The 71,577-nt window shown below is 38.3% G+C and overlaps 2 long non-coding RNA genes and 1 other non-coding gene across 3 annotated transcripts in view; 2 read left to right on the top strand and 1 right to left on the bottom strand.

The window, feature by feature from the left end:
• LOC116556129 overlaps window positions 1-10,265 on the bottom strand; it is a 384,428-nt gene extending 374,163 nt beyond the window's left edge. Inside the window, exon 1 of the long non-coding RNA XR_004270837.1 lies at window positions 10,096-10,265. This is a non-coding gene — a long non-coding RNA (uncharacterized LOC116556129). The remainder of the gene's footprint in view (window positions 1-10,095) is intronic.
• A 17,274-nt stretch (window positions 10,266-27,539) lies between these two features.
• Window positions 27,540-28,583, top strand: LOC116556127. The gene is made up of 2 exons (XR_004270831.1): window positions 27,540-27,847; window positions 28,159-28,583. It is a non-coding gene; the product is annotated as an uncharacterized LOC116556127 (long non-coding RNA).
• A 5,518-nt stretch (window positions 28,584-34,101) lies between these two features.
• LOC116556452 lies at window positions 34,102-34,227 on the top strand. Its single transcript, XR_004271002.1, has one exon. It is a non-coding gene; the product is annotated as a U4atac minor spliceosomal RNA (small nuclear RNA).
• Window positions 34,228-71,577: the final 37,350 nt, after the last annotated feature.

Below are 71,577 nucleotides of genomic sequence, written 5' to 3'. Positions count from 1 at the left end.
GTGCTATCTGGGCCTTTCTTTGAGCTTTTATATTTTGTATGACTTCCATGCACCTGTGTACATGTTAATACATTTTGTATGCCTTTTTCTTCTATTAATCTGCCTTTTGTCCATTTATTTTCAATGAACTTTCAAAGGGTGAAAGGGAAGTTTATCCTTGGCTCCTACAGTTTTTGGTACTGTGAGCAGGATAACCAGAACTGTTCCACTCTTCTGAAAGCTGCAGTCAAGGTTACCCAGAACCTGACACCCCAGCAGAAGGGCATGAATTTCTTATCAGTGAGATTCCCGGGTGTCTGTCTGTGGAAATCCAGTGAAGCAGATGGTAAAAATTAGTTTCTTTCGTTTCCCTTTTCCAAATTAACTTTTTTTCCCTTGTCTCTATCTTTCTATGATATGTGTCATAAAGAGTCCCTCTCATTTTACACCCTTGAGAGCTTGACTTATGACCAAGTAAGTCTCTCTTATTCTCTGATCTCCATGTGGTCACGTTTGGTGGCCAGCCTGAAAGAAAGGACTGGGCACCTGACACACGTGAGATGTTAAGCATCAGATTCTGTATTCTAAGTGTGCCAAGCTCATAGGGGAATTTGACTCCAATCCCAGGTGGGCCTGCCCAGTGTCACAGATTAACAGATTTGTGAGATACTGGAGACACTACAGTCGTAAATAGCAGCTGTAACTGTCTATGACAAGAGTCTTTTGCTATCTTAGCCTATTTCTGGGACTAAATTCATGAGATGACTATCACTGGGGACATGCAGCTTCTGCATCCATTTTTAAAACGCCACTTATGACCATGGTATTGTAAACCTAGAAAATTACCCACGGGACTTTCCATGGAAAAGGCTTATTGGCTTGAATCACTGATAGAATAAATAAATTGGCTAGATTTAAAGGAAAACTCTTTAGAGAGCGCTTGTCCTAAATGGCTATCTTATCAATACCTAGGAAAGAAACACAGCCTTATAAACTCCCTTGGCAAGATTTCTTAGAAGCAGAAATCAGATTTAAAACTAAGTTGAAATCCTTCAGACATTCAAACTTCCTGCTTTGGAGCCCCCACAGGATCTTCAATGAAGGCTCTCCAGCCTGCAGTCTACTGGCAAGGATTCCACACATTCACTGCTGAGGCCTGAGTTTAGTTTCCAGTAAGAGAGTCAGTCCTCTCGAGATGTAAATCCTTTAACTCCAGAGAAAAAAAAAAAAAAAAAAAAGAAAAGAAAAGAAACTTCTATAAGAATTACTTTGAAATGGCTGGGCGTGGTGACTCATGCCAGTAATCCCAGCACTTTGGGAGGCCTAGGCGGGTGGATCACAAAATCAGGCATTCGAGACTAGCCTGGCCAACATGGTGAAAGCCCGTCTCTATTAAAAATACAAAAATTAGCCGGGCGTGGTGGCAGTTGCCTATAATCCCAGCTACTCGGGAGGCTGAAGCAGGAGAATAGCTTGAACCTGGGAGGCACAGGTGGCAGTGAGCCAAGATTGCACCACTGCACTCCAGCCTGGGCAACAGAGCAACACTTAGTCTCAAAAAAAAAAAAAAAGTTTGAATTATTTGTTTTGAATTTGTGTGACTCAGCTTTTTAAGATATTCATTTGTTATTGATCCTTTTCCCTTCTGTGGACAGCTATTGTTTTCCTGTTCATTTCCAAGTCTCTTTTCTTCTAGCTTTCTTTGGAGTGGCTCTGGATCTTGTGGGTACTGCTTTTTTGCTTCTCTTTGGAGGTGGCTAGTGTATCCATGGTGAAATCATAAAAAGCATGTTGGTTTTGGTTCTGAGTCACTTGATAGTGACCTTTGATTGTTTTTATTTAAAAAAAAAGGACAAAAAGAAGTTCAAAAGCCAGGAATATTGACTACTTGTCGTGACTAAAATCTTGTAATGAAAGATTAAATATATATACATATATACACACATATATATGTATATAATTTAAGAGCTCTATGGCCAAAAGTCAGCTTAATTAAAAGCTGAAATTCAGACTGATTTTAAAAAAACATACTCCTCTTTCTCTTTCGGATCCTATTTCTCTCACGTGTATTTTTTCAGTCAACTGAAACCCCTTTTTAATTTTATGTTTGGCCCTTCTGTTAGCTTCCTTTCTTGTTGACAAAATTTTTGCTTTAAAAGAAAAATGTAAAATTATACTGGCCTTTGTGAGAAGCTTAGGATTTTCCCAAACCCCAAACTGGCTCCCCTCGGACTCATTTGCCCATTTGCTTTTACCCTTCCTTTTGCCACCTTTGTCAGCCACAACATCCTTCATTTGGTAATCAGTAGATTTAAAAATTACAGACAGGAAATATGATGGCTTTAGTTGTTGCATAAAGAGATCTAGAAGAGGCTTCTAGAGACTCTAAGTTCCTATGAGGAACACAGGCAAAGCACCACTGTCCTTTTTGGGGGTCCCTGTCTTCCTGATGGAGCCCCAAGGGTCATGAGTAGGTTCAGCACTATTTTTTAATGATCTCTGTCCTATATACTCATTTATCCAGTTAAAAACAGAAACTATGTTAAAAAAAAAAAAAAAAAGCCACCTATCCAACTTTATCAGTTTCCAAAGTACAACTTTCTGGCATTTAGCTGGCTATTTTTTAAACTCTTTGTAAAAGAAATTTGTATCTATAATGAAAATCTCCATTTGTAAGGGCATCTTCCTCTACACAAACCACTAGAAACTGTTATAATGGGAAAGATATTTAATTAAAAGTTTACATACAATACCTGACCTTTGCTTAAGGTCCTTTTCCTGACTATCTTGCCTTAACTGGGTCTTTACCTATACCCTTCTTTGTCTTGGCAAATAATGATGTTTACATCTACGTTTTGTGCTTTTAAGAAATAATTTTTCTTCTTGTTTCACCTAAGAGCTATCTTTTTGGGAGCGTGCATTCAGAGTTGCCTAGTTAACAATTGCTTAGGGCAATGAAACAGGTAATTAGAAGTGTAATGATCTGAATGAGGAAAAACAAAAACTAACTAGAAGCTGGCAAATGCAGGAACTTGATGAAAGCTTTAAGATCTGCTTCTGTTTGTATGTCTATATGTATATGTGATATTTCATATGATCTGAAATAAACTGAGGTAAATAAAGCTAGTTTTAAGATTGTTGATAAAATAAAATAGAAACATTTTCAGAATTGTTGGTATTAAACATAATTCAGACATTTTTGCCTGGATCTATTGGTCAGATAGGTTTATGCTGTCTCTGATATGTGTTTTAAGGTTATGAAACTACTTCTGTCATATTTCATATACATGCCTAATTTATCTGTAATCTAAAGCTGTAAAGTCTGACTGCTAGGCTTTCCTGAACCCTTGCACACATCTTGCTATAAGCTTATGTTTTTTATTTTGAACCTCTGAATTCTGTAGTCTGAACAGGTGGCCATCATGGGGAGTGGGGACACATGAGTGTCCAGAGTACCTTTTTTTTTTTTTTTTTTTTGAGGTGGAGTTTCGCTCTTGTTACCCAGGTTGGAGTGCAATGGCACAGCCTCGGCTCACCGCAACCTCCACCTCCTGGGTTCAGGCAATTCTCCTGTCTCAGCCTCCCGAGTAACTGGGACTACAGGCATGCGCCACCATGCCCAGCTGATTTTGTTTTTGTATTTTTAGTAGAGATGGGGTTTCACCATGTTGACCAGGATGGTCTCGATCTCTTGACCTTGTGATCCACCCGCCTTGGCCTCCCAAAGTGCTGGGATTACAGGCGTGAGCCACCGCACCCGGCCCAGAGTACCTTTAAAATTAGCTGCAAGGAAAAGCCAAACTCAGTTTAGACCCATCTTCCCAGGTCTAGCTATGCCTCTTGGCCATCCTGAAAAGGGGCAAATCCTCCAGGCATTGATAACAATGCACTTTGAGCTGCATGCACGCACTTTGAGATCTTATAATTGAACTGGGTAACAATTTCAAAAACTCCAAGGAAAAAAATGGACTTAAAACATTTCCAACCTAACATCAACCAGAATAAGAATTAATTATGTGGGATGGTACTTATGGGAAACTAAAATGACTTTTTTGACTTTTTTTGTTTAAAACATTACTGATTCTTTTTATATTTTGCTTTCCAGAGTCAAGAAAACTTTTTTCTTTCAAAGTTATCTATTGCTGGTAGCAATTGGGTCAAAACTATATGTTTATGAGCAAAATTGACTTTTCTTTCTACCTGATTCTTCCAGAATTTGAAAACTATTCATGACCATTCTTACTTTATGGCAACATAAGTTTGTATAAATTCAGTAAGAACCTGTTTTCTTTTGTAACAGAACACAATTGGAGACATTGGTTATTTTACCAAGGCTCTGTCTGGAATGTAATATTCTCAAACATGACCAAATTGCTTTGAGGAATTGAGATTGGCTTTATAAGACCAATAGACTTGGGAAAACACAAGCCTAGTATCTTGTTTATGTGATTCTTTGACAAGGTTCCTGACCTTGTGGCAAGTAAAGAATGTCACTTTCTGACAGGCCCAGGAACCTCGGGATATTTGTGGGACCTCAAAAAAGAGGAATTTACCCTATTTGTACAGGTATTACAGAGCCTTTGGCTTGGTTCCTAAGCATCCAGAAGTTTTTAGAAGTCAAATCTGAAATTCTTTATAACAATGTTCCAGCAAAGCCAACTTTAAAAGAGCCTATATGGCATACCACTACTCTTGATGCACTTTTTGTAAACAACCGGGCCAAGTATAATAATGAGACTAACACTTAAATGGCTAATAAAAGTCTTAGCATTATTTATTCTTGGTAGAAATGGGGGACTGAAAAGAGAAAAAAATATGTTCTGGAAGAAAGCCTATAATAAACCCATTGTTAGATAACAACTTTTCATCTGTTTGTTCGAGGTTTTATTATTTACCTGCTATCCAAATCAAATTCTAAGTTGTTAGTTCCTTCAACTATCTGGCTGTGACTCTTCAGACTAATGAGTCCCATTTTTCTCCTACGCTTATGACTTTAATTGACAGAAATTAAAACTGTGCTTTTCTTAAAGCCCTATGTAGTGAAGTTAGATTACTTGATATAAACTTTGGAAGAAATCACTACAGCAATTTATATGTAAATGGCTTTTGTGCCTGCTGATATATGAAGTATCCAGACAGTTCACTGGAACATCTGATTCAAACTGCAATCCAGAAAAATCTGCCAGGCTTCCACTGTTTGCCTACTACAACTGAAATCACTTCAGAGACTCTAGAAAACTAGCTTATAGGCGACTCCCAACATTAACTTTTGTTTTTCTTCTGTGTCCATAGACACGCCTCTTATTAAAGATCTGTGTGCCTGCATCACATATAAAGGCCTAGATTTGAAAATATAGGAGCTCAGAAAATGATACTCCAAAATAAAGGCCTCAAAATTTGCTCTCTCTGACCTTCTCCCACCCTTCTGTCTCTGGTCTCTCATTCTTTCCCAAAGTGAGCCATAGAAACCAGAATCCTTTTTCCCTGAGGTGGTTCATAGAAATCAGAATACCTTTTCCATAAAGCCAGCCAGAAAATGTAAAAATATTACTCTGACTCTCCCCATCCTCCACAACACACACCTTTCTGTGTAAAAATTGACCGAAAAGAAATTATCCGACCTGTCTTGTTTGATTGTAGGTCCCAAGATCCCCATTCCAGAGAGGGCCCTGCCCAATAACCAGAAGGAAGTTAATGCTGCATAGAAAGGCCAAGAAGAATCTAACCAGACAGGCCTTGCTGCATTTCCCCACTCACTCTATTACCATTATATTACAGCTTTTTTGGCCAATCACATTTCTATATGGCTGTCCATACATTGTTAAACCTAAGCATAAAAATGGAAAACTTCCCCTGCATCTTTGGGTCTTCATTCAGAAGACTCCTGTGTCCCATAAAACTATGACCCAATAAATTTATATGCCTTTTCTTCTATTAATCTGCCTTTGGTAAATGATTTTTCAGTGATCCTTCAGAGGGCAAGAGAGTTTTTCCTGGCCCTTACAAGAACCCATTTGCAATGCCATCTCCTAGAGTAGGCCACAACTGTTTAACTGAACTGACCTATTCTCATGACTAACAGACTGATTCTAGAAGATATGGGATGCTTGTTCCAATATGGATTTCATTTCTCCTTTGCCAACTTTGTATCTCACAATCTCTAACCCAAATCTCCCCAAACCTACTAACTTGAACACTCTAATATGTGACACTCTAAAAATTAAAGTTTCAAATGGGGGACTAAAGGAAAACAAAAATATTCATCTCAAAATACTTCTTGACATATTTTGAGATGGCTATTCAGAGGGCCTGCAGACAGAATAGCCCTGAAAAGCTGCCTTTTGTGGAGGAGATTTGCATCTCTAGAGGAAATCTCCATTGGTGAAATCAACAGGCAGGCTTTCTCTGCTCACCCCTTTGTCTGGATCCTGGAAGAACGGGAAGAACTGGTTCATGAGAGAGAAAGACTGAGAGTCTCACACCTCTAGGAGTTTGACAGTAACTTATTCTTTCTGAGAGCTGCTACTTGTGAGGTTTCATCTACAATAATAAGACTGTCTCAAAAAAAAAGGAAAGTAATATACAGAAAAATAAAAGTGAGGTAGAGAAACAGCCGGGTTGGCTATAGCTTGACATCTGCATTATTTAAACATGGTTTGAACGGTTGGCCTCCTTTGATTGGCCAAACTTCTGTGACTAGCACAAGAATAGGCTATAATCTGTTTACAACTCCATTTAGGTTATAGTTCACAATGTACTGAGATATCTTTAGGCCAAACTTAAAATATGTAAGAAGGCAGCTTTGAACTAAACTTGATTTAACAAAAGAATCAATCATCTGGTCCTTTCTTTGAGTTTTCATATTTTGTATGACTCCAGTGCACATGTGTGTATCTTAGTATATTTTGTATGCATTTTTTCCTATGAACTGCCTTTTGTCAGTTTATTTTCAGTGAACCTGAAGAGGGCAAAGGGGAAGTTTTTCCTTGTCTCCTGTGGAGAACATCACAGGGCCTTCTTCCTAGCTCCCAGAGCACAAACACTCCCTTCACTGGCCCTCTGTAGGCAATTTAGGTCAACGACTCAGCAACTGTTTGAAATGTACAAAAATCCCATTACCTCTTCCCTGAAGCACACCCTTTATAACACCTATGCTCAAGGCAGTGCTCTGGGTGTCAGAAGAGAAAAGAATCAAATTCTAGAACTTTAAAATTACAAATGAGTATGACATAGAAAACAAGTATGCTCTCCTCAGAGACAAAACAAACATACCTATAATAATCTAGATGGAAACTTTCTGATGGGTATTCTGGGTTTATTGAAAAGCAGAGATCACAGCTCTCAATGTGAGCTTTGGTCTTGTTTAAATTATGCTGGTTCCCATTATAATTAGAGGCAAACAGATTGCTTTTTTCCTCATTACCCATTTTAAAAAATGAGTATTTTGGCCAGGCGCAGCAGCTCACCCCTATAATCCCAGCACTCTGGGAGGCTGAGGTGGTTGGATCACTTGAAGCCAGGAACTTGAGACCAGCCTGACCAACATGGAGAAACCTGTGCCTACTAAAAAATACAGAAGTTAGCTGGGCATGGTAACACACACCTGTAGTCCCAGCTACTAGGGAGACTGAGGCACAAGAATTGCTTGAACTCGGGAGGCAGAGTTTGCATTGAGCCGAGGTCACACCACGGCACTACAGCCTGGGCAATCAAGCAAGACTCTTTCAAAAAAATAAAAAAGAGTATTTTGTTGAAAAATAGGAACAAAAACCCTAATATCATTAATTGCTAACAACACTTGCAGGCAGATACAAAGAAATGCACTCACTGAAATACACTCTCACACATACAGAGCACTCACCACACAACCCCTTTACATATTGAGACATTATATATACAGATTCTTAGCTATTGTAGTCACTGATTAGTCTATTCCAGATATTCTCCAAGTTTATATAGTAATTACAAATGGATCTCTTAATTTGAATCTGGACTTCTTCTATGATCTCTGTTTTTTGAGGCTATCAACAACTTCACCAGGTATAAAAACCTGGCAATAACTCTTCCATTATAGATTTGATTTCTGTAAAAGGAAGTAATTTGATAGCCAAGGCTGGCTCTCTCTCTTACTCTTTCTTTCTCTCTCTTTATCTCTTTCCCTGCAGTGCTCAGCATACTATCTACAGTTCTACCTTCTTTCTTTGAAAGAAGAAATTGCTTTTCTTCACCATTCAATTACAAAAAAAAAGAGACCATGGACCCATAGTGTGTATTCATATCAACAGTATGACACAAGTCCATATATTGCCATCAGAAAAGCTTAATTTCCTTTACAATAAAGACTCATTTCTTCTCACCTGAACCACCTAAGACTTCCAGTGGCTAAGCTCTGGTGAATCTAAAAACAATGGCATCCCTAGCAACCCTCTCTAACACAAGACATTTTAAAACTTCCTTCTTTTGAAGGTATATTATCAGCCTGGATGACAGAGAAAGACCCTGTCTCAAAAAAAAAGATTCATTTTGAGCTTCAAGTCCCAGTTAATGCAATCATTATAAATACATTTATGTAAAACCTGATGAAATCTGAAAATAAAATACAATTAGAGCATAGCAGAAATTTATATCACAGTGTGAGATAATTTTACCCTAAGTACTTGCACTTGAGGTCAAAGTTATTTTGGCATCTGCTCCTAGTGTTCCTATCATTTCCTGAAATTGACCGTGATTGGAGCACACAGTAACATGCTGTCTGTTAACTATCTACAGCATTACCTCATATAAAAACATTCAACATCTGCTGGGCGCGGTGGCTCAAGCCTGTAATCCCAGCACTTTGGGAGGCCGAGGCGGGTGGATCATGAGGTCAAGAGATCGAGACCATCCTGGTCAACATGGTGAAACCCCGTCTCTACTAAAAATACAAAACATTAGCTGGGCATGGTGGCACATGCCTGTAATCCCAGCTACTCAGGAGGTTGAGGCAGGAGAATTGCCTGAACCCAGGAGGCGGAGGTTGCAGTGAGCCGAGATCACGCCATTGCACTCCAGCCTGGGTAACAAGAGTGAAACTCCATCTCAAAACAAACATTCAACATAACCATGCCTAGACTTGAAAGATCTGGCTGCCTGAACTCATTCATGGCTCCTCCCTGGAAACTCATAAGTGACTTAAAGTCATGGGATTTGCTGGACTTGTGGCTTAGGTTATGCTAATTCTGCTAATAAAATTTTACACCAAACAGGCTTTTCTCTTTTTTCTTTGCATTCAGTTGTTTTTTGTTGTTCTGTTTTTTCCTATTTGAAAATTAAAGGAATTGAACCAAAGACCTGCAAGTTCTCTTCTAGCAAGACCAGAGCACTAGGTTTGAATATTGACTTGGCCACCTGGGGTAGGCAAGTTAGCTGAGCCATCACGGCTCACTTTTTTCATTTGTAACATTCTCATCCCAGGGTGGTTGTGAACATTAGGGAAAACATGCATACATAACAGGCTTGGTGCTGTGCTACTCCCATGGATACCTGAAGGATAACTCCCCTCCCCTTGAATATGGTCTGGCCTTAATGATTTGCCTGAACAATAGACCTCTGAGGTGAGGTAATAAGAAGTCTTTTGTATTCGACCTGAGCTTCTGAGAAGAGTAACTCTGGAAACCTAAGCTACCATGTAAGAAGTTCAATAGCTTTGAAATCACCACGCTGTAAAGGCCGTGTAGAGATACCTTAAAATGAAATAGAGAAGAAAATATTCCTGTCTTACCCTGAGCTCAGCCCCCAGATATGTATTTCATCCCAGGGAAAACTCTCAAACACCATGGGTAGCAGAGACTAGACCTAGGGAATTCCACCAATTTCTGCCCAAATTGCAGATTCATAAGCAAAATAAATGATTGCCATTATTTCAAGTCACTGAATTTTGGAGTGATTGGTTATATAGCAAGAGATAACAAGAGCACCCACATACGATCCTCAAGGGACAGGCAGCTCCTAATTCATCTTTACATTCCCCAGGAGTGTCAAATCCAGAGTTTCATTAGGTGTCTGTTTACTCTTCATTGCCAAAGAAATGCTGTGCCAGTCAGTAGACAGTGGATGAAAACTCAGTTTTGCACTTACCTAAGGTGGTGCCAAGCTGAATGAAGCCTTCCTAACGCTCCATTGATTGGTCTCCCATTTGAAGTGGTGCCCTTCTTATCTTTAGCTAGAATTCTGCAAGCTCCCTGAAGAGCCACAGGGACACAACCCCACTGAAACAACCTCCAGGAAATTTCTGGCAGGATTAAAACATCAAGAGAACACACAAGGAGAGCACTCACCTTAATGGAATTTGCCTACGCAAGAATGACGCACTTGGGAACTAAAAAATGAACCCTTATAGTCAATGAGTTTTGCAGCATACGTAATATTTCTTGCCAAATCACTGGTAGACCAAAGCACAACAAATTCCATTAGTCGCCTTGATAAAACACAGGTAGGCTAACAGCACCAGTGATCTTGGGGCTACAGGCAGAGAGGTGTTGCCCCGGCATCACTTGGGCTGGCTGGGAGAGTTTACTCCTCCCCAAGAGCTCCAACAGTACATGAGGCACTTTCAACGGACATACTGTTTGTGGTTTTCTTTAACATTTTTTAAAAATTTTTTTCCAAAGATCTCACTAAAAATCCACTCTGAGGAATGAAGAAAACTTTTAGAAAAAATGATGGCACCTTTCTGTATGAAATATTTACTAAAGAAAAACATAGGCCAAGAATACTTTGTGTGAACACCATGTCTTCCATACAGTCATATTTCCCAGACTTAAATCAGGATTCACAATGTGAATTTACATGAAATTCCAGTCTTCCAAATATGCACAGTGGCATGTCAGCAAACCAGTCTTTAAGAGCTAGATGAAAAAAAGTGACACCGAAATTTGTCTCCTCCTTCATTTGGAATCATCATAAATGATGTTTGCAGTGAGAATATACTGGATTTTTTTAAAAAAACAATAAGTTAAATGCTTTCAAACTAGGTTATATACAATGTTTCGGCAGAGATAAACATTAAAGATCCTTTTATTTTTTAAACTAGAGCTTTTCTTTGAAGGAATGCCACAGAGGAAGCCCCAGTTGCAAAAGAGGTGAAATGCAGAGATGCTCTTATTGGACGGGAGTTTGCAGTAATCCTTGAAAAACCTGGCAGTACATGAAACGACAGATCTATCCCCACAGTCTCATTTTACAAATTAGGAAACTAAGGTCTAGAGAAGTTTCATGTAAGCCCAAAGCTACACAGCTAAGTCAGTAGCATTGCCAAAACTAGAACCCAGGAATCCTTAATCCCAAGTGAGGCTCGGCAGGCTCACTCCTGATAAGTTTGGACTGGCCACATAGCCTGTGGACATGGGCAGGTGGTTTAGTATGAGAGCAGCCAGGCAACTGCCACAATCCTGAGGCTGGCACCCCATACACACAGCAGCCCACCCTCGACCAGCCAAGACTTACCTAAAGGGAAATGTGCAGCATCATCACCAACCAATAAGCATCACTCAGAGACATGGCTGTCTTAATATGAGGCAGAGAAAATTGATACCGTCTAGCTTTAAAATGCCTGTTTCATACTTCTCTCCCAAATTTTATTCCCTGGAGTCTAGACTATCATACTGGGTTCCCTGCTTGAGAGTAACATATTTCCACTAAGCACTCAATCTTTGGCCTTGTAGTGCATTATTTCTCTTTAACACTACCCTACACAATGCCATATGGATATTAATACACAGCCTGGCTGAACTGAAGCAAGCACTGATAAGATACTCAGTGGATTCAGGCAGAGTAGTTCCCAATTTTCTTGAAGAAAAATGTTAAATTATTTAGAAAATTGCCTCTAATTTCACTTCAAATTTTCTGTACAGATATGCAACTAATACATTCTTAGTCATCATATGCATTCAGAAATGAAAACTCAGATTTCTTGAGTTGGAGACTAAGGAAATTTAAACAAAAAATAAAACAGATATGGATCCATACCACCCAAACCTCCTCTTCCTCATTCTTCCTAGGTTTGATTAATGACTTTCTGGTGCCAGTTGACTAGAACATTAAGCCTCACCAGTCCAAACATTTGAGTAATTCTGGAGTTTTCAGCTAAATTTTTCAGAGCAAGCCAAGCATCCACCCACCATACTCCAGACATGACTTCAGAACATTTTTTTTTCCATTCCCAGTCTTTAAAACAGCCTGATGCTGATTATAGTAGCTTCCACCCACCATTTAAATGACTGAGTAATACTATAGAAGGTTTGTCAAATCAGAAACATATTTAGAAATTTAAGGTTTGCTTGGGACTGTAAAATAGAAGGAAATGTAAAGACTGATATATTTGGGGATATACAATTTTTATAAATAGGAAATATTAAAAAGAAGCTTATAGCCACAAAGAAGCTTGAAATGAGGTTTAACTGACCAGAACTGCCCCCACCGCCACCGGATCTTTACCTTACAACATTCCTACTTAGTTTAACAATGTGATTAAAAAGGTGGACTCTGAAATTGAGCCATTTAAGTTCAAGTTCTGGCTCTACCCCTTAATACTTACACAACCCTAGATAAATTAAACCTCTCCATATCTCAGAGGATGGAGATGAGGATTAAGATGAGTTAATAACAGTGTCTGGCTCAGAGTAAGATCAAAATAACTATTAGCTATTAACTATTTTCCTCATAGGTTTGTTGTATCTTAGGGTGGTTATAAGGATTAAATGGCATTATTATGTAAATCATAGTACATGATACAAAGGCTTAACAGATGTTTCTTCTTCTTCTGATTATAATTATTATTATTATTAAATAATAGAAAATTACAACTGAAAGGAATTTTTAAAACTTAACCAGATCAAAACTCTCATTTTAAATATGAGAAAACTAAAGCCGAGAGAGGGAACAAATTGTCCATGGTTACTCAACCAGTATATCACAAAGCTAGGATTTCATTTATTCACTCATTCATTCATTTATTCATTCATTCATGCATCCATATATTCAACATGTATTACTGAACAGTAACCAGCCAAGTCAGTCAGCCCAGTTTTAGTTATAGGATATAGAGAGGAACACAATGGACAATGCTTGTGGGATTTGTATATTGGTCTTAGCCCAATGCACTTTCCACTACAGTGCTTGTAGTATGAAACTGAAATAGACCACGAATTGACTTGATATCAACAACAACAACAAAAAAAATATGCCTTTAACCAGGTTTATCTTCTTAGATAAACAACTTTAGCTCTATGTGCCTTGATTACTTCAAAGGTAAAATGAGGATGTTTTAAGGGACCTCCCAGATATGTTATACAATTGTTCTACCTATGCTTTTGTCTCTTAATCCTCTAATTATTGATCCACTAGAACACACGTTGTACTCACCAAAGATCACATCTCCAGGAGAGAATGAATTTAACACCGGTTGACAATCTAATAGATAGGGACAAACCAAGTTTCTATTTCTATACTTAGATAAGTTCAGATGGTAAAAAATAATAATAATACAATAATCCCTCCTGTTTATGAAGCAAACAAGATGACTTCCTGTGTTCTGAGATACTTCACTAATTGTAAACCACTTGACTCATGCGGCGAAGCTGCTTCAAGGAGAGGTCTATAAACCCAGTTAATTAATTGGAAGGAGGCTGATGAGAGCACACACCTTATAATGTTCAAGAGAAACAGTAAATACTGAGTAACACAACTTTTCAGACACTTCTGTCTTAAAACTATTTGATACTTCTCTGAGAAAAAGGCAATAGTACTTTCAGACAAGTCTGGAATCTTGAAAACCAATGTGTATATTAGTATTTGACCTCTTGTAGAACTTCAAGATAAAACTTTTATGAGTCTTCTCGACTTGTGATATTTTAGATTTAACGTTAAACCAAAGAAAAACAATTTCACTGTAATTTTCAAATTTCCATGGTTAATATGATGGATGAATTATTTTATTTAGCTATGATGATCATCTGTGGTAGGCAGTTTTCAGATATGACATTTAAAGACCCCCACTGGTATTAATGTCATGTGTAATTCCCTCCCCTTACGTGTAGGAAAGATTTAATGACATATGTCTACTAGATAGAATACAGCAGAAATGATAAAATGTGTTTTCTTGATCAGATTACAAAACACAGTGACTTCTGTCTTGCTAGACTCTGTCGGCTTCTCAGGCTCCATTCTTTAATGAAACAACCTGTCATGTAGAAGAAACTCACATGGCAAGAAACTGAGGGTGGCTCTCAACAATATCCAGTGAGGAACTGAGGCCCTCAGTCTGACAGCCTATGAGAAACAGAATCCTATCAAAAGCCATGTGAGCTTGGAAGCTGCACTTCCCAAGTTAATCCTGGAGGTGACTAAAGCCCAGCCAACAACTTGATAGCAGCCTGGAGAGGCCTTGAATAGAGGTTGAGCTAAGACGTGCCTGGATTCTTAATCCACAGAAACTTATTACACATAGTGTTACATATGTGTAGTTTTAAACTACTAAGTTTTACGGTAACTTTAAATGAAGGAATAGATACCTAATACATCATCCTAGACAACACACATACACACACACACACACTCTCTCTCACTCTCACACACTCTCTCTATATGTAACATTTTTAGAAATCAATCAATCCCAGTCATCTATAGATACTAAGATTATATAGAGGCTCAGCACTGACTATTTTTTAAGATCAAGATTAGATCAGATCAAGGCAATAAGTACATTGGTAGTTTTACATTCTTCTCTTCCAATGAAATTGATCCAAAATGATTGGGTTTTTTTCTTTTTCTTTTTTTTAAGAGATGGGGCAGCCGGTGGGAGAGTTTTGCTTTGTTGCCTAGGCTGGAATGCAGTGGCATGATCATAGCTCATCCAGCCTTGACCTCCTGGGCTCAATTGATCCTCCCACCTTTGCCTCCTAAATAGGTGGGACTACAGGGGTCTGCCACCACACCTGGCTAATATTTTTATTTTTTGTAGAGACGGTCTCACTATATTGCCTAGCCTGGTCTCAAACTCCCGGTCTCAAGCAATCCTCCTGCCTCAGCCTCCTGAGTAGTTGGGATTACAGGTATAAGCCACTGCTTCAGGCTAAAACTGATTTCTCTATAATTCCCAAACAACAACAACCAAAAGAAAACCCTGAAAGTTGGACTAACTACCCTAGAAATTCCATCCAACATCTATGCAGATCTGAATTCATCATTCCAGAAACATGAAGAACGACAAAATGGGGAACTTAGAAATAAAACAAATCTACTTTCCTGTTCCTGTGCTAAATAATTCTGTGATTAAGCATATCTTCCCACTTTTGTGCTAAACAATATTGGGACCAAAAGAGAAAAAAACCCAGTCACTTTGGATAGGTAAACCCCAGAGGCCATGGGAATGAGAAGTAGCCACTGTGGGTAAGTTCCAGTGATTTCTTACTGGAACTACTGTAGTAAGACAGACAAGACGTGTCTCAAATAGAGTAATTCAGGGAACATTCTTACAGAGTTTAAGGGCCTGGGTTGCATGGTTTTAAAGCAGGTCTTACAAGGATGAAACTGGGTGAAACTGGGCAAAGTTTATGACACAGTAGCTTTGCTGTGGTGGGGACAATAAGTCAATGGCCTTAAAATAAGCCTTGGTGACCATCTTGTTAATTTTTTTTTTAGGTGAAATTCACATAACATAGAATTTACCATTTTAAGGTAAAGGACTCAGTGGCAACTAGTACATTCACAATGTTGAACAACCACTACCTCTATCCAGTTCCAAAACTGATAGGAAAACCCTTACCCAGAGTGGCTACTTCTCATTCGCATAGCCTCTGGGGTTTACCTATCCAAAGTGACTGGGTTTTTTTCTCCTTTGGTCCCAGTATTGTTTAGCACAAAAGTGGGAAGATATGCTTAATCACAGAATTATTTAGCACAGGAACAGGAAAGTAGATTTGTTTTATTTCTAAGTTCCCCATTTTGTCATTCTTCATGTTTCTGGAATGATGAATTCAGATCTGCATAAGCGTTAGATGGCGTTTCTATGGTAGTTAGTCTGACTCTCAGGTTTCCTTTTTGTTGTTGTTTGGGAATATAATTTCTTGGATCATTTGACTGGTGCACAGTAGCATTTAAGACTCTAGAAGCCAAACATCTGAGCACTGCAAGTAGAACAAACGCTAAGAGAAGGTGCTATGATCTGAATGCCCTCTCCAAAATTCATGTTGAAATTTAATTGCTTTTATGATAGTGTAAGAGTTGGGACCATTCAGAGGTGTTTAGGCCATGAGGATGAAGTCCTTACAAATGAATTAATGTTGTTCTTGTGGGAGTGGGTTTGTTACCATGAGAGTGGATTGTTATAAAAGCAAACTTGGCCCTGTTCTCTTGTGCTCTCTTGACCTTCTACCTTCTACCACGGGATGCCATAGCAAGAAGGTCCTCACAAGATGTAGCCGCTTCATCTTGGACTTCCAAGCCTCCAGAACTGTGAGCCAAATAAAATATTTTTCTTTATAAATTATCATCTCAGGTATTCTGTTATAGCAGCAGGATACAGACTAAGACAGAAAATACTCAGAAGTGGATATCATTAACTGGGGCTGTTGCTATAACAAATACCTGAAAATGTGGATACAGCTTTGGAACTGGTTAATGGATAGAGGTTGAAAGAATTTGGAGGAGCAGGTTAGAAAAAGCCTAAACTGAGCATTCAGGGAAGTCCTGGTGAGGGCTCAGAAGAAAATAATAGCTGTAGGAAAAATCTGAATCTTGTTGGAGATTACTTAAGTGGTTGTGATCAGAACATGAACAGAAACATGGCCACTAACAGCCATTCTGATGAGGTCTTAAACACAAACAAGAAACACCTTGTTGGAAACTGGAGTAAAGGCCATCTTTGTAATAAATTGGCAAAGAACTTGGTTGAATTGTTTTCATGCACTCGGACTTTATGGGAGGCATAATTTAAGAAAAATGAATGAGAGTATCTGGCAGAAGAAATTTCTAAGCAAAATATCTAAGGAACTGAGTGGCTTCTTTTAGCCACATATGGTACGATGCAAGGTCAAACAAATGTCTTAAATATGGAATTTCTAATTAAAAGAGAACCAGAACAAAATGATTTTGAGCTAGGCACAGTGGCTCATACCTGTGATTCCAGCATTTTGGGAGGCAGAGGTGGGAGGATCACTTTAGCCCAGAAGTTTGAGACCAGGCGAAACAACCCCATCTTTATAAAAAATAAAAAAAATTAGCCTAGCATAGTGGTGCACATCTATAATTTCAACTACTCAGGGGCTGAAGTGGAAGTATTGAGTGCAGAAGGTTGAAGCTACAGTGAGCCATGATCACACTACTCCACTCCAACCTGGGCAACAGAGCAAGACCTGTTCTCAAAAAAAAAAAAAATGTCCTTGAGAAATTTTTATCCTGTTTATTAAAAGAATGAAAAGGCATGTTTAGGAGAGCAAATCAAGGTTGTGGCCAAGTGACCATTTGTTAAAGAGATTAGTACAGATTAGAAGGAATTGAAGACAAATGGAAGAATGACCATGAAGGCATCTGAGAGATCTTCAAGACTGCTTCTCCAGTCACAGACCCAGACCTCTAGGAGAGAAGAATGGTTTCAAGGGATGGGCCCAGGGTTTGCTGCTCAGAGTCACCTCAGGTCTCTGCTCCCTGCATTTCAACACAGTGACCCTCAACCACCCCAGCCCTGGCACAAGTAAGCCCAAGAGTGGCTCAATCCACTGTTCCAGAAGGCATAAGCTATAAACTTTGGCAGCATCCACATGGCACTAATTCTATAGTCACAGAGAATGCAAGAACTGTCAGGGTATGGCTTCCTCCATCTAGATTTCAAAGATCGTCGTAGACAGCCTGGGGGATCCAGGCAGAGACTTTATACAGGAGCAAATCCACTGCAGAGAATCCCTACTAGGGCAATGCTGAATGGAAAAGTGGGGTCAAAGCCACTGCAGAATCCCCAGTAGGGCAATGTTCAGTGGAGCCATGGGAGAAGGGCCACTCCCAAGACTCCAGAACTGTAGACTATTAGCTTGCAAGACCACCTTGGGTGAGCTGCAAGCACAAGACTCCAACCTGTGAAAGCTGCTGGGTGGAGTGAGCTCAGGAATGTCATAGGAGTGAGCTGTCTGAGATTTTGGGGGCTCAACTCCTGATCCATTGTATCCTGGAGGTGTGACATGGACTCAAAAAAGATCATGTTGGAGCTTTAAGATTTAATGATTTTCCTGTTGAGGTTTGGACTTGTGACAAGTTACCCCTTTCTTCTTGCCTATTTTTCCTGTTTGGAATGAGAATCTCCATCCTAAGCCTGTCCCATCATTGTGTTTGGAAACATGGTAACTCAGTTTGTTTTCACAAGTTCATAAAGGGAGAGAAATTTCCCTTGAGATGAATCCTACCTTGAGTCTCATCTATATCTGACTTATATGAGACTCTGGGCTTTGAACTTTTGAGTTGACTTGGAACAAGATTTGGGAGCTATTGGGATAAAATGAATGTATTTATAAGTGAGAAGGACATGATTGGGGCGGGGGGGGGGGTCCATGGGTGGAATGCTATTGCTTGAATGTTCTCTCCAAAGCTCATGTTGAAATTTATAATTGTGATGGTGTTAAGAGGTAATTAGGCCATGAGGACTCCTGTCTCATGAATGAACTGATGTTGCCATTGTGAGAGTGGGTTCATTGTCAACGAGAATAGGTTGTTATAAGAGAGCTCAGCCTTCCCTTGCTATCTCGTGCTCTCTTGCCCTTCTACCTTCCACCATGGGATGACATAGCAAGAATACTTGCACCAGATGCAGCCCCTTGATCTTGGACTTCCCAGTCTCAAGAAGCATGAGCCAAGTGAATTTATTTTCTTTATAAATTATCCAATCTCAAGTATTCTGTTATAGCAGGAGAAAAAGACTGACAGAAGAAATTATACAATTAGAGTTTATAGTACACTTTCAAGCTAGAATCCTAGCATGTACAAATAAGATCAAGAAAATAGCTCCCAACCCCAATCTAAAGACACTAAAGAACGAGATATGGAGGAATTGGCTTATTTTCATAATTTCATCATTTTATTTTTGTTTCCTACATCTTTTTAGTAATATTAAAGAGACTAAAGAAGTCTGAGAAGACATGTGTACAATAATCCTCCTAGCATGCATTCCACCTCAAGGAGTCAGTATTATATATATCATGAACCACTATATGTCAAATTCATGAGCCTTTAGGGCAAGACACCCTATGGTCCTATTGACATTGTTTAGCTCTCCTATTCTTTTCTGAACTATAGCATGTATGATTTTCCCACTTCGGGAGTCTCTTGTAAAACATGAAATAAAGGGTCTTAAAGACAAAAGAAGGCAGTTCAGAGTTCCACTTGAGTTGTTAAAGACTTTGAATGCCAAATGAGGCACAGTTTTTCTCCTTTTGAATTAAATTATTTAAAGATCTCTTATGGCTTCAAAATAGACTCTGAACGATATCAGGGGCTATCCTGAATGCAAACCTCAGTTTAGGAAGAAAACAAATCTATGTCCAATTTGTGAGTAGTCACCAATAGAATTTTACACTACAAATTTAATGACAGACATTAAGCGTCATCTAACGCTCTGTTTTCAAGTTAAATACTCCAGTGAGGTTATCAAATAGCACAGGAATTTGCCACGTAGAGATTATCAGGTCAGGGCAAAGCAAAAGAATGTAGGAACGAGGGAAAGCAGTGCACTTCTTTTGTAAGGTCTCAAAAAAAGTGAAACAGTCTCCAAATATACACTACCATTGCCTAAATCTTTCCCAAGCTCTATTTCTTAAAAAATTTGGTTATAACGGCAAGTTCTTTTCCTAATATCCTTTCTTTTATAAGGTGAAGGAGTCAGTCTTTGTGCTACGTAGTGGTCATATCATGAAACCCAAAGATCAGTTTTGTTTAAATGTATGCTAACAGTTTGATTGCTTTGATGTGGTGATTTTTACCTTAGAAATGGAAAGTCAAGAAGAGGTATCAAAGGCAACAAAATAGAAATATGTCAGGATATTCAAAGGCAAAAAAAAAATAGTTATAAGGAAAATGTTTTAATTCTCCAGAAAATGTAACAACGATTACTAAAAAACTTAACCTTTGTCAACAAAAAAGGAAACTTTCTGTCAAAGCAATTCATAATGTTCCGAAAGTTTCAGGATTTAACAGAATATTTTTTGGTTAAAAAAACCTCTGTTATCTAGACATAGAATAATTTGATCATTTTTTAAAGAATGCCCAAATCCCCATTTTACACTTTGTATAAATATTATTATTGCTATGAACTGGATGTTCATGTTCCCCTGAGATGCATATGTTTAAGCCCTAATTCCCAGTGTAATGGTATTTGGAAGTCTTCGGGACATAATTAGGTCATGAGAGTAGAATTCTCATGACTGGATAAGTGCCCTTATAAGAAGAGGCATAGAGGGATGATCTCTTCTTGATACATGGGGATACAGAGAGAAGAGAGCCCTCACCAGACACTGAATTAGGACTCCACGACTATGAAGTCCCTCAATCTATGATATTTTGTTATAGCAGCCCAAACAGAGAGAGACAATTATCCATACAACAACTTGCAGTAGAGGATCTGTGAGCCTTTTCTTTTGGTGAGTGGGGGGAGGAGCAGGGAAATAAATCCATTAACTTGGAGCCAACTTTGTAAATAATATTTTTTAAAAATCATTGTTTCCTTCAAACTCATGCCAGTATTATCAACTTTGGCAAACAAACTTGGCCTTCCTCAAGGCTCTTACATTTAGGGTTTGCCTTAAAATTACATTTTTTTAAATTTTTAATATATTGAATTAACTTTCATATACCTTTATATATGCATTTAGACTTATACAAATACTTTACTGTGAAAATAGATTATCTTAATTAAACTTTTTAACTTTCTTAGCATATCAAATAAAACAATGCGTGTGTGTACGTGGGGGTATGTGAGCATATATATAATTGAATTCAACATACTAATAAACTGTAACCATTCCCTTGAAAAGCAAATAAACCACATGTATTATCTGGCATACATATTCATATCTTTCCAAAATTATTGTACCTAATACGATCTCAAAAATACATATTGTAAGCAGCTTTTTTTTTTAGAACAGAGACAAGAAACAAAAACAATCTAGCTAAGGTTTTCAACAAACATTTGTATCACTTTAACAAATTTCAAGGTGAAAAAATAAGCATAAATATTGCATTACTTAAATATTGCATACCCTGTTAAGGTATAGCCATTTGTATATAAATAAGGAGCCAGGGCAATTAAAACTATATTTTGTAAGTAATATTTCAATATTTGTCTTACTGATAAATTGCCCATATATCCAAAGTTTATATATTAATTAAATTGAAAATTAGTCTAAGGATGGCTAAAAATCTGGAAATTACAATTTAAGCTAATATATTATGTTCATACAATTTGTAGCATTACAAGAATTCACAAGATTACCCTTTTTTTTTTTTGACATGAATTCTTACAAGTTCATATAGTTAAATATGATTCAATATTCTTTTAATTCTTAACTGATTTGTAGAAACAATAACTTACAGAACTCATAGAATTTATGTAGAAATTTTTAAACTTTAAGAAAATCTTAAATCATAAGAAACTAAGCCCAGATCTTATCTGAAATAAAAATTGTACTTGCATCATATTTACATGTCGATAAAATCAGAGAGAAAAAAATAGAGTTTTGTACATGCTAAAGGTCAATTTCTTTAATTTGATTAAAAGGCATCTGTTTATCAGAAATATTAATTACTTTAATACAAATTAACCTCTGTTGTCATATATAAAAAATGTGCACCTGTTAGCTCCCTCAAGACAAAAGGAGTCTTTTTTCCTCACTTCAGAACCCCGTACTGAGAAGGAGCACAATCTTTAGAATTGTGCCTCCACTGTGTTTCTGAACTTCCAGGCCACACTGCTCCTGTTTTTCTTCATCCGTAAGATTTATCAATGAATACATTCCCTCTCTCCTCTCTCCCTTCCCCGCTCCTTCCTCACACACACTCACACACACACACAACACACACACACACACACACACACACGTGGAAACATCTCCTTTATCTGCACAGACCTTCTCAAGCAGTCCCGATGCGCTTTCTAAAGCCCTAATTCATGTGGGAATCGAGTGAAGAAAATCAAAATATTTCACCCCAAAATATATTCTTTAAAATATTTTGATATGGTTGTTCAGAGGGCCTGCAAACAGAAGTAAGCCCTGCAAAGTTGCCTTTAGTGACGGAGATTTGCACTTGTAGAGAAAATAAATCTCCATTGATGCAGCCAGTCTTTCTCTGATGGTCTTCCCTTGCCTGATCTGAGAAAAGGTAACAGAGAGTCTAATATCTCTAAAGGTCTGAAAGAAACATTCACCATGTATTCTCTCTGAGGGTTGCTACCTGTGAGATTTCATGTACATAACAAGACCTCTTTTGCTAGCCAGGCCTCCTCTTTTCCCCCTCCCATAACCTGTTTTGCCATGATCCAAGCCTCCATTTTTTCTGTAATCTCAAGATGGCAGGATGTATAAGCTTCTTTACCCAACTGGAGTGTTGGGGTAATCACTCCATCGTTCTCCTCCACATGCACATTAATAAATTTGGATGCCTTTCCTCCTATTAATCTGCATGTTTTCAGCTGATTTTTTGGCGAACTTTCAGAAGGCAAAGGGAAAATTTTCCCTTGGTGCCTACACAAGTAATAATGGATGCCTGCCTGAAGACACCAGTCCAGAAACGGCACTGACACTTTGATTGTCCTTTCATAAATCAGTGTCATCTTGAACTGAGCCCTAACCTGATGACAGAGCCACTGCTTCTACACTACAAGATTGGGTTTCACTTTGGTTAAAAGGTTTATTTTTCTCTGTGCCAAAAATATCCTGTCTTCCCACAAGTCCCCACATCTGCTCCCAAAAGGTCAGAAAACCTTTTATTAAATACCAGAAGTACCACCATGTCCAACCTTCCTATTCTTGTATTTCACAACAGCCAAGATTGAATCCTCCTTCCCCCACTAATAAATGATTAAAGGAAACATGAGCTGAATGCCTGTTAATACTCTTGGAGCATTTATGAAATGTCTCCCATGTTGTAATTATCATCCTCTTAATATATATTGTCACATAGAGTGACTATACATAATTCAGCCTTATACTAATTCTTCAAGACAGGCATTATTCTTTCTACTTGTATAGTTAGGATAATTGAAGTGTAAAGACTTTAAATAACTTGCCCAAGTCAAAACACCACTAAAGGGTTAGAATCCAAATTTGATTGAAGCCAAGTTTGACATCACAAATAGTGCTCTTTTTACTGCCTCTTCCCAGATACCTGGATGTTTTCCAGTAAATTAATATCTTCAGTTGGCCAACCTGGGTTACATTCTGCCAGGTTTCCTTTCCAAAGAGAGCCAAGGGAGGAGGCTGCCATTAGCACATCTACTATTCATAGCACTGCCCTCAAAGAAGTGTTTCCTGCATATTCTTCTGGAACTTGAAAACATAAGATGCAATATTCCCGAGCAAGTCATAGTGATTGAACTCATGATCAAGTACACTTTGGGAGTCAGGAATATATACAGCAATACAGGCAAGAATGTTTTTTATATTTACAAATGGTTGAGAAAACTAAAAGAATAATATTTCATGACATGTAAACATTCCAAGAAATTCATATAACTTCAGTGTCCATAAAGTTTTCTCAGAACCTGTCCCATTCCTTCATTTATTTATTGGCCATGACTGCTTTTGCACTGCAACATCAGAATTGAGGCATTGCAACAGAAACTGTAAGGCCTGCAAAGCCTAAAACATTTACTACCTGGCTCTTCTAGAAAAATCTTCCTGATCCCTAGTGTAAATGATTAATCACAGAGCCATTTTCTGAACAAGATTTTTTTGTTTTGTTTGAGCAGGCTAGGGAAGGAAGAAAGGGAGTGCCAGGACAAATGAATGTTTAAAAATAAGAGAAGTAGTGACATGGTGAGAGAAAAACGAAATTGAAAAAGAGAAGACTTATCAGCTTCACAATATGGCTTAGGGTCCACTCATGGCATGGAAAATAAAATGCCAACTATCCACTTTAATCAATCAATTCTAATATAAATAAAAGTGATAATTAATATAATAGTCAGTTGGGGGGAAATAGGGGAGGGACGGTGGGGGATGGAGAGTTGGGGAGAGATAGCAAGGGGAGAGATGCCAGATGTAGGTGATGGGGAGGAAGGCAGCAAATCACACTGCCACGTGTGTACCTATGCAACAATCTTGCATGTTCTTCACATGTACCCCAAAACCTAAAATGCAATAAAATAAATGGAAAAAGAAAAATAGTATAATAAATAGCATTTCATATGGGCCAGATACTGTGCTTAATGCTGTACATGCTTAATCTCAGGGTAATTCTTTCTATACTCCTATGTCATAAATGCTACTATTACTCCACTTTTCACATGAAATTAAGGAATAATGGAGTCAGCTGGGTGAGGTGGCTCATGCCAATAATCTCAACACTTTGGGAGGCTGAGGTGGGAAGACTGCTTCAGGCTAGGAGTTTGGGACCAGCCTTGGCAACACAGTGAGACCTGTCTCCACAAAAAAACTTTTAAAAATTAGCAAGGCATGGTGGTACATGCCTGTAGCTCCAGATACTCAGGAGGCTGAAGCAGGAGAATCACTTGAGCCCAAGAGTTCAAGGTTACAGTGAGCCATGTTTGTGCCACTGTACTCCAGCCTGGGTGACAGAGCAAGACCCTACCTTAAAAGAAAAAAGAAAAAGAAAAAGGAATAGAGGAGTTGAGTAATTTGCTGAAGGATGCAGGGTCTGAACTGAGAACTTACTGTACAAAAGAGGAGTTCATAGAAAAACTCTTACAAATGACTAGGATGCTTTTTAAAGCACTCACCTTTGTCAAACAGGTCCATATTGCTAGCAAGAGCTAGGTCTTCTTTTGCAATGGCCCTAGAGCTAAAGGCTTGTTCTTTGATTTCAATGATGAATGTCTCTAGTCTTTGAAGATATATCTGATTTTAAAAGTCATGTGAGGTTAAATATGGTAAGTGGTCAGGATGAGTGGCAATGGTTTGAGTTATTAAAAGCAAGATGTTCCCTTCACTATGAGTGATGGCTTTCTTAGTAATAATCTTTGCCTAACTGGAAGGATAATTCCAAGAAAGATATTATTGACGAAAATAAAATGATTCAGTTCTTGTCTTTGTAGAGCTTCCAATCAAACTAACTCTTTAAGTCAGTATGTTAGTCACTGAAAATTCTTTTTTTTTTTTTTTTTTTTTTTGAGACAGAGTCTCTCTCTGTAGCCCAGGCTGGAGTGCAGTGGCGTGCTCTCGCCTCACTGCAACTTCTGCCTCCCAGGTTCAAGCGATTCTTCTTTGTCAGCCTCCTAAGTAGCTGGGATTACAGGTGTGTGCCACCACACTCAGTTAATTTTTGTATTTTTAGTAGAGATGGGGTTTCTCCATGTTGGTCAGGATGGTCTCATCTCCTGACCTCAGGTGATCCACCCACCTCGGCCTCCCCAAGTACTAGGATTACAGACATGAATCACCATGCCTGGCCGCTACTTTTTAAATAGTCAGATGGAAGTATAGAACAATCTATTCATGCTATCTCAAAAGATTATAAATTTTTGAGCCACAAAGGAAAGGTTCTCATCCCTATTTCCATCATTGTTGCCATTGTCAGCTGTGTGATCTTCAGCAATTTCCCTGAGTCTCTGTTTCCTCGTCTGTTAAGTTAGGATACTTGACAACTTTCTCAAGAGAGACTCTGGGAGGGAATTAAGACTAATGCTTTCAAGCACTCATTGTATAAAGGGAATCAATTTCTCTTCTGTCATATAGGATGGTACTACTTATGCACCATCCTTGGGGTAATTGAGAAAACAACTACATGAGGATTCAATAGGATAATAAATAGCATTTATTGTGGGTGTAAAATAGCATTTACCATAGGTGTGATAAATAGTATTTATTATAGGTGTTATTTATTATAGGCATAATAAGTAACATCTTGTTTGGCACATGGAAGGTACTCAGTAATACTAATCTTTTTTCTTTTCTACAGTAGGTCAGAAATTGCGGAGGTTTTCATTGAAGATGATAGCAGTGCCCTTCCACAATGTGACTCTCAAGGCCAGCTTCCTGACACCCATCTGTCCAGAATGACAATTTTTCCTATAAGGAGGCACTTTTGAAGAAGGAAAGGAGAGGGATGTTGATGGGCATTCTGTCAGGCATTCCATCAACTAAGAAATGAATGGGGATCATGCTGGCGGCTGTAATGGATCTGGCAGCCCCATAGTCACTCCTTCTCCCCTGTATTTATCTGTTTACCTATTCCATTTCTTGACTGAAAGCTCCTTGAAGGCAGGTGGTAAGGACCAGTTTTTAATTGTACCTTTCTTTCTGTAGTGACCAGCAAATAATAATATCTGTGAGGAATTACTGACTTCACGGTATCCAAGGAAAGCCAGAAGGTATGAAACTGGGACTGTGGAGCAACCTCTTGCTTTTCATGGAACTTTCAGCCTATGAGGCATTTCAGGGAAAAGAAGTTCTTCCCGGAACCCAGGAAGCTGAGTTCCTCACTTCTCTGAGCTCGGTGCATCTATCTCATGTCTAAGTTTCCTTCGACAAGTGCAGGAGAGGGTGACAGGAAGCCTGCATAATCACCCCTGCCAGCTCACACGCAGGCTGTCTATGACCTCCAGAAGGGACGAGACACCTTTCTACCATTTCACAAGCCTCTGGGCAGGAAGTTCTCTAATCTCAGGTTCCCACGTGACTCAGACAGTCCATTTTTCTATTCTCACATCTCATCTGGTCGAGCTTGACTAAAAATATCATGCGAACCACCCAAGTAAACCCCTGCCTTTGTCTCTTCAAATGGTGTCGGTGATATGTCAATGTACACACACACCAAACTGATATAGTATCGCTAGCAGTGTCTCTTTAAAGAGGAGGTCTTTTAGAAGGCAGAACACTCTACAATAAGAACCTTTTGCTGTGCAAGGTTCAGAGCTGTTGCTGTGGCAACTCCCACAACCTCGCTGAGTATCCAAATAAATAGTTTGTTCTTTTTTTTTTTTTTCTCCCTAAGTAAGAGGGGGGAGGGGAACGATCGATGAGACTTGCTATCGGCATCCATTTGGAGTTGTGGAGTCAGTGCAAAAACTGAGGTTTCCTAAAACGACAAAGAAATAAAGGCTTTGGAAAAAGCCCACACCCCTCAAAGGCTGCAGATGGAAAATGGAAGGGAACTGTGTGCGGGAACCTTAGCAGGCGCCGTGGCTTTGAAAAGAAGCTCCCAGCAGCAAACACCCAGGCAGAAAGAAAGAAAGCTGCGGGGTTCCGACCCCACATTCCGGCGGAGAGCTCGGGCCTCTCTGCGGGGGGACGCCCAGCCTCCCCCGGCCTGCCCCCCACCCCCACTCTCCCTCCTCCGCTCCCCGCACCGCCGCGTCTAACCAACCCGGGATCTCGGGTTAAACAAAGAGAGTGGTATGCCTTAAAAAAAAAAAAATCTTTTCGTGTAATAGGTGATACGTGGAAAATTAATTACAGGAAATAGCACAGCGAAAAGCAGCAGCATTCGTCTTTAAATGGATATGGTTCCCCCCTTCTCCGCCCCCCTACCGGCTCTTCCTCTGCCCTGCGCAGACAGCCACCGCCCCTACCCTCCCCCTAAACTCTTTTATTATCAGTTGAATCACGTCTCGTGCCAAGCAAAAGGTCATTTCAGGTCATCTTGGAGATGAAAGGACGGGGTAACGTATGTAAAGGTGCGAAGATTGGCAAGCCAAAAAATACCTATATACATATACATATAGAGAGCGAGAGAGAGAGAGGTGGGCCGGCGGAGGGGGGGCGGGGGGGTCGCGGTAGTGGGGATGTGAGAAGCGCCAGCATTCTAACAAGAACAGAGTGATGCCAGAAAGACACAGGAAATGTTTCAAAGCATGACAAGCACTACCCAATCTGTAGCTAATTCCTTATAAAAATAAGAACGTGGTTTATAATTGTGAGCTGCCTGGAGGGTAATTAAAGTTTCTAATTGTTCTCATCCAGGATCTCATTTTTGACCGTTTATCAGAGAGCCAGAGATGCCGCCCATTGCGAAAGTGTATGTTCTGGCAACGTGCTGCATCTGCGGGGCTTTGGGAAACCGGCTCTGCTGGGGCAGAGAGGCGGGACTCATCGGAGCCTCCAACAGAAGGGGTTGGGGGCAGAGGGCTGGCTGGTCCAGTCACCCTCTTGAGGGGGATTTAGAACCACCAGGGTACGTGCGCAGTCTATTTAGGGTGTTTCAGTAGCAAGCACAGACCTCTTTGTTTGGAGATAAGAAAAAAACAAAACAAAACCTCGCATACAGTTGTTGTTATTGTTTTCCCTACACTGTTTCCTGGGTAGGGATGGCATGGTTTTTTCTTTCTCTACTAAAAGAGATGCCACTATCTCCTTTGAGTTTGTAATTCAATGCCATTTCAATAAAGACAATTGGCTCTCGCTCTCTCTGAATTCTTGCCAAGTGCATTTTCCCCTTTCTTTTCCTTCCCACTGCTGTATTTGAATGTCCTGTATTTGCCTCACCAATTTTTTTTTCTAAGAAATAAGGTCTTCCCCCTCTCCCCTCCGCCCAGCCCCGCAATAACGCAAATGCTAAGAGCAATCTATCAGGTGAGTGGGAGATTTGGGTAATAAATCGTTTGCTCCCAGATACCAAAAGTTTCTTACATGGAAACTCCCACTACGGCCTCCGCTGCCATGGGCTCCGCTCAACTCCCTCTGGGCTCCGCTCCACTCCCTCTTCTTACTAGTCAGACTCCATCTACCAGCCCCCGTTCTTTCCACACCCACAGAATTTCAAACAGGGAGGCTTCTGAGGCAGCCAGTTAAAGGTAAGCTGATTATTGACAGGTTCTGTAATAGTAAAGCCAATGAGATTTGATGAGATTCATCTGTTACCCTACCCGTCCTGGGAAATAGCTTTTTACAATGGTTATCATCTCAATATGTTGCACCTGCTAGAGAAACTGGCCTTCATATATGCCTATTTCCCAACTCACATCATTATAAAGTCATACTCACTGAAGTTTTACTAGCTCCCTCATTACTAGAGTCATGTGTTTCTAAAGAAATACAAGTCATTTTTGTAACTATTGTAGTTGCTAACAGCAGAACCCTCAACATCCTGGCTATTTGAAGCGAATAGACTCGGTTCTTAACAAAATGGCATTAGTATATTTGGGGTGTAGGGAGGTGGTCATTGTGCAGAATGAAGGGAGGAAGAAATAGTAGTCCACAGGGTCGGGCAAGATACCTTGATTTAGCCAAAGTCAGCAGCTGCCTGATTAATAATTGAAGTACTGCTAATAAGTGGATGAGGATTGGCTGATGCTTACATCAATCAAAAAAATGTGGCACCCCCCCCCCCAAGTAACCAATGAGGCTTTTCAGGCATTGGTCCTTTTCCATTGATGTCAGCTGGGGCATGCAACTGTCACAGAGAGAACATGGCAAGTCTCCTCTCTTTGTCATTTCTGTTGAACAGTATTGTGTTACACATATGAGCAAACCCACAATATTCCATGTTCATATCTTCCCAGATCACCTAAAAGTTCCAACAGACTTAAAATACAATCAGGTATTTCCCATGCCTTACTGAGAAGGAAGAAAGAAAGGGATCTAGTATTGATTAATCACTATATATCAGGTGATAGTCATTTTAAATCACTATCACTCAGTCCTCACGTCAACTCTGTGGATAGTATAATTACTTCATTCCTGATGAGGAAACTGACAAGGTGAGTTGAGTAACTTAGAGATCACTACATATCTAACAAGGGAAGGGGAAAAAAAGCTCATATTAGTGAGGACGCCTTGTTTCAGTGACTATGCTTAGCTTATTACACATTTACTTTCAAATAACCCTATTCTATGCATAATATTGTCTCCATATTATAGATGAAAGTGAGACTCAAGAAACTTAAATAACTTGTTCAAAATCACAAAGCTAGTAAATTCAGGAGCTGGAATTCAGACTCACCCCAGTGTGACGCCCAAAGACCATGCTGTTTCCCTGCAACTGTTGCCTCAAATATTAGCCTGGGATAGAAGAATGAAAGGTTAGTTCTCAGCCTTATTCCCAATAGGATAGCACATGATATGTCCTCAATCCCTCTAAGCTTACTTCAGAAAAATTTACCTTGGCATGTACATAAAGACTGTCCATGATCAGGCATAATGACAGAGTCCCATATGTCTAAAGGAAAGCATTTCAGACAGTTTCATGGAGGATCACAAATAATAAGCCTCTAGGTCTGATCTTAAACTCAGACCTCATGAGTGATGTTGGCTTGCTTAATGTTTCAAAGGCAGCAAAAGTGAAAGACAGGAAATCCCCAGAGCTTATTCTCATTCTAGCTTTTTACTATAAACGCTAAGGTTATTTCTGAATGTAATCACCAAGTCCATCATTTTCAACTGATTTGGCCTAAATTTTAATGAGTGACATTTCTTTACTCAATATATATTAATTGAGTGCTTACTAGGCACCAGGCAATGTGTTCTATATTAACCATACACAAGTGTTTGTGCAATTGACTGGATAATGTTGTCATTCCTTGTTTGGGGAACATCAGAGGAGAAGAAAAAGAAGGGAGAGAGGGAGGATGGAATGAGGTGGGTGGATTTGGCAGACTAAACTGAGTTTGAGGTGCCTGCAGAAGCACCTGCTGGTGTTTCCTGATAAGTAATTAGAACTATGGGTCTGGCTTTCCGGAGACAGATCTGGACTAAAAATACTCAGGATGGACTCACATACGGCAGATGGTAACTCAAGTCATGGTAACTGAGATCATCCAGGGAAACAGGGCAAAATGGGAAAAGAACGGGACTTAGAATAGCAGAGACCAGAAGAACCTGATGTTTAAAGGATATTTAAGATCAAGTACGTTCTCCAATTTTGTTTGTGGCAAAGTAGGCCACCCTTTTCATTAATTCGCTAATTCATCTAACCAGCCCTTACTGATAACCTCCTATATATTAAGTGCTCATAATGCAAGCATGAGTAACATACATTTCCTTGCCTTGAGGGGATATAATAGAGGAAAATTCAAATATATTTATATATAAAGAGCTGTCTATATTCTTTCTGAAAGAAAGAAAAAGAGATTGGTGAGATAGGCTCATAATATAAATGATTCATTTTATTTTATTTTTATTTTGAGATCAAGTTTCACTCTTGTCGCCCAGGCTGGAGTGCAATGGTGCTATCTTGGCTCACTACAACCTCTGCCTCCAGGTTCAAACAATTTTCCTGCCTCAGCCTCCTGAGTAGCTGTGACTACACACACCTGCCGCCACATCCAGATTAATTTTTGTATTTTTAGTAGAGACAAGGTTTCGCCATGTTGGTCAGGCTGGTCTGAAACTCCTGACCTCAGGTGATCTGCCTGCCTCAGCCTCCCAAAGTGCTGGGATTACAGGCATAAGCCACCATGCCCAGCCAATTTTTTTAATTTTTTTTTACTTCCATAGGTTATTGGGGAACAGGTGGTGTTTGGTTACATGACTAAGTTCTTTGGTGGTGATTTGTGAGATTTTGGTGCACTCATCACCCGAGCAGTGCACACTGCACCCAGTTTGCCCAATTTGTAATCTTTTATCCCTCGTTCCCTTTCTACCCTTTCCCCTTGAGTCCCCAAAGCCCATTGTGTCATTCTTATGCCTTTGCATCTTCATAGCTTAGCTACCACTTATGAATGAGAATATACGATGTTTGTTTTTCCATTCCTGAGTTACTTCACTAAGAATAATAGTCTCCAATGTCATCCAGGTTGCTGATAATTCCATTAATTCATTTCTTTTATGGCTAAGTAGTATTCCATTATATATATATATATATATATATGCAAATATATATATGTGTATATATATATATATATAATGGAATATATATATGTTTATCCACTCATTAATTGATGAGCATTTGAGTTGATCCCACATTTTTGCAATTGTGAATTATGCTGCTATAAACATGAGTATGCAAGTATCTTTTTCGTATAATGACTTATTTTCCTTTGGGTATACACCCAGTAGTGGGATTGCTGGATCAAATGGTAGTACTACTTTTAGATCTTTAAGAAATCTCCACACTGTTTTCCATAGTGGTTGAACTAGTTTACATTCCCTCCAGCAGCGTAGAAGTGTTTCCTGTTTGCCACATCCCTGCCAACATCTATTATTTTTTTATTTTTTTATTATGGCCATTCTTGCAGGAGTAAAGCAGCATCACATTGTGGTTTTGGTTTGCATTTCCCTGATCATTAGTGATATTGATATGTCACTATCATATGTGTATAGGCCATTTATATATATATATATATATGCACGTGTGTGTGTGTGTGTGTATATATATCTTCTTTTGAGAATTGTCTATTCATGTCCTTAGCCTACTTTTTGATGGGATTGTTTATTTCTTGCTAATTTGTTTGAGTTTGTTGTAGATTCTGGATATTAGTTCTTTGTCAGACGTATAGATTGGGGAAATTTTCTCCCAGTCTGTGGGTTTACTGTTTACTCTGCTGACTGTTCCATTTGCTGTGCAAAAGCTCTTTAGTTTAATTAAGTCCCAGGTATTTATTTTTATTGCATTTGCTTTTGGGTTCTTATTCATGAAATCCTTGGCTAAGCCAATGTCTAGAAGGGGTTTTCTGATGTTATCTTCCAGAATTTTTATAGTTTCAGGTCTTAGATTTAAGTCCTTGATCTATCTTATGTTGATTTTTATATAAGGTGAGAGATGAGGATCCAGTTTCATTCTCCTACATGTGGCTTGCCAATTATCCCAGCACTATTTGTTGAATAGGGCATCCTTTCCCTACCTTTTGTTTTTATTTGCTTTGTTGAAAATCAGTTGGCTGTAAGTATTTGGGTCTATTTCTGGGTTTTCTATTCTGTTCCATTGGTCTATGTACCTATTTTTATGCCAGAACCATGCTGTTTTGGTGATTATGGCCTTATAGTGTAGTTTAAGATTAGGTAATGTGATGCCTCCAGATTTTTCACTTAGTCTTGCTTCAACTACGCAGGCTCTTTTTCCGTTCTATATGAACTTTAGAATTGTTTTTTCTAGTTCTGTGAAGAATGACAGTGGTTTTTGATGGTAATTGCCTTGAATTTGTAGACTGCTTTTGGCAGTATGGCTGACAATGAAATTTAAATTGGACCTTGGGAAATGAATAGGGTGGAAAATAAAAGAAATCTGACTTCTGTATCTTTTATACAGTGTATATACTTTATAAATACTAACAATGGGATAGACTAAAAACATGCCAAGAAAAAACAGAATATAGGTGCCAGGCGCAGTGCCTCATGCCTGTAATCCCAGCACTTTGGGAAGCTGAGGCAGGTGGATCACAGGGTAAGGAGTTTGAGAGCAGCCTGGCCAGTGTGATGAAACTCCGTTTCTACCAAAAAAAAAATTAGCCACATGGTGGTGCACACCTGTAGACCCAACTACTGGGGAGGGTGAGGCAGGAGAATCGCTTGAACCCAGGAGATGGAAGTTGCAGTGAGCCGAGATCGCGCCACTGCACTCCAGTTTGGGCGACAGAGCAAGACTCCGTCTAATGGAACGGGAAGGGAAGGGGAGGGGAGGGGAGGAGAAGTCGGGGGAAGGAGAGGGGAAGGGAGGGGGAGAAAATTATTTTTCTTTTCCAGTTTTGGAAAAGAAAGGAACCTGACTTCCAGACTTACTACAAAACTACAGTAATCAGTCAGTATCGCAAAGTATTGGCATAAGCGTAGACATAGCAATCCATGGGAACAGTAATAGGCCTACACATATACGGTCAATTGATTTGCACTGAGGGAACCAAGTTATTTCAATGGGGATAGGATAGCGTTTTAAAGCAAAAAGCCACTAAAACAATTGACATCCACATACAAACGAAAAAAAAAAAAAAAACTTTAACCTTTACCTTGCACTCTACACTAAGGATTATAGCCATAAATTTAAAGATTTATAGAGCTAACCATTCTTTCCTTGGGGTTGTGCTACTGTCCAATGAGTGTGTAGTGAGGGCACTACTGCTAATGCCTTCACAACACACCCACATCAACTAGAACTTTGCTTTACTTTGGTGTAATTTTTGGAAAAATGAAAACCCAATTTTCCACGACGATAAAAAATAAATAAATAAAATTTTAAAAATGATTTCTAGATCTAAAACTATAAAATGACTAAAGTAAAACATAAGATAAAATCTTCATAATCTTGAGTTAAGCAAAGATTTTTTATATAGGACAAAAAATTGTGAACTATACAAGAAAAAACTGATAACTTGAAATTTTTCAAATTCCACTTTTCAAAAGACACTAAGAAAATTAGTAGACAAGCTACATACTGGGAGAAAATATTGGCAAAATTTATATCTGATAACTAACATATTTAGAATATATAAAGAATTCTCAAAATTCAATAAGACAATCCATTAGTAAAAAGTGCAAAATATTTGAATATACATCTCACCAAAGAAAATATACATGTCAAACAGGTGCCAAAAAAAAAAGGCTCAACATGACTGCTCATTAAAGGAATATAAGTTATAGCCATAATGAAATGCCACTATACACAGCTAATTTTTTATTTATTTATTTGAGATGGAGTCTCACTCTGTCACCCAGGCTGGAGTGCAGTGGCGTGATCTCAGCTCACCACAACCTCCACCTCCCGGATTCAAGCCATTATCCTGCCTCTGCCTCCCAAGCAGCTGAGATTATAGGTATGAGCTTCCACTCCTGGCTAATTTTTGTATGTTTGCTTAGTAGACATGAGATATGAGGTTTCCCCATGTTGACCAGGCTGGTCTCAAACTCCTGACCTCAGGTGATCCACCCACCTCGACCTCCCAAAGTGCTGGGATTACAGGTGTGAGCCACTGAGTACAGCCTACACAGCTAAAATTTAAAACACTCACAATACCAAGTAGTGGCAAGGACACAGAGAAGGTGGAATTTCTATACTTTGCTAGTGAGAATGCAAAATGCCACAGCTGCTTTGGGTAACAGTGTGGCAGTTTCTTACGAAGTTAAATGTATACTTACCACATGACCCAGCAGTCCCATTCCTGGGACTGTAGAGAAATAAAAATATATATCTATGTAAAGACCTGCATGCAAATGTTTATAGAAACTTTATTCTTAGCAAAAATTGGAAATAACTCACATGTGCATCAACTAGTGAATTAATAAACAAATTATTGTACATTCCTACAATGGAATACCACTCAGCAATAAAAAGAAACAAATTACCGATAAATGAAACAATAGGGGCAAACCTCAAAAGCATCAGGCTAAATCAAAGAAGACAGATTTGATTTACATAGCATTCTGGGAAAAAAGCGAAACTGTAAGTGACAAAAATCAGATCACTGAGAATAAGAATGAAAGTAGAATATTTACTGCAAAGGAGAATAAAGGAAGTTTTAGGAACAATGAAAATGACTCTGACAGTGGTTATGTGACTGTACACATTTGTCAAAGCTCATTGAACCGTATCCTTACAAGGAATTAATTTTATTTTATGTAAATTATACCATAAAACTGATAGAAAGAAAACTGACTAAAATGACCAACAAATGAACTGAGTAAGCTATTTGAACCAACTGCAAACTTAAAAACTGTTAAAGGGCTCATTATTTTTACTCTGCAATCACTAAATAAGCACAAGGCTAAGAGCAGTCTCAAACTTTTTATAAATGAATGTGATACAAATTTTTCTATTGTATATAGACCTGTACACTGGACACAATCTGTGTATTAATTAAAAATCTTATAACCAATCTGACCTGACCTCCTTCTGCTCCCAAGGCTGCGGGATCCAAGAACACAGATGCTAAGAACTCAGCTAACCAACTCCTCTTCCATTCTCCTCTTCCCAGACCTGGGCATCAACCCAGGAAAAGTACACAAAGAGGAAAAAATAATGAGGAAGGGTTGATTTTATTTCCAGCAGATTCGCTGTCTAATTTCTTTTGGAGAGTGGCTGATCTGAACCCTATTGGTGTAGTTTTTCAACACTGTCTACAAAACTTGGCATATCTTTCAGCAGTCAGTTCTCTAGGTCAGAATGGGGGACTATTTTTCTTTAACAGATCATTGACCCAGATTAAAAATCACTTATAGACCAGATACCAAGTAGGTCTCCTGGTGGAGATGAGCCTTGAGCCAGGTTCTGAAGGAAGATTGGAACATGACTTGGCAGAGAGAAAAGGGAAGGAAATCACCGAAAGCAGGGGACCAGCAAGAGAACAGTGAACAGGTCTGCCTGACTGGTTCAATAGAATCTTCTTTTGGAAAGTATGACAGTATCCCACAGAGTCTACTCACCCATGAAAACCACAGATTTTCTGTGCCTCCTGTCTCCTCCCCCTTCAAACTTTTCAGCATAGCCAAGCTGCCTTTCCCCCAAACATTTGTACATTCTTTTTTTGCCTTCACAAAAAAAATCACTCCCCTGGAGGATAACATCGAATCATTCATCCTGGCAGGTTTAAATTTGGTCCCAACCTGCCGCTCCACCCAAATCTTTTAATAGCTACTATTTTTTTTTTTTTTTTACAAATTCAGTGCTCTAGTCAGACTTTTCAATACATCATTTCAAGAAGATGCCAAATATATGGCCATTTTCATGCTTTCATTGACACACACAACCCTTAGGGAGAATGCTTTCTCATCCAGCTTTTATGTCCTGACCTTCCTTAAAGTACTTGGCAAATTCCTCAGGAAAGCTCACAGCTCGCGTGTTTAGCATCTACTGTCTCATTCAATCTTCACACCTGTAAGATTTGTACTAATATTATTCTCTAAATGAGAAAAATAAAACAAATAATTAAATAACTTGCTTAAGGACAAGCAGCTAGAAAGGTACAGTGATTCAACAGAAAATCTTAATTATACCAAAGTCATGCTATTCTATGTAGCAGTGTCTCTACAAGGATACATAGCATATGTTCATTACCTTGTAGTGATATGTGTGTGTCTGTAGAGATTTACATAGTAAAGAGACTTTATCTTTACTTGCATTATCTTTGAGTTTTAAGATTGGCATGTATAGGATTACATAGACTTCCTGGTACATTGCATAAGAAGAAATTGGATGAATGGGCCCCCTTCACTCCTACTAACCATTTACAAAGTCAAAGTCTTTCTAGAGAAAATTCATGATAGATAAAAAATGCATAAAGATTAAACATCTATTGATACAAATGCAATCTTCCAAAGGATTTAGGAAATTATTTTTCAAAAACAAATACTGTGTATATGTCTACAAAAGACATGTACAAATATGTTCATGACAGATTCCTTTTTAGTAGCTAAAAAGTAGGGATTATCTAAATATTCATCAGTAATAGAAAAAATAAAATATAAATTGGGGGCACATTTAAAAGATTATTCAACATGATCAAGTGGAATTTATCCCAGGGATGCAAGGAGAGTTCAACATATGCACAAAGTAAAGGTGATACATCACATCAACAGAATGAAAGACAAAAACCATACAATCATTTCAACAGATTCAGAAAAAGCAATTAATACAATTTAACATCACTTCATAATAAGAACTCTCAACAAATTAGGTACAGGTAGTACATACCTCAACAGAATAAAGGCCATCTAGAAAAACTAACTGCTAACATTATACAACTAATATGCATACAAATATACTTTATACATAAATACGTATATTTATAATAATTTATAAATATATGTTTATTTTTATATATAAATTGTTTAAATAAATATACTTTATATAGTCAAGAAAGTGGAGGAAAACATGGTCATGATGAGTAGATAAATAGATACAAAGAAGACTCAAGTTGAACTAAAATTAAGAAAATATGTATATGGGATTAAAAATTTATTAAATGAGTTTAAGAGATTAGACAATGCAGAAGAAAAGATTACTGAACTTAAAAACATATCAGTAGAAATTGCTTTGAAATACAGAAAGGAAAAAGACTGGAAAATATGAACATTATAATAGTACACTCTTGGAGAATATCTCTGGGAGAGTATCAGGCAGTCTAAAATATGTGTAATTGGAGTTTTAAAAAAAAGGGGGGGGCAGGGAGGAACCTAATTGACATAAAAATTATTTTTAAAACTAATGACATAAAGTGTTTTCAAATTTGATAGAAGCTATAAAACGACAGATTTATAAAGCTTAAAATATTTTTAAAGTAGAAGAAACAAAAAAAACAGTACCAAGACATGTCATAATTGTTGAAAACCAGTGCAAAAGAGAAAAATCTTAAACGCAGCCAGAGTAAAAAGATGTATTACAAATACAAGAACAAAGATAAAATAATTGACAACAAACCTTATCAGAAATCATGCAGATGAGAAGATAATTGAGAGGCATCTTTAATATACTGAAGGAAAATAACTGTCAGCCTAAAATTCCATACCCATCAAAAATATCTTTCATAAATGACAGCAAAACAAAAACTTCTTCAGACAAACAAATTGAGTTAATTCATCAGCAGCAGACCTGCACGACAAGAAGAGAATTTCTTTGCACAAAAGGAAAACAATGCCAGGTTGAAATTTGACTCTACATGAAGGAATGGAGGACACTACAAATAATTACATATATGTGTCTATATAAAAGACATTTTAAAAATCATTTCATAAATTCTTTTATAAAATAATTGACTCTTTACAGTAAAAATGATGACAATGTGTAATGGCGTTTATAGCATATTAAAACAACAGTACAAAGGACAGAAGAAAAAATTGAAGTATATTGTTTTAAGAGTCTTACATTCTACATGAAGTACTTAATATTATTTAAAATTCCACTTAATAAATTTAAGATTAAAGTTAAGACAAATATTAGGAAACCTCTGGAAAAAGAAGTATAGCTAATAAGCCAATAATAAAGATAGAATGTAAAATGGAACCATAAAAAATAATTTAAAAAGGAGTCACTATAAGAGGGAAAACGTACCAAAGAAGAGATGGATGAATGGAAAACAAAAGGCAGAGGAAAGGCTTCAACATAGCTGATTATTAGGTTTTTGCATTTGCATCCTCCACTTAGAAGAACCAAAATAGTATATAAACAATCATGCTTCAAATACATTAACCAAGAGAGAACACTGGAATTCAACAGAAAAATGACTGGAAACACCAAAATCAAAGAAGGAGAAAAAAAAAGAGGCAGTCTGCTTGGCCAGGATTGGCAGGGGACAGAGTGATTTTTCAACACAAAGGATAGTTGAGAGGCTTCCAGCAGCCTACTTCACCATGGATTCATGCATTCCTGGTCATTGGAGAGCGCCTTAACTTTCCCAATTTCTGAAACCAGCATAGGGAGCAGCTGGGGGATTGTGGGAGGTAACTACTCCAGAAAAGGAACTTGTGTGGAATTCTACACCCTTTCTGAGACCAAAGGAGCTACAGAAAGGCATCATTTTCAAACCTAACTTTTGGTAGAATTCATGTTGCCCTGCTGCCCAGTCATGCTTGCTGGAGCATTAGGGAAACAGGGACTGCTGCTGCTGGGACTGAGGGGCAAGCTGGGAGCACTCCCACAGCCAGACCCAAGAAGTAAGTAAGGCGTGGGCTGCAGCAGTCAGTACTGGGAAGTGTGTACCACCAGGACTGAGACTGAGATGTGAGCAGGGTACAAGTTGCCACTGGGACTTAGTTGTGAGTTGGGCAGGAGCTCCTACAGCCAGGCGTGTGGTACAAGCTAGGCATGAGCTATTGCCACCAGGACTAAGGGGCAAGTGCCACTTGATTTGGGGAGTGAGAGGGACATGCATTTCACAACCGCTGGCCCAGGCTGTGGCCACCAATGCCAGCCCCAACCTCTCCAGCTGCAGAGCCTCAGCACAGCTGCTACCATGCTTCACACAGGAACTCTGCCTGGGCCTGAGTATTGCCCTGCTCCCTCTCACCATGGCTGGTGCCTGCTGTCATCATTGGGAAGCCTGAGCACAAGCCCACCCAGCTGGTTTATTTATCTTCCCTGAGATAGAGCACATAGCCCATGATCCTTGGGTTTGCCCAACTCAATTCACCACGTTAGGTTCATGGACACTCTTCCAGGGGCCTGAAGTTGGGCCTAAACTCCTACCCACTACCACCTCAGCTGGCACTTACCAGTTAGTGCCACTTGCAGGCCTAGAGACTGGCCCATCCAGCCCATTTCAACCATTGCCATCAACACACATGGCTTGGGATGCAGAAAATTGTCCTGCCACTGCTATCATCATAGCCCATGCCACACTGGCTGCCTAGGAGCCCAAGAACCTGCCCATCTGCCTGGATCACTCCTGCTACTGTTAGCATCTGAGCAAGTCACCTGGAGGCCTATGAACTGGCTGGCCAGTAACCACAAACACTGATGCCAGTGTACATCATCCTGGGGCAAAAAGATAGGCATTCTCAGCCCACCACTGCTACCACTAGGGCCTGAAGACTAGCCCACATGGCATGCCAGTCCCCAACACAACTTTACTACAGTTTTCACTAATAACTACACCCTAACTCACTGAGGAAATCACAGATACCAATAATGCCACCTACAGCCAAAGAAATCATACAGAGGTTTTACTACTGCATGCATCCAGAATCAAAGCCAAAATGCCCTACCTAGCCAATACCTAAAATATATCCTCAGGAAAAAGTTGTCGCCTAAAAAGGTAAATTCAAAAATAGGACGAAGTGACTGCTACAACGAATGCATAAATATCATCATAAGAACACAGGAAAGATGAAAAAGCAAGGAAATATACCTCAAACGGAATACAATAACTTTCTAGCAATAGATCTTAATAAATAAAATTTTCAAAATCACAATTAAAGAATTAAAAATATCAATTTTAAAGAAGTTCAGAGAGATGCAAGATAATTCTGAACAATATTACAAATAAATCAGAACTACAATTCAGGATATGAATGACAAATTTATTAAAGAGATATTTTTAAAAGAACTGAATAGAAATTCTGGAAGTATTCACTGAAGGAAGTACAAAATACATTTGGAAGTTTCAACAACAGACTAGATATATCAAGCAATAGAAAGATTATCAGAATTTAAAGCGAAGTCTTTTTAAATAATATAGTCAAACAAGAAATAAAGGAAAAAGAATAAGAAAGAATTTGTGACATTTGGTACAACATGAAGCAACTAAATATTCAAATTATCAGTATCCCCAAGGGTGAAGAAAAAATGAAAGGACTAGAAAAACCTATTTAACAAAATAATAGATGAAAAGTTCCCAAGTTAGCAAGAGATTTAGATATCCAAATACAGGAGGCTCAACAATACTCAGGCAGATAAAATGCAAAAGGGTCTTCTCCATGGCACATTATAGTGAGAATATCTAAAGCCAAATATAAAAAGTAAATCCTAAAAACAGCAAGAGAAAAGTATCTAACCACCTATAAAGGAAACTCCATCAAACTGACAACAGATTTCTCAATAGAAACCTTACAGATCAGAAGAGAATGGGAGAATATATTCAAAGTGCTGGAAAAAAAATCACTATCAACCAATAATGCTATGTCCAGCAAAATTATTCTTCATAAATGAATAACAAAGTCTTTCCAAGATATGCAAATGCTGAAGGAATTCATTATCACTAGACCAGTCCTACAAGATATGCTCAAGGAAGTCCTTAACCTGGATGTTAAAGAATGGGATTTGCCATCATGAAAACACGTAGGACTATAAAACTCACTGGTAAATTGATCACAAAGGAAGAACAAAAAGGTTTTAAACAGTACCACTATAGATATCCACCAAACCATGACAAACAAAATGAAAAGAATAAAGAATACATAAAATAACCAGAAAACAATAAACAATATGAGAGGAACAAAGCTTCACATATCAGTAATAACCTTGAACATAAATGAATTAAATTCTCCACTTAAAAATATGAATAGATAGAATAGAGAGAATGAATAGATTTTTAAAAATTCCAACAATACACTGCTTACAAGAAACTCACCCTACCAGTAGAAACACATATAGACTGAAAGTAAAAGGATGGAAAAGGCTGCTCCATGTAAATGGAAACCAAAAGCAAACAGGAACAGCTATACATATATTAAATAAAACAGAATTTAAGTCACAAACAGAAAAAAAAAAGACAAAGATCATTATATAATGATAAAGGGATCAATGGAATAAAAGGATATAGCAATTCTAAATACAGATGCAACCAAAACTGCAATACCCACATTCATAAAGGAAATATTACTAGATCAAAAGATAAGAGATGTGCTTCAATAAAATAGTAGTGGGGACTTCAACACCTCACTCTCAGACAAATCATCTAGAAAGAAAATCAACAGAGAAACACTGGATTTAAACTGGGCTTAAGACCAAATGGACCCTACAGATATTTACAAGAACATTCAGCCCAACAACCACAGAATATACATTATTTTAATTAGCACATGGAACATTCTGTAGGATAGACCATATGATAGACTACAAAACAAGTTCAACACATTTAAACAAATTAAAATCATATCAAGTATCTTCTCTGACCAAAATGGAATAAAAGTAGAAATCGTTATCAAGAGAAATCCTAGGAATTATACATGGAAATTACACAACATGCTCCTGAATGACCATTGAGTCAACAAAGAAATTAAGATGAAAATTTTAAAATTTATGAAAACTGAAACACAATATACCAAAACCTGTGGGATACAGCAAAAGCAGTGGTAACAAGGAAGTTTATAGCAATAAATGGCTGCATCAAAAAGTAGAAAAATAACAAATTAACAATTTAACAATGCATCTAAAGAAACTTAAAACGCAAGATAAAAGCAAACCCAAAATTAGCAAAAGAAAAGAAATAATGAAGATCAGAGCAGAACTAAATGAAATAGAGATATTACAACATGCAAAAGATCAACAAAACAAGAAATTGGTTCTTTGAAATGATAAACAAAACTAACACACTGCTAGCTAGACTAACCAAAAAAAGAGGAGGGAAGAGGCAAATAAATAAAATCAGAAATGAAAAAGAAGACATTACAAGTGATACCAAAGAAATACAAAAGATCATCGAAAGACTATTATGAACAACTATACACTGACAAATGGGAAAAACTAGAAGAAACAGAGAAATTCCTGGAAAAATACAGTCTACCAGGATTTAATTAAGAAGAATCGAAATTTTGAAAAGAGCAATGATAAGTAACAAGAGTGAATCCAGAATAAAGAGCCTCTTAACAAAGAAAAGCTCAGGGCTGGATGGATTCATTACCAAATTATAACAAAAGTATAAACAATAACTAATACCAATCTTGAAACTATTCCAAAAAATCAAAGGAGAGAGAATTCTCCCTAACTCATTCTGTGAGGCCAGCACAACCCTGATACCAAAACAAACAAGGATGCAACCAAAAAAAAAAAAAAAAAGGAAAAGAAAACTAAGGCCAGTGCATCTGATAAACAAACAAAAAATCCTCAACAAAATACTAGCAAGACAAATCCAACAAAACATCAACAAAATAATACACCATGATCAAGTGGGATTTATACCAGGGATGCAAGGATGATTCAACATGCAAATCAATAAATGTAACACATCTTATGAACAAAATGAAAAATAACCATATTATTGTCTCAATGGGTGCAGAAAAAGCATTTGAAAAAATTTAACATTCCTTCATGATAAAAACTCTCATTAAACTAAGTATATAAGAAACATACCTGAAAATTCCCCGTTAAGCTAACATCATACTTAACGGGGAAATTAGCCTTTCCTCCAAGAACTGGAACAAGACAAGGATGCCCACTCTAACCACTCCTATTCAACTAACCCTAAAAGTCCTAACCAGAGCAATCAGGCAAAAGAAGTAAAAGGCATCCAACTTGCAAAAGAAGAAGTCAAATTGTCTCTCTTCAGTAATAATATGTTCTTATATCCAGAAAAGTCTAAAGATGCCAATAAAAAATTCCTAGATTTCTTATATGAATTCAGTAAATTTGCAGGACATAAAATCAACATATAAAAACCAGTAGCATTTCTATACACCAGCAATGATCTAGTCAAGAAAGAAATTTAAAAAAGCGGGGGGGACGATCCAAGATGGCCGTTTAGGAACAGCTCAGGATTGCAGCTCCCAGTGAAAGCGCAGAGGGTGAGTGGACGCCGCATTTTTATTGCCCACAGACTAGGAAATTCCCAGGCTGAGGAGCTCCACGGTCGCCAGCGCGGCTGTTTCGGCCAACGCGGCTGTGCCGGCCGGCGCCGCTGCTTTGCCCCGCGCGGCTGCTTTGTCGGCGCCCCAGAGCTGCGGTTCTCCGTACAAAATACACCAGTCCGGGTGCCCTTTTGGCTGGCGATTGGAGCCACGGGAAGTCGCCCATATGCCGGCTCAAAAAGGGGACTGAGCAGAGAACCAGGACAGTAGATTCCAGGGGAAAAAAAACAAAAAAAAGCGCCACAAACCTCAGTGCCACTGTTTAAGCCAGCGCAGTGAGTGGCCGCAGGGGAAAACAAACAGACCCCGGCGCCTCTTCAACAGGCGACTGGAACACCAACTTAAAAAAGGCTCTGAGGCAGGGAACCAGGCGATCAGGCTCGGCTGGCCCCACCCCCACAAAAGAACAGCAACCAGAAACTCTGGATTGAGAGTTTCACAGCAAGCGCAGCTGAACCCGGGACGGTCCAGCTCTGTGGGGGAGGGGCGTCCGCCATTACCGAGGCAGCCCGCCGTTGCCAAGGCAACCCGCCATTACCGAGGCAGCCCGCCGTTGCCAAGGCAACCCGCCATTGCCAAGGCAACCCGCCACAGCAGAGACTCCGCCCCAATAGAGGCGGGCCACTATCGCCAAAGCAGTTCTAACTACACCCATATAAACAGGACTGCAGGGAAGTTCACTTGGCAGCTGGGCGGAGCCCACAACAGCTCAGCAAAGCTGCTATAGGCCGACAGTGACTAGGCTGCCTCCTTGCTGGGCTGGGCAGGTCTGAAGGAGAAAAAAAAAAAAAGAAGGCGGCAGCATAACGGAAACTCATAAATAAAGCCCTAAATCCCTGGGACAGAGCACTTGGGAACAAAAAGCAGTCTATGAGTACTGCTACAGCAGACCTAAATGTACCTGCCCAGCAGCTCTGAATGAACAACAGCAGAGCTCGCAGCTCACCGTTTGAGCTCCTATAAAGAAGAGACCGTCTCCTCAAGCAGCTCCCTGACCCCTATATATCCAAAAAGACACCTCATAAAAGAGAGATCAGATTGACACTAGGCGGGTATCCTTCTGGGACAAAGATAGCAGAAGAAAACTGGTAACAACCCTTGCTGTTCAGCAGCTGCTGCAGGTGAACCCCGGGCAAGCAGGGCCTGGAGTGAACCTCAGCAGACCTACAGCAGAGGGGCCAGACTGTCAGAAGGAAACCAAGAAACAGAAATAACCTCATCATCAACACACAGACCGTCAATCTGAAAGATTGGAGACCCAATCTGAAAGCCAACAACCACAAAGTCGACAGGTGGATAAATCCTTAAAGAGGGAAGAAACCAGTGAAAAAAGGATGAAAACACCCGAAACCAGAACACCTCTCCTCCTAAAAGGGATCACAACTCCTCACCAGCAAGGGAACAAAGTTGGAGGGAGAACGAGTGTGATGAAATGACAGAATCAGACTTCAGAAGGTGGGTAGTAAGAAACTTCTGTGAACTTAAAGAACATGTTCTAACCAAATGCCAAGAAACTAAGAACCTTGAAAAAAGATTTGACGAAATGCTAACAAGAATGGACAAAATAGAAAGGAATATAAGTGAATTGATGGAGCTGAAAAAGGCAACACGAGAACTTCGTGAAGCATGCACAAGTATCAACAGCCGAATTGACCAAGCAGAAGAAAGGATATCAGAGGTCGAAGATCAACTCAATGAAATAAAACGGGAAGGCAAGACTGGAGAAAAAAGGGTAAAAAGGAATGAACAAAGTCTCCAAGAAATGTGGGACTATGTGAAAAGACCTAATCTACGTTTGATAGGCGTACCCGAATGCAACGAAGAGAATGAATCCAAGCTGGAAAATACTCTTCAGGATATTATCCAGGAAAACTTCCCCAACCTAGCAAGGCAGGCAAACATTCAAGTCCAGGAAATACAGAGAACACCACAAAGATATTCCTCAAGAAGAGCAACCCCAAGGCACATAATCGTCAGATTCACCAGGGTCGAAATGAAGGAGAAAATACTAAGGGCAGCCAGAGAGAAAGGTCGGGTTACCCATAAAGGGAAGCCCATCAGACTCACAGCAGATCTCTCAGCAGAAACCCTACAAGCCAGAAGAGAATGGGGGCCAATATTCAACATCCTTAAAGAAAAGAACTTTCAACCCAGAATCTCCTATCCAGCCAAACTAAGCTTCATAAGTGAAGGAAAAATAAAATCCTTTGGGAACATGCAAGTACTCAGAGACTTCGTCACCACCAGGCCAGCTCTACAAGAGCTCCTGAAAGAGGCTTTACACATATAAAGGAACAACAAGTACCAGCTCAACTAAAGGGCAAAACAGCCAGCTAGCACCAAAATGGCAGTATCAAATTCACACATAACAATATTAACCCTAAGTGTAAATGGACTAAATGCCCCAATCAAAAGACACAGACTGGCAAATTGGATAAAAAGACAAAACCCATTGGTGTGCTGTATCCAGGAAACCCATCTCACATGCAAGGATACACAAAGGCTCAAAATAAAGGGATGGAGGAAGATTTACCAAGCAAATGGAGAGCAAAAAAAAGCAGGAGTTGCAATTCTCATCTCTGATAAATTAGACTTTAAAGCAACAAAGATCATAAGAGACAAAGGGGACATTACATAATGGTAAAAGGATCAATGCAACAAGAAGAGCTAACGATCCTAAATATATATGCACCCAATACAGGAGCACCCAGATACATAAGGCAAGTTCTTAATGACTTACAAAGAGACTTAGACTCCCACACAATAATAGTGGGAGACTTTAACACCCCATTGTCAACATTAGACAGATCAACCAGACAGAAAATTAACAAGGATATCCAGGACTTGAACTCAGACCTGGACCAAGCAAACCTAATAGACATTTACAGAACTCTCCACCCCAAATCCACAGAATATACATTCTTCTCAGCACCACATCACACCTACTCTAAAATTGACCACATAATTGGGAGTAAATCACTCCTCAGCAAATGCAAAAGAACGGAAATCGTAACAAACAGTCTCTCAGACCACAGTGCAATCAAGTTAGAACTCAGAATTCAAAAACTAACTCAGAACCGCACAGCTTCATGGAAACTGAACAACTTGCTCTTGAATGTTGACTGGATAAACAATGAAATGAAGGCAGAAATAAAGATGTTCTTCGAAACCAACAAGAATGAAGACACAACATACCAGAATCTCTGGGACACATTTAAAGCAGTCTCTAGAGGAAAATATATAGCAATAAGTGCCCACATGAGAAGCAAGGAGAGATCAAAAATTGACACCCTATCGTCAAAACTGAAAGAGCTAGAGGAGCAAGATCAAAAAAACTCAAAGTCTAGCAGAAGACAAGAAATAGCTAAGATCAGAGCAGAACTGAAGGAGATAGAGACACAAAAAACCCTTCAAAAAATCAATAAATCCAGGAGCTGGTTTTTTGAAAAGATCAACAAAATAGACAGACCACTAGCCAGATTAATAAAAAAGAAAAGAGAGAATAACCAAATTGATGCAATAAAAAACGATAAAGGGGATATCACCACAGATTCCACAGAAATTCAAACCATCATCAGAGATTATTACAAACAACTCTACGCACACAAACTAATAAACCTGGAAGAGATGGATAAATTCCTGGACACTTGCCTCCTGCCAAGCCTAAACCAGGAAGAAGCCAAAACCCTGAACAGACCCATAACAAGGTCTGAAGTTGAGGCAGCAATTAAGAGCTTACCACCCAAAAAAAGCCCAGGTCCAGATGGGTTCACAGCTGAATTCTACCAGACATACAAAGAGGAGCTGGTACCATTTCTTCTGAAACTATTCCAAACAATACAAAAAGAGGGAATTCTTCCCAAATCATTTTATGACACTAACATCATCCTGATTCCAAAACCCGGCAGAGACTCAACAAGAAAAGAAAACTTCAGGCCAATATCCATGATGAACATAGATGCAAAAATCTTCAATAAAATACTGACAAACCGATTGCAACAGCACATCAAAAAGCTTATCCACCATGATCAAGTAGGCTTCATCCCGGGGATGCAAGGCTGGTTCAACATACGCAAGTCTATAAACGTAATTCACCACATAAACAGAACCAAAGACAAAAACCACATGATTATCTCAACTGATGCAGAGAAGGCCTTTGACAAAATTCAACAGCCCTTTATGCTAAAAACCCTCAATAAGCTAGGTATCGATGGAACGTATCTCAAAATAATAAAAGCTATTTATGACAAACCAACAGCCAATATCATACTGAATGGGCAAAAACTGGAAGCATTTCCCTTGAAATGTGGCACCAGGCAAGGATGCCCGCTCTCACCACTGCTATTCAATATAGTATTAGAAGTTCTAGCCAGAGCAATCAGGCAAGAAAAAGAAATAAAGGGTATTCAAATAGGAAAGGAGGAAGTCAAATTGTCTCTATTTGCAGACGACATGATTGTATATCTAGAAGACCCCATCGTCTCAGCCCCAAACCTCCTGAAACTAATAAGCAAGTTCAGCAAAGTCTCAGGATACAAAATCAATGTGCAAAAATCACATGCATTCCTATACACCAATAACAGACTTAAAGGGAGCAAAATCAAGAACAAACTTCCATTCACAATTGCCACAAAGAGAATAAAGTACCTAGGAATACAACTAACAAGGAATGTAAAGGACCTCTTCAAGGAGAACTACAAGCCACTGCTCAACGAAATAAGAGAGGACACAAACAGATGGAGAAACATTCCATGTTCATGGTTAGGAAGAATCAATATCGTGAAAATGGCCATACTGCCCAAAGTAATTTACAGATTCAATGCTATCCCCATCAAGCTACCAATGACCTTCTTTGCAGAACTGGAAAAAACCACCTTAAACTTCATATGGAACCAAAAGAGAGCCCACATAGCCAAGTCAATTCTAAGCAAAAAGAACAAAGCGGGGGGCATCACACTACCAGACTTCAAACTATACTACAAGGCTACAGTAATCAAAACAGCATGGTACTGGTACCAAAACAGAGATATAGACCAATGGAACAGAACAGAGGTCTCGGAGGCAACACAACATATCTACAACCATCTGATCTTTGACAAACCAGTCAAAAACAAGCAATGGGGAAAGGATTCCCTGTTCAATAAATGGTGTTGGGAAAGCTGGCTAGCCATGTGCAGAAAGCAGAAACTGGACCCCTTCCTGACACCTTACACTAAAATTAACTCCAGATGGATTAAAGGCTTAAACATAAGACCTAACACCATAAAAACCCTAGAAGAAAATCTAGGCAAAACCATTCAGGACATAGGTGTAGGCAAGGACTTCATGACCAAAACACCAAAAGCATTGACAACAAAAGCCAGAATAGACAAATGGGACCTAATCAAACTCCACAGCTTCTGCACAGCAAAAGAAACAATCATTAGAGTGAATCGGCAACCAACAGATTGGGAAAAAATTTTTGCAGTTTACCCATCTGACAAAGGGCTGATATCCAAAATTTACAAAGAACTAAAACAGATTTACAAGAAAAAAACTAACAAGCCCATTCAAAAGTGGGCAAAGGATATGAACAGACACTTTACAAAAGAAGACATACGTGAGGCCAACAAACATACAAAAAAATGCTCATCATCACTGGTCATCAGAGAAATGCAAATCAAAACTACATTGAGATACCATCTCACGCCAGTTAGAATGGCGATCATTAAAAAATCTGGAGACAACAGATGCTGGAGAGGATGTGGAGAAATAGGAACACTTTTACACTGTTGGTGGGAGTGTAAATTAGTTCAACCATTGTGGAAGACAGTGTGGCGATTCCTCAAGGACATAGAAATAGAAATTCCATTTGACCCAGCAATCCCATTACTGGGTATATATCCAAAGGATTACAAATCGTTCTACTATAAGGACACGTGCACACGAATGTTCATTGCAGCTCTGTTCACAATAGCAAAGACCTGGAACCAACCCAAATGCCCATCGATGATAGACTGGATAGGGAAAATGTGGCACATATACACCATGGAATATTATGCAGCCATCAAAAACGATGAGTTTGGGTCCTTTGTAGGGACGTGGATGAACCTGGAAACCATCATTCTCAGCAAACTGACACAAGAGCAGAAGATCAAACACCACATGTTCTCACTCATAGGCGGGTGTTGAACAATGAGAACACATGGACACAGGGAGGGGAGCACTACACACTGGGGTCAGTTGGGGGGAAATAGGGGAGGGAGGGTGGGGGGTGGGAAGCTGGGGAGAGATAGCAAGGGGAGAAATGCCAGATGTAGGTGATGGGGAGGAAGGCAGCAAATCACACTGCCATGTGTGTTCCTATGCAACAATTTTGCATGTTCTTCACATGTACCCCAAAACCTAAAATGCAATAAAATAAATAAATGGGAAAAAAAAAAGAAATTTAAAAAAGCAATCCCATTTACAATGGCTACAAAAATAAAATAAAACAAAATACCTAGGAATAAATTTAACCAAGGAGATAAAATATCTCTACAAAGGAAACTACAAAACACTGATGAAATAAATTAAAAATGACACAAATGGAAAAAATTCTAAACTCATGAATCAGAAGAATTAATATCATTAAAATGACTATATTATCCAAGACAATCTTCAGATTCAGTGTAATCCCTATCAAAATAACATTATTATTTACAAAATTAGAAAAAAAAATTCTAAAATTCACATGGAACCAAAAAAAGAGCCCAAATAGCCAAAGCAGTATTTGATGGCTGTGGGGGGGTGTCGGGGGATGGGGAGGGGGGCAGTGGTGAACAGAATCTAAGCTGGAGGCATCACATTATCCGACTTCAAAATATATTACAAGCCTATAGTAACTAAAACAGCAGAGTATTGATATAAAAATAGACATATAAGGAACAGAAGAAATAACCCATATTAAAGCCGCATATTTACAGCAAACTGATTGTCTACAAAACCAGCAAGAACTTGTACTGGGGAAAAGACACCCTTGTCAACAAATGGTTCTGGGAAAATTGGATAGCCACATGCAAAAGAATGAAACTGGATCCCTATCTCTCATTATGTACAAAAATCAACTCAAAATGGATTACATACTTAATTGTAAGACCTGAAGTCATAAAAATACCAGAAAAAACCTAGGAAAAACTCTTCTGGACATTTGTCTAGGCAAAGAATTTATGAATAAGACCTCAAAAGCACACTCAACAAAAGCAAAGAAGACAAATGGGTCTTAGTTATAATATAAAGTTTCTGCATAGCAAAAGAAATAAGAGTGCAGAGACAACATGTTGAATGGTAGAAAATATTTGAAAACTATTCATGTAACAAAGGACTAATATCCAGAATATATAAGGAACTTAAACAACTCAATAGGAAAACAAACAAACAAATAATCCCATTTAAAAGTGGGCAAAGAAGATAAATAGGCCTTTCTTAAAATAAGACCTACATACATCCATTTAGTGTAGGGGGAGAAAAAACAAAAAAGACATACAAATGGCCAACGGTTACGTGAAAAAATGCTCAACATCGGTAACAATCAGAGAAATGCAAATCAAAACCACAATGAGATATCATCGTATCCCAGAATGGCCATTGTTAAAAAGAAGAAGATGAAAAATAGCAAATGTTGGCAAGGATGCAGAGAAAAGGAAGGCTTATACACTGTTGATGGGAAAGCCACTATAAAAAACAGTATGGATATTTCTCAAAGAACTAAAATAGAATTACTATTCAATCCAACAATGCCACACTGGGTGTCTACCCAAGGGAAAATAAATCAATATATCCAAGGGATACCTGCACTTACATGTTTATTGCAGCACTATTTACAACAGCGAAGATATGAAATGAACCTAAGTGTCCATCAACGGATGCATGCATAAAGAAAGTGTGGTGTATTCATAGGCGGGTGTTGAACAATGAGAACACATGGACACAGGGAGGGGAGCACTACACACTGGGGTCAGTTGGGGGGAAATAGGGGAGGGACGGTGGTGGGTGGGGAGTTGGGGAGAGAGAGCAAGGGGAGAGATGCCAAATGTAGGTGATGGGGAGGAAGGCAGCAAATCACACTGCCACATGTGTACCTATGCAACAATCTTGCATGTTCTTCACATGTACCCCAAAACCTAAAATGCAATAAAATAAATAAATGGAGAAATTAATTAATTAATTAATTTAAAAAATAAAAGAAAAAAGAAAAAACCACTGCCTAATCCAAGGTCAAAAGAAAAAAAGAAAAAGAAAGTGTGGTGTATACACACAGTAGAATACTATTTGGCCATAAAAAAATGAATTCATGTCATTTGCAACAACATGGCTAGAATGGAGGTCATTATTTTATGTGAAATACGCCAGGCACAAAAGGCAAATATCGCATGTTCTAACTTGTATGTGAGAGCTAAAAAAAAAGTTGATCACATGGAGGTAGAGAGTGGAAAGATAGGTAACTGAGACTACTAAGGTGATTAGGGAAGGGAGAGAGTGAAGTGTGTTAAAGAGTATAAGCATACACTCATGTAGAAGGAATAAATTCAGTCTTTGATAGCAGAGTGGGATAATTATGCAAAAATACATTGCACTTGAGTGATGGACACTCTAAATATCCTGACTTGAAAACTACACATCATACACATACAGCAAAATTTCACATGTACCCCATAAATGTATACAAATTTTAAATACTTTTTAAAAAGAAAACAAAAAAGTAAGATGGATAAATTTAAACCCCAAAGAGTATACACTACAATAAAATGTTAACAGTAGAATCTGAGTATACACATATGGATGATAATTGTAAAGTTATTTCTACTTTACTGTATATTTAAAATTTCCATAATAAAATGTTAGAAAAATGCATTTCAACCAGAAGAAAATATATTTATATTATATGCTTTAATTCATGCAAATTTTAACAGGCAAAAATAATCTTTACATAAGGTGGTCAGAATAGTGGTCCCCTTGGGGATGTGGTCTGGGAAAGTGCTTCATAAAGTGTTTTTGGGGTGCTAGAAATGTTCTGTGTCTTGATCTGAGTGGTACCTACGTGCACATGTGTGTGTGTGCGTGTGTGTGTGTGTGTGTGTGTGTGTAAAATTTATTATTAGATTTCATACTTTATAGTTTGTAATTTATCCCTTATTTTCAAAAAATTTTACCAGGTAAGTTCAGAGGTCATTGATGATATTTAAAACACATTATTTTTCCCTGCTTATAAAAATATGCAGGAGAAAACAGATTTTTGCTTGGTTTATTACGAGAATAAAATCAAATCTGAATAATTTAGTGACATGTTAGATTTTATATTTTAGAGTGTTTGGGGTCTAAATTATTCAGAATCTCTTAGTTTCACAGTTTCAAGCTGGCACAGGATGGTTTCAGCACCATCAGAATTCAGATTTCTGTACTTGGCACCTTTATACTTATCTCACTCCTGGACATCTCCACTTGAATGCTTCACCATCACATCAAAAATCTTAAGTCTACAAGTGAGTCTATTATCTCCAAGTACTCTCTCTCTTCCCTCCCTAAATTCCTTTTCCTTGTTCTATTTTTATCAAATAACCACTACTCTTATTATTACTCACTTGAAAACTCATCTTTGAGCTTCTCCTGTCTCTCTTTTTTTTATGCTCTCTTTTAACATTTCTCACATGTATCCTTTTGGCCATGATCCTATCAGCTTATTGGAATAAACTCCTAACTAGTATTCTGGCTCCAGTCTCACTCGTTGGCTATCACAGCACCCACCAGATAAACCTTCCCTTCATGTTCACAGTGCTCCGCTACTGCACATGTTTCAGTAGGTCACCATTCTTGGTAGGATAAAATTCAAATTTTTTAACATTCGAGTCCCAATCTGCTTTTCTAACCTAATCTCCCAATTGTCCCTAACATGTACCTGGCACTCTACCAGTATTATTAATTGAATGTGCTCTGCATAATTCACTCTCAAGACTTTTTTTTAATTCTTAAAGACAAAGGTAAACCTTCATTCCCTGAGATATTTCTGCAGAAACAACTTTCTCTTTGAAATGCTGTTGTAGTTCTATGTATCATCTACTTGGCAGGTAACTCTAGGCAACATTTCTATGTTCTTCAACTTTTTCATTATCCACATTTTATGTCTTTACACCTGGAGGAAGCTCTTTGAGGATAAGAGCCATGTTGCGATTTTGAGTGCATATGGGATAAATCTAAGGATATTTTGCAATAAGATTAGTTCACATGTGGCACTGCAGCTGAGAAATGGAAGAATGATTGTGAAGTCATCTGCGCATTTGTAGGCCAGGGTTGATTTATTATTATTATAAAATAAATAAGAGAAGTTGCCAGAGGCGGTGGCTCACACCTGTAATCCCAGTACTTTGGGAGGCTGAGGTGGGTGGATCACATGAGGTCAGGAGTCCAAGACCCGCCTGATCAACATGGAGAACCTCCATCTCTACTAAAAATACAAAAACCTAGCCGGGAGTGGTAGTGGGCGCCTGTAATCCCAGCTACTTGGGTGGCTGAGGCAGGAGAATCACTTGAACCCAGGAGTCAGAGGTTGCAGAGAGCCGAGATCACGCCATTGTACTCCAGCCTGGGCAACAAGAGCAAAACTCCATCTCAAGAAAAAAAAAAAAAAAAAGTCATCTGTGCAGATGCCAGAAAGCTTAATTCACAATTGCATCTCCAAATTACCTCTAGAACTGTTATGTGTCCATTCCTTTAATGTTAGGATATAATATTGTCATTGTATTTTTAAAATGTAGATAAATAAAAGTCATCTTTTATTTATTTATTTAAATAAAAGACCCAGAAAAGCTTAATTCACAATTACATCTCCAAATTTCCTCTAGAACTGTTGTGTCTATTCCTTTAATGTTAGGATATAATGTTGTCATTGTTCAGATGACACATTGTTCACTCAGCCAGGGTATCTTGACTCAATTGAAAGTTAGAGTTAAGAAACCTGGGCTCCCACCCTGTTTTCTAGAACTACCTAGCTGTGTAATCTTGTATCATTTCCTCTCAACCTCATCTTTTACATAGACAAAACAAGAAGTTTAGATTAGATGATCCCTAGATCTCTTCTAATTTTAAAATTATATTGGTATTTATCTTCTACTTATTTTGTGAACTTCATATCCTCACTTCAGCAAAAGTTAGGATTAAGCAAAGAAGCTTACATTTTTTAAGCACCTATACTATCTGCCACAGTACCTGAAATAACTATTGTTATATAGACTCTGAGGGTTTGAGTCATTTCTGTAAGTTCCTACAGCTATCAAGTGACAGAATTAAGTTTTGATCCTCAGGATTTCCAAATTGATTAACCAAAGTCAAGTCTTTTTCTACTATTCAAGAGGCTCAATTAAGATCTGCTAAAAAAAAAAAAAAAATGAACTAATAAACAAATTAATAAATCTGAAACATTGGCCAAGAATAAATGTTGACATATATTTACACTGCATGTAAACAAGAATTTTGTAAATCTTACTAGAATTCATGCAAATATTAGAATTATAATAGTTTGCATTTGTATAAGCTTTATTATCTATCTACAGTATCTCATGACCCTCATACCTTTTAAGTGGGTCCAACAGGCATTATTACCACCATTATGTGAGAGAGGAAACCAAGACCTGGAGAAGTTAAGATACTTTCTCTGAACACAAGACAGCCAGTGTAGAGATGAGCTAGCACAGTAGAGTGGTTAAAGGGCTGGCCTTTGAAATTCTACAGACCTGAAATCAAATACCTGTTCACTCTCTTCTTACCTATATAACATCACATGAGTTGCTTAACTTCTTATCTGGGAAATGGGGTGCCAGAAGGGCCTGCCTCATGGGATTTTTATGAAGAATGTATGAGGAAATGTAAGGCACTGAGTACTATGTCTAGCCTACAGTAACAAATAGTAACTTTTATCAATGGTAGAACCCCCACTTCTAAATCAAAATCTCATGTCCTCTCCACTGCACCTCATGACCTTTTGATACTTCCAAAAAACTCACCTTTGAATAAGAGTTAAGACAGTTTTATCATCAATTCAGTACTATAATAAAGTGCATAAATATAAAAAAAAAAGGAGGTATTAACGACTTACCTTCAATAAAAGGTTGAGTTATTTTCCAGGAGTGATGGTGGCTGATTTGCCTTAAACCATTCAATGCTGTTATCCAGTCCCCATATGACCAATTATTGCACCTGCAAGATGACACCTCCAACTGTATTTCTTTCCTAATTGTGAATCAGAGTTTTTCTCCAGAAGATAACTAGCCTGCAAGGGGACGGAGCCCAAGAGTGTAGCCTCATTAGCACGAAACACTAAGCAATTGATTCAACCATTCTAGGCCCATCAGTATTTAGTCGCATGTATCAAATTTACTTTTTTATCGTGAATGAAAGATCCTCAGTCTTAATCAAGAATTAATTAGGCTCTATTTTTATTATGTTCTGGAATAGAAACTGGAAAGAAATTTTAGAATGGTGGTACCATTTTTTCCTTTTATTTCACAGGCAGCCACTATTAAAATACCTGGAGTTACAAAATGAGAGTGTTTATATAGTAACTCTCATTGGTTGTGAGCAGGCTGGCACTGGATCAAAACCCCAGCCAAGTTTTGCAGCCGTAATTTTATTTTGATTTTAATTAGTATCAATTAGGGCTAAAAAATAGACAGTGGATAAACAATGTGCAGTTGGCTTTAACAAGTAAATTAGATATTTTGCAGAAAGGAAAGGGGGGAAAATCAAGGGAAACTCTACTTTCTCCTTTCCAATCCCCTCCTCCTCCCCCACTGCTGTTGCTGCAGGCAACTCAGCTTTCAGAATGATATCAACGTTAATGATTCAGAGAGACCTCTATGTGCTTAGGAGTGTCAAAGCTGGAAAATTTATATGTCTCTGATTGATGCTACTGGGCCTTATATTATCTAACATTGGATCCCTACCTCACATATGAACATTCTTTTCCCTTTGAATTCTTCCAGGTTTGTAATCCAGAGCTCACTGAGTAATTTCCCTTTCCCTGTCTCTTTCTGCATCTTCACATTCAGGCCCAGGTTATCTTGTGAATAAGAAATTCTATAATTGTTATGAAAGGCATCCAGTAGTGTGCTGATAAATGTTTAACAGCTCTCTAAAAAAAGTATGATATACAAATACATATATTTTGTAAACTGTTGGTAATTGGATAGTTCAGAACCACATGCTCGCAAACCAGTAAACCGTGTCTTCTTACTGAATATGCTGGTAGGCGCTCACACCAACACATAGGGAATCTTATGGTCATGTGTACAGAAAACAAGGCTACTGTGGCTACATGGAAAATGTTGTACGGGGCTTAGAAAAGAGAGTGGGCAAGTAATTTCTCCATGTATTTAAAAGTTGTCTAAATTAGCCATCATCCTTTTCAATCCATATAAAATAGACCTTTGAATTTGGTCATTTGTCATCTAAATTCTTTTTGTTTTTTTTTTTTTTAATGTATAATTTCAACTTTTAATTTAGATTCGGGGGTACATGTGCAGGTTTGTTGCATGGTTATATTGTGTGACACTGAGGTTTGCTGTACTATTGATCCTGTCTCCCGGAAACTGAGCATAGTTCCCAATAGGTAGATTTTTGGCTCTTGTCCCCTTCCGTCTTTCCTCCATCTAGTACTCCTCAGTGTCCGTGTTCCCATCTTTATGTCCATGTGTACCCAATGCTTAGCTTCCACATTATGACTGAGAACAGAAACACATATTTATGCTAATTAAAATGTTACTAATACTAAGGATATATAATACATAATTTACAAATAATAATAGAATTTGAAATACTGTTTATTATAAAGCTCCTGTAGCCAATTAGTTCTTGATATGATTTCATTCATTGCTTTTTGCCAAACTCCGCAGCTGTTACAAGCAGTCTATTCCCAACTCCAGATATCTTTGCATGTCCTTGCTAGTGTGACTCACTGCATGACACTGAGCCATTTTTGTAGCCTGTCATATATTAAATTAAGTAAGTGCAGGTGACCACGGTGTAACTATGATGGGGGAACAGCTTATTTGCTGCTTGCTGGAAATGGTGCTGCATGTTTAGCCCTGAGTTCCTCAGGAAGCTAGGTCCACATACCTAGCTACCATGTAGGCCCATCATGTCGTCTTGTTGCCTTAACTAGCCAATTTCAAGCTACTAATGTGATGTCTCTGAATGTAGAGTAATGAATAGTGTACCATTAAATCGTATTTCAATTTGCTAAATACAGTTGACATAAATAACCTTAAAGGCATAGGTAATAAAATGTCATAAAATAATTAAGAAGTAATGAACATTTGTTACTTTTGTTTTAACATAATCATTAAATTGTAAGTTTACCATTGGGTACACATGGACATAAAGATGAGAACAACAGACTGGGGAATTCAAGAGGAGATAGGAAAAGAGAGAAGGAAATAAGGGTTGAAAAACTGCGTATTGGGTGCTATGCTCACTTCCTGGGTGACAGGTTCAATAGTACTCCAAATTTCAGCATCATGCAATGTACCTTTGTAACAAATCTACACGTGTATCCCCAGAATCTAAAATAGAGGTTGAAAAAGAAAAAAAAATTTAATTAAAAAAATTTTAAATTGTAAGTTAATAGTATTTTGAGACTAACAGCCTGGTGGCATTATATAGGAAGAATTCGAGATCAAAGGGATTAGAGATTTCCTAGTGAAAGCTAACAAAACAGTTAAGAAATGAGAGCCAAGGTCTCAAGCAAGAGTGGTGGCAATGGCACTGGAAAAGGATGCAGCAATAGAATTATCAGGAAGAACAAACGATTGCCTTTAATAATTGACTGAACTAGAAGACAGGGAAGTGGGAAGAATTCAAGGTAGTTCCAGCATTTTATCTTGTAAGCCTAAAAGAATAATTCAGTTGAAAAATAATTATGAGAGCAAGTTAAATGAGAAAGAAATGATTGGTTCCATTTTATACAATCCTCATAGCCTGCCCTATAAATTTTAGACTTGCTTAGCTGCACCCCATGATAACAAAAACCAATTCCTTGTAATACATTTCTTAGCATATATCTACTTTTGGTTCTGTTTCTCTCATTGAACGCTGACTGATATGACAGCCTCCCATTATACACTAAAATGAATGGCAAGAAATGAAAGGGAGGAAAGAGAAATAAAAGAAGGAATAAGTGGGTAGGTGCACTGGTTCATGCCTGCAATCCCCGAACTTAGGGAGGCCGAGGTGGACAGATTGCTTGAGGCCAGGAGTTGGAGACCAGCCTGGCCAACAATAATGAAACCTCACCTATATTTTTTTTAAATTCCTAAAATTAGCCAGGCATGGTGGCACACACCCGTAATCCCAGCTACTCAGGAGGCATAAGAATTGCTTGAACCTGAAATGTAGAGACTGCAGTGAGCCAAGATCACGCCACTGCACTCCAGCCTGGATGATGGAGTGAGACCCTGTCAAAAAAAAAAAAAAAAAAAAAAGAGGAAGGAGAGACGAAAGGAAGGACTGGGAACTAAGAAGAATGTAGTTGCTTGAAACAGCCACTGGGTGATCCCTCAATAAATCAAAAAAATTAGCTGTGCAGTAATCTTGTTTTCCCCATTATATGATTATCCTGGTAGGGGTTAAGCCTGCATATTCCATAATTATTTTAACATCTTCCATTATACCTGGCATGTTGTCCCTGGATCAGTATATATTTGTGCTTCACTGATTCTTTCCTTATAAACCTGTGAATATATATTTTTTTGTCTTTGCTCTCCTAACTTTTAAGTAAGATCTAAGATATCCTAACTTTTAAGTAAGATCTACTTAAAAACCAAACTTTTAAGTAAGATCTAATATTTAATGAGATCAGTTACATGTCTTCTATTGTCACAGATGGGAGAATCCTCTGGACTTCGGTTGGTTCAGAACTCTGGTTAAAAAAAGAAGAAGAAGAAACATAAAGATAGAGAGAGAAAAGACAGGGGGACGAGGGATATTATTTATTGAGTGACCCAAGTACCCAACAATAGAATTCATAGGAATCATGTAAAATTGGCATCTTGATGCTTGACTACATAGTATCTACAGCTGTGACAATATAATCAAAGTACTGTATTGCCCGCAACAGACCTATTTACACAATCACCATCTGTCATCTTTTTTACAAGGATAATGAGGGAAATCTTGTCTATAGTTCAATAGACAAATAAAAATCATCATGGACAAGTATTGATTTGGTTTTACCAATACACTCATTCATTTCTTCTGGTCATGGCAATTCACAGGGATGGATACAAGACTTAAGCTAAGTCACAATATCTCATCTCTTTGTTCAAAGATAGAATCTAGGACTAAACTGGCCAATCAGAATTCCCTGGAATTGTTTTCTCTGGAGCTCCGAGAAAGAAAAATAATTTCCTTTTCTTTCTACATAGTGGTAAGGCCGTGAACCAAGAACTGTAGGCTGCCATGCAACACCCATATGAGGAAGTCTGCCTACAATGGGATAGAAATAGCCAACTGTCAAGAAAATCAGACCAGGGATGGAGGAGGTGTATCAACAGTGTTGCAACTTTCTTTCAATTGTCTTCTGCTGCATTCTGTTTCTCCTGATTTTGTCAACCAATAGAGGCCCCTTTTTGTTTAAGCTGGGTCGAGTTGACCTGTTACTTGCACTCAAAAGAATCTTAATTAACACAAATCGTAATCAAAGAGAAAATCCCAAATATTAAAGCTGCACAAATGGTACTGAAAAGCAAGTTCTACCATGGAGGCAAGCTTGTAAACAGGAAATGAATCCGGGAGTCAGGAGCCAAGGAGATAAGGAAAAGGTCAAGGATCAGTGTGCAGGTCATGTTGTGTTTGTTCTTAAGATACTGTCTTTTAGCTTCAAGCCTATACTTCTAGGGAACACACTGACATGAAGAGAAGGACTAGGTCTTAGAAGGATTCATCATCTGCTGACTAAAGAGCCCTTGAGCCCTGAATAACCAGCAGTGATACCCAGGTACTACGCCATGGGCCTTTGGGTGAGACTCTGAGACTAGCTGGCTTCAGGTGAGACCCAGCACATTCCAAGCTGTGGTGGCTATGGCGAGAGACTCCTTCTGCTTGGGAAAAGCAGAGGTGAAAGTAAAAGAGACTTTGTCTTGCCCCTTAGGTACCAACTTGCCCACAGTGGGGTAAAGCACCAAGTAGGCCCTGGGGGTTTCCAAGTTGAGACTTAGGCTACCAGACAGTATTTCTGGGCCTTTCCTGGCCAGAAGTAACCCACTGCCCTAAAGGGGAGTCCCAGGCCTCACAGCATTTACTGCAAGCTGACTAAAGAGTCCTTAACTAGCCTGGCCAGCATGATGAAACCCCATCTTTATTAAAAATACAAAAATTAGCCAGGGGTGATGGTGTATGCCTGTAATCCCAGCTACTCAGGAGGCTGAGGCAGGAGAATTGCTGGAACCTGGGGGGCAGAGGCTGCAGTGAGCCAAGATTGCACCACTGCACTCCAGCCTGGTGCCTGGTGACAGAGCAAGACTCTGTCTCAAAAAAAAAAAGAGTCCTTGGGCTTTAAGTGAACATTGGCAGAGGTCTGGCAGAACTCCCCACGGGCCAGTAGAGGCGGCGGTCACTGGGAGAGGTCCCTCTGCCTGTGGAAAGGGAAGGGAAGAATGGGAAGAACTTTGTCTTGTAGTTGGAGGGCCAGCTTAGCCACAGCAGAATAGAATACCGAGTAGGTTTCTAAGGTTTTTAACTCTAATCTCTGGCTCCCAGGCAGCATCTATAGACCCACCAGGAGCCTGGGGGATCTCAATGCCCTAAAGAGAAGAAGATAAACCTAACTAGCTTTCCCCCTTGCTGATTGTTCACTCTAGGGCCTTAAGTGAACATTGGCAGTAGCCAGTCATGATTACAGCTGGCCACCCCACAAGCCACAGTACTGTGCTAGCTTCACTTCTGATTCAGCAGTCCCAGTAGTGGTGGCCACAGGGTACTTGTATCAACACACCCCCAGCTCCAGACAGCACAACACCATTTATTCAGAAGAAAGAAAGGGAAGAGAACAAGAGTCTTTGGCTGGTAATCCAGAGAATTCTTCCAGATTTTTTCCAAGACCACCAAAGTTATACCTCTATGAGTCTACAAGAACTATAGCATTATTTGGCTCAGGACCCAAATCCTTTCAAATGCCTGGAAAGCCTTCTCAAGGAAGATGGGCACAAACAAACCCAAACTGCAAAGACTACAATAAATACCTAACTCTTCAATGCCCAGATACAGATGAACATCTGCAAACATCAAGACCATCCAGGAAAACATGACCTCACCAAATGAAATAAGTCACCAGGAACCAATTCTAAAGAAACAGAGATATGTGACCTTCTAGACAGATCATTCAAAACAGCTATTTTGAGGCAACTTAAAGAAATTCAAGACAATAAAGAGAAGGAATTCAGATTTCTATCAGATAAATTTAACAGAGATTGAAATAATTTAAAAGAATCAAGCACATGTTCTAGAGTTGAAAACACAAGTAGCATACTGAAAAATGCAGCGAAGTGTCTCAGCAGCAGAATTGATCAAGCAGAAGAAAGAATTAGTGAGCTTGAAGACATGCTATTTGGAAATACACAGATGAGACTAAAGAAAAAGAATAAAATACAATGAAGCATGCCTAAAGGATCTGGAAAATAGCCTCAAAAGTGCAAATATAAGAATTATTGGCCACATAGAGGAGGTAGGAAAAGAGATAGTGGTAGAAAGTTTATTCAAAGGATAGCATCAGAGATCTTCCCAAACCTAGGAAAAGATAAACATTCAAGTACAAGAAGGTGATAGAGCCCCAAGCAGATTTAACACAAAGAAGATTACCTTAAGGCTTTAATAACCAAACTCCCAAAGGTCAAAGATAAAGAAACTATTCTAAAAGCAACAAGAGAAAAGAAACAAATAACATGCAGTAGAGATCCAATACATCTGGCAGCAGATTTCCAGTGGAAACCTTACAGGCTAAGAAAGAGTAGCAGGACATATTTAAAGTGTTGAAGGAAAAAAACTTTTGCCCTAAAATGTTATATCTAATGAAAATATTCTTCAAGCCTGAAGAAATAAAGACTGTCCTAAATGAACAAGAGCTGAGGAATTCCATGAACACCATATCTGTCATACAAGAAATGCTAAAGGAAATTATTTAATTTGAAAGAAAATGACACTAATGAGCAATAGGAAATCATCTGAAGGTACAAAATTCACTGGTAACAGTAAGCACACAGAAAAAACACAAAATAGTTTAACACTGTAATTTTGGTATGTAAACAACTCATGTAAGTAGAAAGACTAAATGATAAACCAACTGAAAATAATAACTACAACTTGTCAAGACATAGACAGTACAATAAGACATAAAAAGAAACAACAAAAAGTTAAAAAGTGGGGAAATTGTGTTAAAGAAGTATAGACTTTTTATTGGTTTTCTTTTTGCTTGTTTTTGCAATCAATGTTAAGTTGTCATCAGTTTAAAATAATGGATTATAACAGTAAACTGGAATTGAAAAGATACAATGAATACAGAAAAAGAAAAGGAAGAAATGAAGTCATACCACCGGAGAAAATCACCTTCACTGAAACAAAGCAGGAAGGAAGGAAAGAAAGAAGAGAAGACCACAAAACAACCAGAAAACAAATAACAGAGTGAACATAATAAGTCCTTACTTACCAATAATCATGTTGAATGTAAACAGACTATACTCTCCAAACAAAAGATATAGAGAAGCTGAATGGATTAAAAATACAAGACCCCAATGATCTGTTGCTTAGAAGAAACTTCACCTATAAAAATATACATAGACTAAAAGTAAAGCAATGAGAAAAGATATCCCATGTCAATGGAAACCAAAAAAGAGGAGGAGTAGCTACACTTATATCAGACAAAATAGATATTAAGACAAAAACTGAAAGAAGAGACAAAGAAGATTATTATAGAATGATAAAGTGGTCAATTCAGCAGCAGGGTATAACAATCATAAATATATACACACCCAATGCTGGAGCACTTAGATATGTAAAGCAATTATAAGAGGTAAAGAGAGAGATAGACCTCAATATAATAACAGGTGGAGACTTAAACACCCCACTTTCATTATTGGACAGATCTTTCAGACAGAAAATCAACAAGGAAACACTGGACTTAATCTGCACTATAGACCATATGAACCCAATAAATATATACAAAATATTTCATCCAGTGGATGGAGAATTCACATTCTTCTTCTCAGCACATGAATCATTCTCAAGGATTGACCATAAAACACAATCCTTAAAACAAAACAATTCTTAAAACATTCAAAATAATTAAAATAATATCAAGCAATTTCTCCAATCACAATGAAATCAAACTAGAGATCAATAACAAGGGAAACTTTGGAAACTATACAAACACAAAAATTAAATAATATGCTTCTAAATAACTAGTGGCTCCATGAAGAAATTAAGAAGAAAGTTGAAAAATATTTTGAAACAAATAATAATGCAAACACAACATTTGAAAATATATGGGATACAGAGAAAGCAGTGTTAAGAGGCAAATTTATAGCTGTAAGTGCCTACATCAAAAAAAGAAGAAAAACTTCAAATAAAGAACCTAGTGAGGCATCTTAAAGAACTGGAAAAGGAAGAAAAAAACAAACCTAAAATTAGTAGAAGAAAAAGATATTAAATATCAGAGCAGAAATAAATAAAATTGAAATGGAGAAAACAATATGAAAGATTAATACAACAAAAAGTTTATTGAAAAGATAAATAAAATTAACAAAACTTTAGCTAGACAAAGAAGAAAAGAGAGAAGATTCAAATAAATAAAATCAGAGATGGAAAAGAAGACATTACAACTTATACCACAGAAATTCAAGGGATCATTAGTGGCTACTACAAGAAACTACATGCCAATAAAACAGGAAAATCCAAAAATGAATAAATTCCTAGATACATAAAACCTACCAAGATTGAACCATGAAGAAATCCAAAACCTGAAGAGATGAATAAAAAGTAATAAGATTGAAGCTGTAATAAAACATCTCCCAGTAAAGCCTGGACCTGATGGCTTCACTGCTGAATTCTACCAAACATTTAAAGAAGAACTAATATCAATCCTACTCACACTAGAAAAATAGAGGAGTAGGGAATACTTCTAAACTCATTCTACAAGGCCAGTATTATCCTGATACCAAACCCTGGCAATGATACATCAAACAAAGAAAACTGCAGGCAAATATCTCTAATGAATATTGATGCAAAAATCCTCAAGAAAATAATAGCAAACTAAATTCAACAATACATTAAAAAGATCACTCATCATAACCAATTGGGATTTATTCCAGGAATGCAAGGATGGTTCAACATATGCAAATAAATCAATTAAGCAATTTCATTGATGGGCATATACCCAAAAGAAAGAAAATCAGCATATCAAAAAGATATCTGCATGCTCTTGTTTGTTGCAGCACTGTTCACAATAGCTAAGATTTGGAAGTAACCTAAGTGTCCGTCAGCAGACGATGGATTAAAAACCTGTGGTTGATATACACAGTGGAGTACTATTCAGCTATAAAAAAGAATGAGATCCTGTCATTTGCAACAACATGAATGGAAATGAGGATCATTATGTTAAGCAAAATAAGCCAGGCACAGAAAAATAAACTTCACATGTTCTCACTCATTTGTGAGAGCTAAAAATTAAAAGAATTGAACTCATGGAGATAGAGAATAGAAGTGACAGAGGCTGGGAATGGATGGGGGGAAGTGGGAATGGCTCAGGGGTACAAAAAAATGCTTAGAATAAATAAGACCTAGTATTTGCTAGCACAACAGGGTGATTATAGTCAATAATAATTTAATTATGCATTTTTAAATAGCTGAAGGAGTATAATCAGATTGTAATATAAAGGATAAGTGCTTGATGAAATAGATACTCCATTTTCCATGATGCGATTATTACACTTTGCATGCCTGTTTCAAAGTATCTCATGTACCCATAAATATTTATATCTACTATATAACCACAAAAATTAAAAATAAAATTTTTAAAAATCCTACCTTCTAGACTTCTTCATGACACTGGGCGAGGGAATCAGAAAACCTCATTTTTCCTTCCCAGCAGTCCCTGTTGGGTTATTCCAACAGGCTATAAGTCTAAAGAAGGACAAAGGAATCATGTTCTTCCTGTTTATTTGTTGTTTCTCTAAGTGTTGCCCAGCAAACCTTAGTCATCTCAGCCATGGTAGTTTGTTCCAGTAACAAGTGATCCAGGGTCCAGGTTTTACACTCTCCCTTCTCACAGCCCCCTTAGAGCTACCAGTGCCAACTAAGCAGAACCCCTTCTGTAGATTTCCAGTCTCCATTCTGTAAGGGTCCCTATGCCAAGCTCCTGAGGCACCAGCAAGGGCAGAACCCCCTCCTCTAAGGAGATCAGTTCCAGCTTCATGAGTTCATGGCTTGTCTCTTTGTCCTTTCCTAGGGGAACAGTCCTAGGGATGATGGTTGCTACTTGCAGTTACTGTCTCCAGGCTACTTCATTGTTTCTTTGTGCCTCCTCATTCTTCCCATACCTGTTTAACAAATTCCTTACGTTCAATCATCTGTGTTTAAAAATTCATGTGGTTTCTGTTCTTGAGACAAGTCCTATTTAGGATTCTGTCTGTGACTGAAGATAGTATTCAGAACAACCTTAGCACAGGCTCAAGGCTCTTAACTGTTCAAGAAGCTGGGGGAAAATGAAGTGGAATGGACATTTGAGAGGAAAAATAAGGCTTTGTGGATTGGCTCTCTCTTGTTATTATTTGGGAGGATGAATGTTATAATTTTCTCAGCTCTTACTATGGGTTAAGTGCTTTGCATACATTATCTCATTTAATCTTACATAGTACTTAGTTTCATCATTTTATAGATTGAGCTAAAAGAGGCTAAGTAATTTGCTCAGTGTCACCCAGCTAGTAAGTGGCAGAACTGGGATCAGAACCTAAATCAGTCTTATGCTAAAACTCATGCTTTATGAATCTGAAACCTATGAGACCCATCTACTTGGCTTCAGCTACAGGACAACCAAAACCCATTTTTGATGTCCCCTTCCCATTGGTGCATGGGTCTTAGACTGCCCAGTCCTCAACATGCAGAGTATAAGTTTACCCTAATCCCCTTCTCAAGGTCTGACTACTCATTTAGGGCATGCAGGAATCTTCTTCACTAAAGCTAAATGTCACAATGAGAGCTGGGAATGGCAGGCATCTGGAGAGGGTAGAGTTGATCTGATTGAAACAGGGAAGGAAAGAATGAAAAGTAGGAACAATTAAGCCATCACAGTTGAACTAATTAGTAGAAGAATAAGTGTAACCTAATGCTCAATAAGGAAGAAATCCACTTGTTCTAAATATTAGCATCCTCCTCCCTGCTATGCAGTGTCTGCTCCCAGCAAGCAGTCTAACTTGTGCAACAACCTGAGCTTCTATTCAGATCTAATCATGATCAGAAGGTTTTCATTGTTTTACAACACATTTTGCACAAATGTGGCCCTTTCTTTGACCCTTTGACACTCTAGTCTCTGTGGTTCAACCATTTCCATGTGAGCTAGCCATTATCAGTGCTAAAATAAACCAGGGGCTTTCAAGTTGGAATTCCCATGAGGCAGACCAACATCACGGCTTACTGGATGTGTAATGTTGAACAAGTGACTTCATCTTACTGCCTCCCGTCCCCAAAAAGAAATGTTAATAATAGCCATCATGTGTTAAGCACTGTTTGGAATGCACTTTGCTAATATTTGGGGTATACTGCCTCAATCTAATCCTCACAAAAAAATTCTGTTATTAACCCTGTTTTATAGATGAGGAAACTGCTGCTTCTAGAAGTGAATGACCAGTCTAAAGCCCACAGCTAGTAAGTACAGAATCAGAAGCAGAAAACAAGTTTGTCTGACTCAAACACCTATGCTTCTGGCTTCTACCCAGAAGGAAGTAACTGGTACAAGACTTGCCTTCCCACTGCAAACATCTAGAAAGCCAGACAAAATACATGAAGCAACTATTTTTAGAGAGTGGACTACAGAGAGCACAGGACTGCAATCCATGAAAGAAGGAAAGGAGCAAATGAGCCCTCTGATACCCTATTTTTCATCTGAAAGCAATGTCCAAGCAGCTGCATGGGAGTGGAAATCCAAGCAAAGTCTCAGGCTTTTACCTAAAAGTCAGAAATAAGAATCCAGGTACAATAAGAAAGATGACATGTGTAAGAAAGAATACAGAAAAAAAGGAAATTATGCAAAGAAGGAGCTCCAGAAATCCACGTAAGATTCCCGTCGAGTCTTTGACTAAACAGTCATCTGTGTGTGTGTAGGGTGAAACTCCACAAGGCAAAACAGAAATTGACTCAATTCCAAGGAGAGATAAACTGAACAATGCTGAAAGCCTGGAAGATATTCTAGTACTTGTCACCCAGGATGGTGAGACCTTGTTGAACATGGAGAGGATTGAGGAAAAACATTAGAAAAGTCACATCTTGGTTGTATGGCTAAACTAGCCTCAAAAATAAAGCCTCGAAGGCATTAAGCCAATCCGTAAATAACAGCCTGCCTAAAGAAACCTAAAGATTTTTAAAGAAAGACTGCAAAATGCAACATTCAACAATATAACATTCATAATGTCCAGTATCTAATAAAAATCACTAGACTTGTGTAACAGCAACTTGGAGGAAAAGATGAGCCAATAGAAGCAGACCCAGAAATGACTGAGATAAGAAAATTTGCAGAGAAGGATTTTGCAACAGCTGTTATAAAATTATATGATTTAAATTGAGATTTAAAGCAAGGATTGGCAAACTTTTTCTATAAAGAGCCAAATAGTAAATATTTCAAGCTTTGTAGGTCCCATACAGGCTTTGTTGCATATTTTTCTTTTTTGTAATCCCATATAATGTAAAAACCATTCTTGACTCACAGGGCATCCAAAAACATTTCATTAGCTGGATTTGTCTCACAGGCTGGAGTTCACTAACCCTTGATTTAAAAAAAAAAAAAAAATCATAACATACAGAAAGAAATGACTGATGTAAAAAGAAAAGAAACAAATGGATCTTCTGGAAATAAAAACCACATTACCAAAGTTAAAAAATTTACCAGATTTCAGCATATTTAAAAAAAAAAAAGATTAGCAAGCTTGAAAACAACAATAAAAACTATCCAAAGCCATGCACAACACAGAAAAAAAACTGAAATAAAGTGAATGAAACTTGGTGCCCTGTGAAACAACTTCTAACAAGCTAGCATGCGTGTAATCTGAGTTGCAGAAGGGGAGGAGAACAGAAATAACCTTTGAAAAAATAGTGGCTAAAATTTTTCCAAATTTTGTTTTTAAGAAACACCAGTTCACACCATAATCAAACTGCCAAGAACCAATGATAAATAGAAAAGTTTAGAAGCATACACGGAAATAAAATGCATTACATTATCTAAAAGGGGAAAACACAACTCGTCTGGACTTCTTATCCGGAATATTGCAAGCCAGAAAACAATGGAATTTCACTTTCAAAGTACTAAACTAAAAGCCTTTCTTTATCTCTTTGATAATCTGCCTCTCAGTGAGTGGAGTAATAGTTCTTATTACACATGATTTCTGTAAGGACTTAATAAAATAATACTTCTTATTTTAAAAACTGTGAATATGAAATTATTATATTATTATTGTTAGTATTAATGTTTCTATTATCATTACTGTTTAAACATTAAGTAATCACATTTTCACATCTATACTACAAAATCCCAGACTTCTAGTATGGTAATCTGCCCTAAAGAATCTTTCAAGTTCATCTCCCACCTCTCCCAATTACATTTGCCTATTGGATTACTCCCTGTTCTCTGGTCCACTGCTATATCATTTCTACACCTTTGTACATACTTTAACCATTTTCAAGGCCTAGCTCAATGCTCAGGTCTTTTAGAACCTTTTATTGTCATCTCTCCAGAAGTAATTTCTTCCTCTTCTATATTCCCAGTATAAACATTTAAACCAGTATTTCTCGAACTTTCATGTGCATAAGAATCATCTGGAGTGGAGCCTGAGAGATACATTGTCACATGCTCCCAAATGCTGTCAATGCTGCTGGTCTGAGCAGATCCCACTTTCGAGCAGTAAGGTTTTATCCCTTTTCTTATGATTATATTTCTATTATCTCGCCTTCCAGTAATTCAGTTCTAAAGAAGAGAGCTGAATTACTTTTGCCTTAGTAATTATCATGGCACCTAGTATTGGACTATATAGCTAATTGATACTTAAAAAATGAATGATAGATAAATAAATAGATGATCATCTTAGCCAATCTCCTGCTTCCTAGTCAAACCAAGCCTCACCTCTTAACACTTATTAATCTGTATCTAGTTTTTAAGTGCTGAGGGAAGGTGAAACCTAAGGTCTCTGTGAAGCCATTTACCAATGTATAGCCCACTACACTGTGATAGCTATCTGAAATGATGAGAAATTCACCTAAGAATGATACTGTTGATAAAATTTTCACTCATTTTACTGAATTTAAAATATGAATATGCTGAAACTTATTCTTGATACAAACACCATAAGTACCTTCTGTCTCTGGTGTAAAAAGGAGCACATGTGTGATATGCTGTATTCTAAGTAGGAAGATTGTTATAACTGAAAACTGAAAAGCATTTCTTCCAAACTCTTATAAACTTAATGGAGTCTCTGCATTTAAAAAGCTTCGGAGACTTTTTCTTCCCTTCCCCACCTCCAAACCCTATGTTCTGCAGGCTCCTGGGTAGCACCGCCTAACCATATACTGTATCCTGTCATGTGACTAACAGGGCCAGCTAGCAGCACCTCAACATTGTTTTGTACTGTGGGACTGAACATGTGTTTCCCCTTTGCAAAAATTACATCATGTCTCAGGAAGTCTCCTTTCTCTAACAGAACCAGCGGATATTCTCAGCCAAGGCTTTGCAAATAAGAAAAGAAGATAAATGGATCCTGGTGCCATTGTTTAAAGTGTGCATGCTTGCTGCAGAGTCTTCATTTCACAGTCCGGCCTCAGCCAATCCATCTATGCATTATGTCCCCACTCTCTTGCTTCTCACTGAATGAGTAAGCAGTGGATGAGGAGGAAGGTTTGCACCTGGTGGCGTGTGCTTCTTTCATGAAGTACAATTGTTTTCTATCCTCGGCCTTTGACCACAAGTCAGCCAGCTAATAGTTTACACTCAGACAAACGCTTTAACCTGTAA

This window comes from Sapajus apella, unplaced genomic scaffold (genome assembly GCF_009761245.1).
Source record: "Sapajus apella isolate SASKATOON/1434 unplaced genomic scaffold, GSC_monkey_1.0 scaffold16, whole genome shotgun sequence".
Lineage (NCBI taxonomy): Eukaryota > Metazoa > Chordata > Mammalia > Primates > Cebidae > Sapajus > Sapajus apella.
This window is presented reverse-complemented; position numbering and strand designations above follow the sequence as displayed.